At 42.3% G+C, this 72,089-nt stretch overlaps 1 non-coding gene and 5 pseudogenes across 1 annotated transcript; 3 read left to right on the forward strand and 3 right to left on the reverse strand.

Moving 5' to 3' along the window:
- Positions 2,078-2,940, forward strand: OR5D150P (olfactory receptor family 5 subfamily D member 150, pseudogene; annotated as a pseudogene).
- On the reverse strand, positions 13,790-13,896 carry LOC112447203 (U6 spliceosomal RNA). The gene has a single exon (XR_003035305.1). It is a non-coding gene; the product is annotated as a U6 spliceosomal RNA (small nuclear RNA).
- Positions 13,897-25,875: 11,979 nt separating this feature from the next.
- On the forward strand, positions 25,876-26,556 carry LOC112447142 (olfactory receptor 5D13-like; annotated as a pseudogene).
- OR5D93P (olfactory receptor family 5 subfamily D member 93, pseudogene) lies at positions 33,772-34,703 on the forward strand (annotated as a pseudogene).
- OR5W40BP (olfactory receptor family 5 subfamily W member 40B, pseudogene) lies at positions 45,509-46,454 on the reverse strand (annotated as a pseudogene).
- OR5CN1BP (olfactory receptor family 5 subfamily CN member 1B, pseudogene) lies at positions 47,570-48,150 on the reverse strand (annotated as a pseudogene).

Here is a 72,089-nt window from a genome sequence, read left to right on the forward strand (position 1 = left end):
AGGACTTTCTCCTTTTATACAGGAGGCCTGGGCATGCTGCAATTCATGGGGTCACAAAGAGTCGCGACATGACTGAGCGACTGAACTGAACTGATCAGCAGTATCATAAATCAGTCAGTCAGTTCAGTTGCTCAGTCATGTCTGCCTCTTTGTGACCCCATGGGCTGCAGAATGCCAGACTTCTCTGTCCATCACCAACTTCCAGAGCTTACTCAAACTCATGTCCACCGAGTCAGTGATGCCATTCAACCACCTCATCCTCTGTAGGCCCCTTCTCCTCCTGCCGTCAATCTTTCCCTACTTCAGGCTCTTTTCCAATGAGTCAGTTCTTTGCCTCAGTTAGCCAAAATATTGGAGCTTCAGCTTCAGCATCAGTCCTTCCAATGAATATTCAGGACTGATTTCCTTTAGGATGGACTGGTTGGATCTCCTTGCTGTCCAAGCTAGGATCATGACACCTAATCAGTATCCACTCTTACCAACCCATAGCTGATGGTACTCATACTCAGGGCATGAATAAGCCTAACTGGCTAAATGCAAAAATATGTATAGTATAATGTTGTGTGTTTTGTACAGTGTAATGTTAAGTGTGTTTCCATATCAATATATGTAGAGATATGTAAGACTAAAAAGCACATTGTATCAGCCATAATTTGGGTTAGGTTCATTGGAAAATATACTAATGTAATTTTTCATGATTTTAAGAAGTATAGCCTCTGTATGGTCTTCCTAGGTGGCACTAGTGGTAAAGAACCCTCCTGCCAATGCAGGAGACATAAAGAGACAGGGGTTCAATTCCTGAGTCAGGAACATCCCCTGGAGGAGAGCATGGCAACCTGCTCCAGTATTCTTGCCTGGAGAATCCCATGGACATAGGAACTTGGTGGGCTACAGTCCATGGGGTCACAAAGAGTCCAACACGACTGAAGCGACTTAGCATGCACAAACACAGCCTCCGTATGGAGATGAATTATTTTTAAAAACATCAGCAACAGGTCAATGACAAAAGAAATCATACTGTAAATTACAGAAGAGGAATTTTCCTTTAGTTATTCTGTCTATAGCTCATGACAATAAACTCTGTAAGAATTCTTCAAGGTTTGAGTCCCTAGGGTTAGGTGATTAGATATAAAACAAATTAAAACACCATCATGAAGTATAATTTCTAAGTCTGCCTATTACTCAAGGACATGTTCATTCTCCTTCTGCAATTTCTTGACTGTTGCAAAAATAACAGATTATATTTCTTGCTATTATTATTAACTATATTTTGTAAGAATCATCAACTTTCTGATTAAAGGACAGGAAATGTTTAAACAAAATTTTGATTTTGATACAAAATGTGTATGCAGCATATTAGTGTTAACAAGGAATCCATCAGAGAAATACACCAGGGATATCTGGCATTTGGTGAGTTGATTTAACCTAGGATCATCCTTTCACTCTGATCTGAGGAATATGGAATCCAGAAGATTTTTGGCAGAGGAAACCTATATGAACTGAAAACAGCAATATACAGGCTAAATTCTATTTTTACTAGTCCCAGGCCCATCGTGCATGTGCAGTTATATGTTTAACCCCAGAGAAATTTGCTATTATATTTTTCTTTATGTGTTAAAAATGTTTAATCTTTCCCAGGCCAATTCTGCTGTTATCATATGACTGCCATAACCCAATCAATGATTTGTCTAGTTTTTTTTCTTTTTTTATTTCCTTCTATGTAGCCTGTGTTCTCATATAATTATATTCTGTCTTGGGGATATTTAGTACTCTAAGCATTGTACTAATTTAGGAATCATTTATATATAATACTACTACTGATAAATACTATTCTTTCTTATTTTCCGATAAAGAAACTGAAGTTCTAAAGGATAAATCTAATTTCCCATATTCAAATTTACTCAAGTTGTCAAGCAAAGACTTCAGCCTGACACTTCAGAACATTCCTGGGTGTACACTGATCACACCGCCTTCACTAGCTTAGGTTGAGCAATCTTGAGCTTCTTTCACTCCACCTTCTCGTGTTTCATTGCTCAATTTTAATTCTTCTTTATTTTTATCTTTTCAATCAAGATCCATGGTTCTGAGTGAAGGAAATCAGAGCTCTGTGATCATGTTCATCCTCTTGGGCTTCTCAGAATACCCACACCTCCTGGCACCCCTTTTCCTGGTGTTCTTGACCATTTACACAGTCACTCTGGTGGGGAACCTTGGCATAATAGTGATCATAAGGACAAGTCTCAAACTCACACACACCCATGTACTTTTTCTTAGCCATTATCCTTTTGGATATTTGTTCTTCCAGTGTATTTACACCCAAACTCCTAGATATCTTGTACTGGAAGACAGATTATCTCTTTCAAGGATGCATGGCACAGTTTTTCTTTGGCTGTGCATTTGTGATTTGCAGAGATGTCCATGCTAGCAGTGATGCCTATGACCGGTTTCGGCTGTTTGTAACCCCTGCCTCTACACAGCTGTTGTGCCTTCTAAGCTCTGCAACCTCGCTGGTTGCTGAGACTTACATGTGGGGTGGAATGGTTTCCTTGACATCACATGTTCTCTTTTGGAGCTGTCCTTCTGCTGTTCTATGTCATACATCACTTTGGCTGTGAGTATTCTGCCATCATCTCTGCTTCCTGTTCATGACCACCCATTTCAGTCAACTGACGTGTTTCATTTCTACACTCAATGAGGTGTGTGTAGCCTCCTGATATCTTCACCTCCTACATTTCACAGTTGTCACAATCATCAAGATGCCTTCACTGCTAGACTCTGAAAAGCCTTCTCCACCTGTGCCTCCCACCTGACCACCATCACCATTTTCCAAGGGACTGTTCTGTTCCTTCATTGTGTACCAAACTCCCAAAAGCTCATGGCTCCTCGTCAGAGTAGCCACTGTGTTTTTTACTGTCCATGATTCCTATGCTGAACCCCTATCTATAGCCTTAGGGATAAAGTGTGAAGAGACAGTCAGGAGTTTGATAACCATGAAATGCTTTCTCTCTCAATATAATTCAGAAGTCCAATAGGATGAAAAACCACTTGAATTAAAGCAAGCTGTGTATAACTCAAAATAAATATGTTTATGTTCATATTATGCCTAATAATTTTCTTATATATTTCTGATCCTAGTTTACCTTTATTTTAAATAAATATATGATTATGTTTCAAATAAATTGTACATTGCATTTTACATTTTTTTGATGGTCAGGATGAGCTACAATTATTTCTGAGTTAATATAGAAATAATACCTTATGGAAATCAGAGTGATGAAAAGATATGTATTGTTAGAGACTCACTCCTTATGGCTACAGTTATGTTTGATTTGTAACACTGCTGCAAACACAGAAGATGACTCTGTTTAGTGTCAGGGTTAAGGTTAGGGTTAGGGTTAAATTTGCACTCAGGTTCTCATAACTAACTTTTGATTCAGTTCTATAAAATGCAACTTTTAGCTTTTCTCAAAACTTTATTTACTCCAGGTAAAATGAGGACTTTTGAGTTTGCATTATAAAAATATTGCAAGAAGATCCTGAAATTAATAGCTAGTCTCTGTATGCATCACTAACTTTTTGAATATCAGTATAATATAGTTTAATAAAAGGTGTTTAAGATGATACTGAATACTGAGAAAAAGTTAAATGTATTTCTAAGGCGATATAATGATTACCCAGTGATAAAGACCAAGTTAAGAACTGCTCTATTTTCTCTTCTTCTGACATATATACTCATTCATGTCTCAGGTTTGCATTCATAATCCAAAGAAGAAGAAATGCTCTTTATCAATAATTGAAGTATGAAAAAATTATAATAGATTAACAGAGATGTTTTTTTGAAATACTGGACCTAATCATGAATTGCCTCATTTGGTTTAATAAGTCTTTCTTATATTCCTTTGAAGTACCTGCCATTACCACATAATTCTTTATGATAACTTTGAAGTAAGTCTCACTATCCAATACAGCAACTTCTGACATCTTTAATTCCCTGTAAGGGGTCCTATTATCCGTTGACTGTTTCATTTTCATACAGACTTCAGTATTTATTTGTTCATTCTTTTAAACCCTGAGACTCTTAGGGGCTCTAAAATTTATGTCACTTGTTCTTTAGCTCTGCGTGTTAAAGCATGCTTGACTTGTAGCCATGCCCTCTCTGCTTCAGTCATCTATACTCCTTCATGATGATAAGATCATATTAGCTTGGTTTTTATTTTACCATTGTTTTAATTATTGATTTTATTTGGCTATGCTACACACCATGTGAGATCTTAGCTCCCAACCAGGGATAAAGCCCATGCTCACTGCAGTGGAAGCAAAGAATCTTAAATCCTGTACCACCAGGGGAAATCCCATCATTTTTTACCGATGTGACTTTGCCATTTGATTTATTCTCATTATCATTATTATGATTGATTCGGTTTCTGAGGGAAAAGAGAGAGACAACAAAGGCATGTTATATATTGAGTCTGACATACTGTAATTAAAAGTAATCCAAAATTTATCTCTTTCTTTATGATTTAGGGGAAAAATGGGCATAGGTAAAATTCTACAGGCATGGAGATAAGAATATATGTGAGAATCATTATTAAGAGATTACAAATCTTAGTGAAATAAACACCTTCCTGAAAAACATAGCATTCAATCTTATACAACAAAAATAGAAAATCTAGGTAAAGTCTTATCTATTAAAGTATTGAATGTCTGTGTGTGCTTGGTTATGTCTGACTCTTTGTACCCCATGGACTTTAGCCTGCCAGGCTCTCTGTCCATGGGATATTCCTGGCAAGAATACTGGAGTGGGTGCCATGCTTTTCTCCAAGAGAGTATCCCTGACCCCAGGATCAAACCCCCATCTCCTGCTCTTTGTCATTGCAGGGTGGATTCTTTACCACTGAGTCACTGGGGAAGCCCAAAGTAATGAAATTGTTTTCAAAAACTTTCCTAACAAAGAAATTCCTATGCCCCTGTTATGTATGTTGGTGAATTTCTCTGAAACATTTAAGAAATATTGTTCAATCATGCACAAATCTTTCTAGAGAATAGATTGAGAGGGGTACTTATTAATGCATTATATTCACTGAGTTTTTAACAATCAATTCAAACAAAGCTATTATAAGAAATAAAATTTATAGATCAATCTTTCTCATGAGGTTAGATAATGAATATTCAATGACAGAATATTAACACACTGGGTTTTATTCCAGAAACTGAAAAGGTGTTAACAGTCATGAACTAATAACCACAAATCAACATATTAAAGCAAAAGGGGAAGATTATATCATTCTTGCAATTTACAGTTCTAGAAAAATAATTTGGTTAAATACAAAACTCATTCCATTCTGAATGGATACTTTTCTTCAACTCAAATTTAATAAAATTGTTATTAGCTGTAAGAAACTTTAATAATCTTCATATTAACTATTGAAATGTACGTGTTGGTAATTTTAAAATACTTTGGCGTGTAATTACTATGTATATATCTAAACCTACATCTCCCCAAGAATGTTACGAATCCAAAGAATGTATGAACCCCTAGAGTTTTAATTGAAAAGTTCATACTTCCTAGGTGGCCTGTGACAAATATTTCTAGTATCCATGTGTTTAATAGAACATTAACATCTTCCTATAAGAGTGTGGGCTTCTCTGGTGGCTCCAATGGTAAAGAATCCATCTGCAATGCAGGGAGACTCTGGGTTCAATCCCTACATTGGGAAGACTCCTTTGGAGAAGGGAATGGTCAGCCATTCCAGCAGTCTTGCCTGGAGAATTCCATGGATAGAGGAGCCTGGTGGACTACAGTCCATGGGGTCCCAAAGAATCAGGGCATGACTAAGTGATTAACACTTTCACTTCCTTGTTAGAGTTACTAGATATTCAGAAATAGTAGTTATCATTGTGAAAATATGGCCTGCTGACAATGAATACTAGAAATGGCGTTGCCTTGGTGTAATTAAGGTATTCAGGGATTACAGTTAGCTATCATCAGTTTATGATAATCCTTATGTTTGTAGGAGACCTGCATTCGATCCCTGGGTCAGGAAGATCCCCTGAAGAAGGCAATGGCACCCCACTACAGTATTCTTGACTGGAGATATTCCATGGGACAGAGGAGGCCTGGTGGCTACAGCCCATGGGGTTGCAAGAGTTGGACATTATCAAGAGACTAACACACACACATACATGCGTGCATGAATAAGTCTTGCAAATTATACTTTAAAAAGTCATTTCTATTTGCTCACCATTAGAATACAATGATGCAATTGATATTTTTATATATACTCATTTATGCACCACCACTGCATTCTGTTATTATTTTTTCATATTTTGGTTGCAGATTCCTTAGAACTTTCTATATACAGAATCTAGCTGGCAAATAAAGACAGTTTTACTTTCTACTTTCCAGTAATTATAATTTTCTTTCCTTATTCAGCAAAAATTTAAAATAAGATGTTGAATAAAAGTGGTGGAGGACATTATTTTTTTTGGTTGTTTTTATACACAGAGTTAGGAGAAAATCAAGTTATTTTACTTTATGTAGGATTTCTTTTCTGTTTTTACATTTAACATAATGCTAGCTAGAGGTATTTTGTAGATGATCTTTATCAGATTGAAGGAATATTCTTATATATCTTGTTTGCTGCTATACAGGTAATTGTTTTGGTTCCTCCCCTCCCCCTCGAGTCATTATTTATTTTCCTATCATATACTGTGATATTTTATTTTCTAATATTATATTCAGTATTTCTATAATGCAGTACATTAGTTATCTTGATCTTTTTTTTTTAAGTCTTTGGTTTTGTTGTTAATGGTTGTTGGGTAATTACTAAGTCATATCTCTTTACAACCTCATGGACAGTAGCCTGCCAAGTTCCTCTATCCATGTGATTGCTCAGGCAAGAATACTGGAGTCAATTGCCATTTCTTTCTCTAGAGGATCTTCCTGGATCCAGGGATAAAACATGTGTGCTCTGCCTGTCAGATGGATTCTTTACCTCTGAACCACTAGGGAAACCCATGAAACACCAGGGATTGTCCCAAAACTCAGAAAACAATCAGGAAATATTGGGTGGGGTGGCTCCTCCACACTGTAGGGGACACCCACACCCTTTCTTTCCTGGTCTGCCTCTCTGCCTTGCTTCGATCGTAACTAAACAGTTTCTCTGCCTTGCCCTCCCACTTTGTTGTACTATGTCTCTAAAAATAAACTTCGTACCTTTATTACCAATTTTTGCCTCCTTGAGAAATACATGTTTTTACTGGGGGACAAAAATATATATATACTGATGGTTGCCAGTAACCCGCATGTCAGCTATCAGTTTTTTAAACTATAGAGTTATGATTCACACATTCTAAACTAATTAATAATTTTCAGTTTTTTGCACTTTGCTGGATTGAGTTGTCTTTGCCTCTTCAACCAATCCTGAGCTCCCGAAGGTCAGGAAGCAGGCTAAAAAATTCTATCATTGTACTTGCACAGCCTGGTTCTAGATATTTGCAGCTGAAATCAAATCCAGAAATCTTTGGTTTCTATCATAGAGGTTTCTTAGAACCTCTGTCAGATCACCTGGGAAATCAGGTTGAACTCACAGATATTTGGCAGAGAAAACCAGGAATGTTCATTTTAAACAAGCCTCTTGGAATATTCTTATGTACCATGGATGTTTGGGAATTAGAGAGCTGTCACATACAAATAAACACAATCCTAAGTACATGTTTCACACAAAGTATAGGCAAGATAGTAACAGCATCAAGTTTAAATAACATTTCCAGTCTTATTTCTTCCTCTAGCCCCTCCTCCCCTTCCTGTCTGAATCATCCTCCTGGAGTAAAATCCTTTTTTTTTTTTTTTTATTCTTCCAATTTTATTTTATTTTTAAACTTTACATAATTGTATTAGTTTTGCCAAATATCAAAATGAATCCACCACAGGTATACATGTGTTCCCCATCCCGAACCCTCCTCCCTCCTCCCTCCCCATACCATCCCTCTGGGCCGTCCCAGTGCACCAGCCCCAAGCATCCAGCATCGTGCATCGAACCTGGACTGGCAACTCGTTTCCTACATGATATTTTACATGTTTCATTGCCATTCTCCCAAATCTTCCCACCCTCTCCCTCTCCCACAGAGTCCATAAGACTGTTCTATACATCAGTGTCTCTTTTGCTGTCTCGTACACCGGGTTATTGTTACCATCTTTCTAAATTCCATATATATGCGTTAGAATACTGTATTTATGTTTTTCCTTCTGGCTACTCTCACTCTGTATAATAGGCTCCAGTTTCATCCACCTCATTAGAACTGATTCAAATGTATTCTTTTTAATGGCTGAGTAAATACTCCATTGTGTATATGCTCACAGCTTCTTATCCATTCATCTGCTCATGGACATCTAGGTTGCTTCCATGTCTTGGCTATTATAAACAGTGCTGATCGATGAACATGGGGTACACGTTGTCTCTTTCCCTTCTGTTTCCTCAGTGTGTATGCCCAGCAGTGGGGTTGCTGGATCATAAGGCAGTTCTATTTCCAGTTTTTTTAAGGAATCTCCACACTGTTCTCCATAGTGGCTGTACTAGTTTGCATTCCCACCAACAGTTGTAAGAGGGTTCCCTTTTTCTCCACACCCTCTCCAGCATTTTTATTTGGTTAGACTTTTGGATCGCAGCCATTCTGACTGGTTGTGAAATGGTCCTCATAGTGGTTTTGATTTGCATTTCTCTGATAATGAGTGATGTTGAGCATCTTTTCATGTGTTTGTTAGCCATCTGTATGTCTTTTTGGAGAAATGTCTATTTAGTTCTTTGGCCCATTTTTTGATTGGGTCGTTTATTTTTCTGGAGTTGAGCTGTAGGAGATTGCTTGTATATTTTTGAGATTAGTTGTTTGTCGGTGCTTCATTTGCTATTATTTTCTCCCATTCTGAAGGCTGTCTTTTCCACCTTGCTAATAGTTTCCTTTGATGTGCAGAAGCTTTTTAAGGTAATTAGTCCCATTTGTTTATTTTGCTTTTATTTCCAATATTCTGGGAGTGGGTCATAGAGGATCCTGCTGCTGATGTATGTCGGAGAGTGTTTTGCCTATGTTCTCCTCTTAGGAGTTTTATAGTTTCTGCGTCTTACGTTTAGATCTTTTAATCCATTTTGAGTTTATTTTGTGCTATGGTTTAGAAGTGGTCCAGTCATTCTTTACAAGTGGTTGGACCAGATTTTTCCCAGCACCACCTGTTAAAGAGATTGTCTTTAATCCATTGTATATTCTTGCCTCCTTTGTCGAAGATAAGGTGTCCATATGTGCGTGGATTTATCTCTGGGCTTTCTATTTTGTTCCATTGATCAATATTTCTGTCTTTGTGCCAGTACCATACTGTCTTGATAACTGTGGCTTTGTAGTAGAGCCTGAAGTCAGGTAGGTTGATTCCTCCAGTTCCATTCTTCTTTCTCAAGATCGCTTTGGCTATTCGAGGTTTTTTGTATTTCCATACAAATTGTGAAATTATTTGTTCTAGCTCTGTGAAGAATACTGTTGGTAGCTTGATAGGGATTGCGTTGAATCTATAAATTGCTTTGGGTAGTATACTCATTTTCACTATATTGATTCTTCCAATCCATGAACATGGTATATTTCTCCATCTATTAGTGTCCTCTTTGATTTCTTTCACCAGTGTTTTATAGTTTTCTATATATAGGTCTTTAGTTTCTTTAGGTAGATATATTCCTAAGTATTTTATTCTTTCCGTTGCAATGGTGAATGGAATTGTTTCCTTAATTTCTCTTTCTGTTTTCTCATTATTAGTGTATAGGAATGCAAGGGATTTCTGTGTGTTGATTTTATATCCTGCAACTTTACTGTAGTCATTGATTATTTCTAGTAATTTTCTGGTGGACTCTTTAGGGTTTTCTATGTAGAGGATCATGTCATCTGCAAATAGTGAGAGTTTTACTTCTTCTTTTCCAATTTGGATTCCTTTTATTTCTTTTTCTGCTCTGATTGCTGTGGCCAAAACTTCCAAAACTATGTTGAATAGTAATGGTGAAAGTGGGCACCCTTGTCTTGTTCCTGACTTTAGAGGAAATGCTTTCAATTTTTCACCATTGAGGATAATGTTTGCAGTGGGTTTGTCATATATAGCTTTTATTATGTTGAGGTATGTTCCTTCTATTCCTGCTTTCTGGAGAGTTTTTATCATAAATGGGTGTTGAATTTTGTCAAAGGCTTTCTCTGCATCTATTGAGATAATCATATGGTTTTTATTTTTCAATTTGTTAATGTGGTGTATTACATTGATTGATTTGCGGATATTGAAGAATCCTTGCATCCCTGGGATAAAGCCCACTTGATCGTGATGTATGATCTTTTTAATGTGTTGTTGGATTCTGATTGCTAGAATTTTGTTAAGGATTTTTGCATCTATGTTCATCAGTGATATTGGCCTGTAGTTTTCTTTTTTTGTGGGATCTTTGTCAGGTTTTGGTATTAGGGTGATGGTGGCCTCATAGAATGAGTTTGGAAGTTTACCTTCCTCTGCAATTTTCTGGAAGAGTTTGAGCAGGATAGGTGTTAGCTCTTCTCTAAATTTTTGGTAGAATTCAGCTGTGAAGCCGTCTGGACCGGGGCTTTTGTTTGCTGGAAGATTTTTGATTACAGTTTCATTTACCATGCTTGTGATGGGTCTGTTAGATTTCTATTTCTTCCTGTCCAGTTTGGGAAAAGTTGTACTTTTCTAAGAATTTGTCCATTTTCTCCTCGTTGTCCATTTTATGGCATATAATTGTTGATAGTCGTTCTTTATGTCCTTTGTATTTCTGTGTGTCTGTTGGTGATCTCTCCATTTTCGTTTCTAATTTGTTGATTTGATTTTTCTCCCTTTGTTCTTGATGAGTCTGGCTAATGGTTTGGTCAATTTTATTTATCCTTTCAAAGAACCAGCTTTTTGGTTTGTTGATTTTGCTATGGTCTCTTTTGTTTCTTTGCATTATTTCTGCTCTAATTTTAAGATTCTTCCTTCTACAACCTGGGTTCTTCATTTCTTCCTTTTCTAGTTGCTTAGGTGTAGAGGTTAGTTATTTATTTGACTTTTTCTTGTTCTTGAGGTGTGCCTGTATTGCTATGAACTTCCCCTCTTAGGACTGCTTTTACCGTGTCCCACAGGTTTTGGGTTGTTGTGTTTCATTTCATTCGTTCTATGCAAATTTTGATTTCTTTTTGATTTCTTCTGTGATTTGTTGGTTATTCAGCAGCGTGTTGTTCCAGCCTCCATATGTGGAATTTTTAATAGTTTCTCCTGTAATTGAGATCTAATCTTACTGCATTGTGGTTCAGAAAAAATGCTTGGAATGATTTCTATTTTTTGAATTTACCAAGGCTAGCTTTATGGCCCAGGATGTGATCTATCCTGGAGAAGGTTCCATGTGCGCTTGAGAAAAAGGTAAATTCATTGTTTTTGGGGTGAAATGACCTATAGATATCAATTAGGTCTAACTGGTCTATTGTATTCGTTTAAAGTTGTGGTTCCTGTTAATTTTCTGTTTAGTTGATCCTATCCATAGTGTGAGTGGGGTATTAAGTCTCCCCACTATTATTGTGTTATTGTTAATTTCTCTTTCATACTTGTTAGCCATTGTCTCACGTACTGTGGTGCTCCCGTGTTGGGTGCATATATATTTATATTGTTATATCTTCTTCTTGATTGATCCTTGATCATTATGTAGTGACCTTCTTTGTCTCTTTTCACAGCCTTTGTTTTAAAGTCTATTTTATCTGATATGAGTATTGCTACTCCTGCTTTCTTTTGGTCCCTATTTGCATGGAAAATCTTTTTCCAGCCCTTCACTTTCAGTCTGTATGTGTCCCCTGTTTTGAGGTGGGTCTCTTGTAGACAACATATGTAGGGGTCTTGTTTTTGTATCCATTCAGCCAGTCTTTGTCTTTTGGTTGGGGCATTCAACCCATTTACATTTAAGGTAATTACTGATAAGTATGTTCCCGTTGCCATTTACTTTATTGTTTTGGGTTCGAGTTTATACACCGTTTTTGTGTTTCCTGTCTAGAGAATATCCTTTAGTATTTGTTGGAGAGCTGGTTTGGTGGTGCAGAATTCTCTCAGCTTTTGCTTGTCTGAAAAGCTTTTGATTTCTCCTTCATACTTGAATGAGATCCTTGCTGGGTACAATAATCTGGGCTGTAGGTTATTTTCTTTCATCATTTTAAGTATGTCTTGGCCATTCCCTCCTGGCTTGAAGAGTTTCTATTGAAAGATCAGCTGTTATCCTTATGGGAATTCCCTTGTGTGTTATTTTGTTGTTTTTCCCTGCTGCTTTTAATATTTGTTCTTTGTGTTTGATCTTTGTTAATTTGATTAGTATGTGTCTTGGGGTGTTTCTCCTTGGTTTATCCTGTTTGGTACTCTCTGGATTCTTGGACTTGGGTGATTATTTCCTTCCCCATTTTAGGGAAGTTTTCCACTATTATCTCCTCAAGTATTTTCTCATGGTCTTTCTTTTTGTCTTCTTCTTCTGGAACCCCTATGATTCGAATGTTGTAGTGTTTAATAATTGTCCTGGAGGTCTCTGAGATTGTCCTCATTTCTTTTAATTCGTTTTTCTTTTATCCTCTCTGATTCATTTATTTCTACCATTCTATCTTCTAATTCACTAATCCTGTCTTCTGCCTCTGTTATTCTACTATTTGTTGCCTCCAGAGTGTTTTTAATTTCACTTATTGCATTATTCATTATATATTGACTCTTTTTTATTTCTTCTAGGTCCTTGTTAAACCTTTCCTGCATCTTCTCAATCCTTGTCTCCAGGCTATTTATCTGTGATTCCATTTTAGTTTCAAGATTTTGGATCAATTTCACTATCATTATTCGGAATTCTTTATCAGGTAGATTCCCTATCTCTTCCTCTTTTGTTTGGTTTGGTGGGCATTTATCCTGTTCCTTTATCTGCTGGGTATTCCTCTGTCTCTTCATCTTGTTTAAATTGCTGAGTTTGGGGTGTCCTTTCTGTATTCTGGCAGTTTGTGGAGTTCTCTTTATCTGGCGTTTCCTCACTGTGTGTGGGTTTGTACAGGTGGCTTGTCAAGGTTTAAAAGACTTCTGATTAAACTACTGCTTACTGGCTCAGGAAAATGTTTTAAAAGATAGAAATTAATTAATTCTTTCCCCCAGGAAGAATTTTAGGATAAACATCTTAAAACACCCTGGTTATCCAGGAGAAAATTTATATTCTTTACAAAGGGGTCAGTCAGTGCTGAAAAAAAATCAAGTGGCAGACCCCCCTGAACAACAGTTCTCTACATAATACTACCCCCACCTCACCCCCAGCCAAAAAGAAAAAGCCAATAAAATAAAAACGGAGACCTTATGTTAACATAATTATGCTGGAGAAAAGGAAAAATTCACACAAATATCCGGTTTCTTTTAAAACTCCATTTTGCAAATACAATCAGTGATTATTTCTTTTGGACATAATACTTCCATTAAGTGGGTCAAACTCACAAATCAGTACTACAAAATACAGTATTTTCCATCACTTTTAGTTGTAATATACACTATGTACATAAAGTTACCTATCTTAAACTAAATACAAATGAACAATAGCACATTAAAAACCAGAATCGGGACTTATAAATAGTGCAGAAAATGCAAACGCCAAAAATACGATGCCTCCTATGATTGTCACAGTTCTGACGGAGATTTTCTGTGCTATCATTCTTCCTCCGATGACTGCCAGGCCAGTGCAGAGGCAGTGTCCCACTGTTCCCCCCACTGCTACACCATAGGGATAAAAATATGGAACGCTTCACGAATTTGCGTGTCATCCTTGCGCAGGGGCCATGCTAATCTTCTCTGTATCGTTCCAATTTTAGTATATGTGCTGCCGAAGCGAGCACTGGAGTAAAATCCTAATCAAGTCCTTTCTTCAACTAAAACCTTCCCAATTGTGAGACTATAAAACCACGATCATAAGCTTATCATTTAAGAATCTTTATGGCCAGTTGCAATCAAATAACATAACTTTTTAACTAAGAGCACAAATTCTGCAGCCAGACTGACTGAATTCAATCCCAATGCCTCCAGTTTGAGTATGGGCTATATTAATGGATGAAGAAAAGTGTGCATATATCTCTTATTGCTCTGTTTATGCAAATATCCATGCATGTTTTTTTTGGGTGCTATTTATTACTTAAATGCTTGACAGAATTGAACCATTTAATAGTATGGGCCTGGGGTTCTCTTTGTGGGAAGATTTTTAACTAAAAATTCAATTTCATAAGAAGATAGAGGCTATTCATATTTTGTATTTCATCTTTGGTAAGTTTATTTGTATGGTTCAAATGATTTTCCACTTCAACTAAGTAGTCAAATTTTTTGGAAGAAAATTATACATAATACTCCCTAATTATTTTTTCTACATTGATAACATTTGTAATGAAGTCCCATTTTTTTTTTTTCTGAGTAACAATTGTGTTATGATCTGTTATTTTTAATCAATTTATCTAACAGATGATTGATTTTATGTATCATTTTAAACATCAGAATTTTAGTTTTGCTCAATCCCTTATTTCTATTTCACTGTCCATTTTCTATTTTTGATCACCATTCTCATCTTTTCCTCCTTCTATTTATTGTGAGATTAAAAACTGTTTGCTTTTTTATCTTCTTATAATGGAATCAAGTTTCTTCTCTTAAGTAAAACATTCAAGCAAGTAGGTGCTATTTTAAATAGAATGAGGTATAAATAGAAAGATTACAAAAATGTTGACTTTATTAGTGACAAGTAGAAGCCTAAACTAGTCCTTAAGATTCCCCACCACTTGGTGCACATAAATCTTCAACTAGCCATTCAATTACACATTAATCTGGGAGCTGCTGGCAAATAATTTTAAACTATAACTAGTTTTAAATCAGTTGATCATGAGAAAAGAAGACTATTCTGATTGGTAAGTCTCATATAATCCGATGATTTGTTAAAAATGCTTGAATCCCTCTTTAAAGAAGATGTATAAGAGGGTGTGGATTCTAGGAACTGTGAATAACCCCAAAACAGATCTCAAGGAGACAAGACCTTATTTTCTACCACTTCAAGGAACTGAATTATTCCAACAACATGAATGAGCTTGGAAGAGAACCAATTTATAGATGAGAAACTTGATCACACTTTTATTTCAGCCTTGTGATAACTTGAAAAGAAAGGACTAGGTGTGTTGTGCCTAACTTCGGGCATACACAATTATGAATTAATAAATGAGTATTTTTCAAGCCACTGAATCTGCAGCAGTTTATTATGATGAAATAGACCATTAATATACCACATAGTTCAGCAACCTATCAATTGCATTATCAAAAAATGTATATTCAACAAGTTTTAATAAAACAGGGAAACACTGGGATACAATAATAACTGCAAATGCCATGATATTGTATTTCTATTCAGTGTGATATTGAATGTGTTTTTACAAAAATGTAGATGTCCAAATAAGTAAAATTAGAAGAAAGACTGAAATAAACATAACACTATGCTTGGCCTAATGAAACAACACTATGCTTGGACAGCAATTGTGATATTCTCTTTCTGAATTTTGGAATTCATGTCTTGCATAATAAATATAACAGGTTGATTGCTAGTGTTATTTTTCTAAGATAGAAAGATAAACATGCTCAAGCTTCCTATAGGATTTAATGATTTAAATAAATTATACTTTAAATGAGGAGTAGCGGGATTTTCAGATATGCAGATGACACCATCCTTATGGCAGAAAGGGAAGAGGAACTCAAAAGCCTCTTGATGAAAGTGAAAGAGGAGAGTGAAAAAGTTGGCTTAAAGCTCAACTTTCAGAAAATGAAGATCATAGCATCCGGTCCCAGCACTTCATGGAAATAGATGGGGAAACAGTGGAAACAGTGTCAGACTTTATTTTTTGGGGCTCCAAAATCACTGCAGATGGTGACTGCAGCCATGAAATTAAAAGACGCTTACTCCTTGGAAAGAAAGTTATGTCCAACCTAGATAGCATATTCAAAAGCAGAGACATTACTTTGCCAACAAAGGTCCGTCTAGTCAAGGTTATGGTTTTTTCCAGTGGTCATGTATGGATGTGAGAGTTGGACTGTGAAGAAGGCTGAGCACTGAAGAATTGATGCTTTTGAACTGTGGTGTTGGAGAAGACTCTTGAGAGTCCCTTGGACTGCAAGGAGATCCAACCAGTCCATTCTGAAGGAGATCAGCCCTGGGATTTCTTTGGAAGGAATGATGCTAAAGCTGAAACTCCAGTACTTTGGCCACTTCATGTGAAGAGTTGACTCATTGGAAAGACTCTGATGCTGGGAGGGATTGAGGGCGGGAGGAGAAGGGGATGACAGAGGATGAGATGGCTGGATGGCATCACTGACTCAATGGATGTGAGTCTCAGTGAACTCCAGGAGTTGGTGATGGACAGGGAGGCCTGGCGTGCTGTGATTCATGGGGTCGCAAAGAGTCGGACATGACTGAGTGACTGAACTGAACTGACAGGATTTTCTTTAAATTGTCTTGTTTGTAGCTCACGGAAAACACCCCAATCAAAATTCTCTGGGATGTGAATCCCCAAGTCACTCAGGTAGACTTACAGCATGATCCCTAAGTTTAGTTTACAAGTATTGCTTACCCTTGAGAGTGTCTCTATTTTTCAATGAAAAAAACAATGTAATTTTCTTGATGACTTTACTGAAATATACTTTGGAAGAGGTTACAATACTCTTATTACAAGCTATAACAATTTTAATTAAATGTAAATATTTTTGTTAAATACTTTTCAAATTCTTATTTAAATTAAAGAAATATTCAGTAAATCAATTCTATAAAGACTATATGGCTTCTGGTGAGTTGTTAAATTAAGTGATTTACTTTAATTCTGATGTGGGAAACTCTGAAATTAACAATAATTTTGTCAGAGAAGCACCTGTGCAACTGCAGTAGCAATGAAATTGTACTCATTTAATTCATTTAAGGGTAAGACTACAAGATATTGAAATTATTTCTTATATTTTTAATATTCATGGGATGCATTTATTTTTGAACTTTGCTTATAGAGCTGAATGATGTCCTTGGTGGACATTCAATTAATAGTATTTGTTTTCAATTAAAAATAATTTAAAAAATTAGGGAAATATTAAAAAGAAATCTATAAAACTATAGAGAAATATGCCAAACTTAAAATATATTTCTTTGAGTTTAAAATCATTCAGGTGAAAGCAATTTGGAGCAGTACAGCAAATTTGAGTTCTGAATTAAACCCCAAAGTAGTCTGAAATATGTTGCCCTGGTATTTGATATTAAAAGGTAATAATGCTTTTATATACAAAAATGTGTGTATTTTGTGCACAAAAATTAAAATTCCTGCAGTGAGTAAAATGAAAAAAGTAGCTATCAGCAGTCTAGATAATACAGTGATACTGTGCATGCTAAGTCACTTCAGTCCTTTCTGACTCTTTATAAACCACCCTATGGACTATAGCCCACCAGGATCCTTTGTCCATGGGATTCTCCAAGCAAGAATACATACACTCCTCCAGGGGATTTTCCCAACCCAGGGATAGAACCCGTGTCTCTTATGTCTGCTGCATTGGTAGTTTAGTTCTTTTAGAGATAACAGAAATCCAGACAGAAGCATTCAGTTTGCAGGTAATTTGTATGGAGATGATTTTGAATATGGGTAAGCATTTGAGCCTGATTTTAAACTAAGATTGAATGAAAATTAGTCCTTACAGATGGCTGTAGGTAGGCTAAATAAAGATACCTGCTGAGTAGATGGGTGGTAGCTAGCAATAAAGATGGGAGTGTATTTTGAAGAATATGTTTCATTTTGCCCTAATTACATTTTCACAGCCTTAACCTGGATGGAAAGGAAATCATAGAGATACAGACAAGGACAGGGAAAAATGGACAAAACAAAGCTTATGTCTGATGGTTTGAGACATTAATGGAAAATGCACAGCTAAGAAGGAAACATTAGAAAATAATAAAGTAAGAAAAAGACTTCCTCTGTGTATGCATTTTTTCTACTTCTTAGTCACTATTTGCACCATTTCAGACTTTGTAAAATTATAGGTGGTGCTACATTGTAGAATATTTTGAGGTCATATATTTTAAATTCAAAATAAACATGAAAAAAGCATTAGAAATACAAGAGAAGAAACTAAATTTGGTGGGTGCCATTTATTATGTGTGAAATTAAAGTCTTAAATGTTTTAGAAAATAATTAAATTTGGACTTCCCAATAGCTCAGCTGGTAAAGAATCCACCTGCAATGCATGGGGTCCCAGTTCAATTCCTGGGTCAGGAAGATCTCTGTAGAAGGGATAGGCTACCCACTCAAATGTTTCTGGTCTTCCCTTGTGACTCAGCTGGTAAAGAATCTGCCTGTAATGTGGGAGACCTGGGTCCAATCCCTGGGTTGGGAAGAACTCCTGGAGAAGGGAATGGCTACCCACTCCAGTATTCTAAACTAAATTTGATTGGGGGCATTTATTATGTGTAAAATTAAAGTCTTAAACGTTTTAGAAAATAATTCACTAATTTAAGTTATATTTTATACATAATTGTGTAATAAAAACAAATTCTTATAATAGAATTATATTCTATAGGTAAGGTTTCAGAGAGCTTAACTTGTCAGAGACATATTTATAAGTGACTGAGCTTAAATTTGAAGGGAAGTTAACTTGATTAAAGAGTCTAGATTGATAACAAGACATCATTCATATTCTCTAGGAGATACAATATGTGACTTTTTACCAAAGTTTGGTCAGTTGGTGAAATCATTAAGGGAACATAAACCTGAGGCTTCTCTGATGAGGTGGGTGCTGGATCTCTCAGTTGTGTGGTGACACCATGGACTATAGCCCTTCAGGCTCCTCCAGCCATCAGATTTCACCAGCAAGTATACTGGAGTGGGTTGCCAATTCTTTCCCCTGGAGATATTCCTGACCCAGGGATTGAACTCATGTCCCTTGCATCACCTGAACTATCAGGAGGATTCTTTACCACCACACTACCTGGGAAGCCCCTCTCTGATTGGAGAGCACTAAGGAAGAGTGAGAGAAAAACAGAGGACATCTTGAGCAGTTAGAATGGCCTGAACAAACATAAGACTGTACAAGTGCAATCAACAAGTTCAATTAAATGAAGCTAAAGAAAGAAATTATCCATGTGGAGAAAGGGAGACAGAGCTTAGAAGGTTGAGAAAATTCAAGCAAGGACATTTTCTGAGTCACCGTGACACTCAGTTCTTCCCAGTCCATCCTCTCCTTGCCCCTCCATCAGAAGCTGACTTGCACGCTCCACACCTGTGGACACACGGTATACCATTTGGGCTCAAACCGTGTCTTATTTGCATTCCTGGGAAATCCCAGATCTCACCACTGCAGACCAGTCCCCTGTCCAGGCTTGGAAAAAAAAAAAATACCCTCTATTTCTGTCATGTCTGGTTGCTTAGAGTGAACTCTGGTTTTCTCTGGCAGAACCCATAGTGATGGATGAGCGAAATCAGAGTGCTGGAATCACCTTCATCCTCTCAGGCTTCTCAGAATACCCACAGCTCCAGGTGCCCCTATTCTTGGTCTTCTTCGCTGTCTATACAGTCTCTGTGGTGGGGAACCTGGGTGTGATTGTGACCATCAGAATCAATCCCAAACTTCATACCCCCATGTACTTCTTTCTCAGCCATCTCTTCTTTCTTGATTTTGTACTCCTCTATAACCACACCAAACTCTTAGAGATCTTGGTTGTGGACATAAGGATACCTCCTACATGGGCTGCATACTGCAGTTCTTCTTTGGTTGCACACTTATGATTACGGAGATGTTCATGTTAGCAGTGATGGCCTATGACCAGTTTGTGGCTGTTTGTAACCCCCTGCTCTACATAGTTGCTGTGTCTCCTAAGCTCTGCAGCGTCCTGGTCACTGGAACCTACACATGGGGTGGAACGTGGTCCTTGACAATCACATGTTCTCTTTTGGAGCTGTCCTTCTGTGGTTCTAATGTCATACATCACTTTGGCTGTGAGTATTCTGCCATCGTCTCTGTCTCTTGCTCTGACTCTTACTTCAGTCAGATGACATGTTTTATCATTTCTACTCTCAATGAGGTGTGTTGCCTCCTGATTATTCTCACCTCCTATGTTTTCATAATTGTCACAATCATCAAGATGCCTTCAGCTGGTGGACTCCGAAAAGCCTTCTCCACCTGTGCCTCCCACCTGACTGCCATCACCATTTTCCATGGGGCCATCCTTCTTCTCTACTCTGTACCCAACTCCAGAAGCTCATGGCTCTTCATCAAAGTAGCCTCTGTGCTTTTCACAGTAGTGATCCCCATGCTGAATCCCTTATCTACAGCCTTAGAAATAATGATGTGAAGGAGACCATCAGAAAATTAGTCAACACCAAAATGTTTTCTCACCTAATGTAATTTTGAGTGAGAAGAAAGATAGAGGAGAGCACTTTCTTAAGTGTAATTTACACAGTGTGTTGATGGTTATTACATTTTTCTTCAAATGTGTGCTTATTAGCTGATTAGTGTGATCTTTGTGACCCTTCTCTGTCCATGGGGAATTGCCAGGGAAGAATACTGGAGTGGGTTGCCATGCTCTCTTCCAGGGGATCTTCCCAAGCCATGGATGGAACTCGTGTCTCCTGAAGTGCATGTTGATTCTTTAGTGACTGAGACACAATGGGATACAATCTCTTGTGTGTGTGTGTATATATATACACACACACACATATATATATATATATCATATGAATACAATGTGATGGGGAGGGAGGAGGGAGGAGGGTTCAGGATGGGGAACACATGTATACCTGTGGTGGATTCATTTTGATGTTTGGCAAAACTAATACAATTATGTAAAGTTTAAAAATAAAATAAATTAAAAAAAAATAAAATAAACTGCAATGTGATTTTAAAATATCACCTTCAGTTTAAAAGAAAATAAGAAATAAAAATATGTTTGTGTCTCACTTTTAGAGTGTTACAGGCTAAATAACGATCATCTAACACTGTCCATGGGCTTTCCTGGTGGCTCAGATGGTAAAGAATCCCCCTGCAATATGGGAGACCTGGGTTCTTTCCCTGGGTGAGGAAGATCACCTAGAGGAGGGCATGACAGCCCACTCCAGTATTCTTGCCTGAAAAATCCCATGGATGAGGAGCCTGGTGGGCTATAGTCCATGGGGTCACAAGAGTCAGATAAGACTGAGCAACTAAGCACAGCACAGCAAAAGGCTGTCCACATCCTAAAATCCTCAGAAAGAATTTGCAAATGATTTCTGTTCCATGTCTTCTTTTTTTTTCTTTTCCTTTCTTTCTCTTTTTCTCACTCTCAAATTATGAAATGTGATAAATAGATAGACAAGTAATTTTGTGTAATCAGCCTGTATGTTGCTTTCTCCAAGAAATTAAAGACATTATCAGCTCTTTACAGCATTTCTGTAAGCATGTTTCTAGTCACTGTGCCTCTCTGATGCCTCTAGGAGCAAACTTCATTGCTGTGTTCAAAGCTTTTTCTTCTAAACAGAGAATAGGTTATGAGAGTTGAAAGTTAACTTTGTCACTTTTGAAATTTGTACTATTAAAATTTTGGAGTATATTCCCTTATGTCTGGCTTATTTGACTCAGCATTTTTTTTTCAAAAGAAATTTTAAGTGATTGACTGTAACAGTAGTTCCATTTTGTTGCTGAAGGATGTTCCACAAAATAAATATATTGATATGATAATATGTTTATTCATACTACTACTACAAATGGAATTTGGCTATTTACTCTTCTTTATTGAAGTATTATTTATTTACAGTGTTATAATAATTTTAGATGCACAACATAGTGATTCATTATGTTTTTAGACTATACACTATTAAAACTTAGTGGCTCAGTGGGTAAAGAACCTGCCTGCAATGCAGGTGATGCCAGAGATATGGGTTTGATTCCTGGGTGGGGAAGATCCCCTGGAGGAGGGCATGGCAACCCAATCTCATGAGCAGAGGAGCTTGGTGGGCTACAGTCCATGGGGTCGCAAAGAGTTGGACACAACTGAAGTGACTGAGCACAGCACAGCACACAAAGGATAATAGCTAGAACTTATGGCGCTAGACAGTGGTATCCTTGTAGCTTATCTATTTTATACAGAGTATTTTGTAGACTTTATACTCCTAAATTGCCCCTCCCCCTTTCCTTATAAAATCTGCAAATAACAATTTTTGGAGAGAATTAGAATAAAGAGAAACCTTGTGCATTGTGGATGAGAATGTAATTGGTAGAACCAATTGTGTACTGTATGGAAAACAGTATGGAGTTTTGCACACACAAGCACACAAACACACACAAAAGCTAAAAATAGAACTACCATATGAGCCAGCAGTTTCACTCCTGGTTATTTCACCTTTTTGTCTTTAATGTAAATGCTGCATGAACATTCTTACACAAGTATGTGCTGCATTGCACATGAGCACTCACTGTGTGAGGTATGCCCTATTTCTGAATGTTCTGGATCAAAGGTGCTTGTTTCTGATCTTTTGCTAGGTGCCATCAAACAATTTTCCAAAATAGATTTATTAGTTTAAATTCCAACTATATTGCATGTGGGTTCTAATTATTGCCCATTCTTGCCAACATTTAATACTGTCATAACAGACATTTTAATATTTTCAGGTTGGTGGGTGAGTAGGGGTACTTCATTTTGGTTATGAATTCAATTCCACTTTACTAATGTGGTTGAATTCTTATAATTTAGTTATTAGTCATTTGACTAATTATATAATTTTTAATTTAAAAAATAAATTGCAAAGATATTTCAGAGTTTTCTTCACACCTCACTGTACATTGTTAATAGGAATGCAAAATGTTGCAGCTGCTGTGGAAAATGGTATAGAGGTTCTTTATTAAGTTGAAAGCACATTGAATTGTACATGATCCAGAAATCTTGCTTGTGGGTATTATCCTAAAAATTTGAGGTCAAGTTTTCAAAAATATGTTAGTGTTCCCACACTCACTGTAGAACCATTCACAATAGCCAGGGAGTGGAAACAACTGAAATATCTATGGACAGATAGTTGGATAAAAGAATGCTGTGCATATGTGAACAGTGGAATACAACCTGACCTTTAAAAAGAAGAAAATTGTGTAATATATGACTACATGGATGAAACTTGAGGACATTATGCTAAATGAAAATGTCAGTCATAGAAAGACAAATACTGCAGGATTCCACTTATGTGATATATTGGAATCAAGGAGTGGAATGATAGCTACCAGAAGCTAGTGGAGAGGGAAGCAGGAATTTACAAATCAATTGTCAAGAAGTTTCAGTTTAGCAAGACACACACAGCTGAACTGTACAAAATTATATGTGTAGTCAACAGTACTGTATTGTACACTTAAAAATATCTTAAGAGGGTAGATCTCATATTGTGTTTTTACCACAGTAAAATAAAATTTAAAAGAGAATTAATGGTACATTATGATGACTAAAATTTAAATTTTATTAGGATTCTATCCAGTTTGTTTTTTCCCACTAATACACTCTTTTCTTTCTGAGGTGTAATCAGGGTACCACATTGGATTAGTTTTCACATCTTCTCAGTATCCTCTGGTCTGAAACAGTATTTCACTCCTTTCTTGTTTTTTCTTGACTTTGACAATTCTAAGGAATATTGATGAGGTATCCTGAAGAATGTTTCCGGATATGCGTTTACCTAATGATTCTCTCACATTAAACTGGGATTGTAGATTTTCGGTATGGTTTTATCACAGAAGTGAAGCTTTTCTCATGACATCATATCAGGGTGAATGATATCCACATTACATCACTGGAGAAGACCATCTTTATCTTTTGCCTAAGGCAGAGCTGGCCAAGTTTCTCTATTCCAAACTTGAATGCTGGATTTGAAATGCAGTTAATAACAATTATTTCTATATTTTTTCCATATTTCAAAGTCTATATTTCATGTTTATTCAATGAATACCTATTATTTTAAAAGTTCAATATCAAAAAAAGTAATTAATGGGATAAATGTGGTTGTGTAATTATCTTTAATGATGTAGAAGAAAATGCATCTACTAAAATGACACAAGAGACAGTGTTTCACGTAATTAAATGGTTTATGGTCCACTGAGTAATACTCCAATTACAATTCTGTGTACTTCATATATTCATGATCATGGGGGAAAATATAAGACCCAGGGTTTGGCAGAATTTAGACTATGAATTCAGCTTTTAAATTTTTCTTTGTATTTTTTGATATTTCTAATGTCCCTGGAAATAAAATACCATTTTACTGGCATGCTCATTGAAATATACTATCATTTTTGCAAGCCTAAAGTCTTTTAATATCTTAAAGAATGTTTGAATACTGAGAAGTATACTGAAGGTTCATTAATCCTAAAAAGAAATTCTCAGTAAATTAATCAAGAACATCTGGTTTCAGGTCAGTTCATGTTTCTTTCTGTATCTTGCAAATTAAGTGGAAAAGATGGAGCTACCACTTGTATAGATTATTCCACAAACTATAGATGATCCCTTTCTATGATCAGAAACATTTTAATTTGCACTAATATGGCATGAAGTGGTTTTCACAATTAAGATTTGTATTACTGAAGTTGGCAGCAATGAGCAATAGGGAAATTGCAAAAATACAGAGAATTCTGTAATTCCATAAATCTAGTTCCAATTTGCAGAGAAGGCAATGGCACACCACTCCAGTACTCTTGCCTGGAAAATCCCATGGATGGAGAAGCCTGGTAGGCTGCCATCTATGGGGTTGCACAGAGTCAGAGATGACTGAAGCGACTTGGCAGCAGCAGCAGTTCCAATTTGAATATAAACCTACCATTAATCCACTGATTTTCTCCAAAATCATTTGAAATTACTAACGTTGAACACCAAATCAATTTTTCAGTCTCTTTTGTTATTGATTTGAGTATTGAATCAATAAACTAAAACAGTGGTTCCAGTCTTCCTAATATACCAGGATGTTGGTAATATTTTCAAATGTTGAAGGAAAGCCATTTGTTAAAATAGCCTGAATAATAATGGGTGTTTACAATGTATCTGCCCAGTCCCTCTTGCTATTGGAAAAAATATTCCGATGACATATTATTTACATCTAGGGTTGTTTGTAGTGGATATCAAGTAGGCCTTCATGGAGCTGAGCCTGACACTTGATCTGGATGAAACTAAGATGAAGCAGACCATCCATCTAATTTTACTAAAGTTTTATGTCTGTATCTCGGGGCCACTCATTTTAAGGCACTGAAGCTCTTGCTTCCCCATCTTCTCCAAGTTTGCCTCATCATAACAGAGGTTTACTCATTGGTAGAAAAAATTTGTAATTTTCACTGTATCTTGAATGCATTTTGTATAAAATTATTGTTGGTAAATATAATAATTAATTATATACAACTATATATAATTTACACACTCCAGTGTTCTTGCCTGGAGAATCCCAGGGACAGGGGAGCCTGGTGGGCTGCCATCTATGGGGTTGCACAGAGTCAGACACGACTGAAGTGACTTAGCATAGCATAGCATAGCATTACATATTCTTAGGTGTCCCTGATGCTGCTGGTTTGAGGACCATATCTGGAGAATATATACCAGCTCCCCAGAGACATATGAAGATTCTACCTTCTCTGTTTCTCTTTTCTTATTCATTTCTATTTTTCAGGAATAATGTTTGGTCCTTTGTTCAACAGGAATCATTCTGCTATCAGAAGGAAATCAGAGTATCAAACCCACGTTAATTATCCTGGGTTTTTCAGAATATCCAGTACTCCAGATCCCACTTTTCCTTGTTTTCTTGTCTATCTACACAGTCACTGTGGTGGGGAATTTAGGCATGATCATAATCATCAAGGTCAATTCAAAACTCCACACGATCATGTACTTTTTCCTTAGTCACTTATCCTTTGTTGATTTCTGTTTTCTACTGTAGTTATACCCAAACTGTTGGAGAATTTCATTCTGGAGGACAGAACCATTTCTTTCTCTGGTTGCATTGCGCAATTTTGTTTCGCTTGCCTATTTGGTTTAGCAGAAACGTTCATGTTAGCAGCAATGGCCTATGACTGCTTTGTGGCAGTCTGCAACCCCTTGCTCTACCACTGCAGTGTCTCCAAAGCCCTGTGTTCTCTTGGTGGCTGGCTCTTACTCATGGGGTGTAGTGTGCTCCATGACACACATATTTTCTCCTTGTATTACCCTATTGCAAGTGTAGCACCATAAATAATTTTATCTGTGACCACTCTGCAATTGTTTCTGTCTCCTGCTCAGATCCCTATATCAGTTAGACGTTATGTTCTATTATTGCCATATTAAATGAGGCAAGCAGCCTGGTGAGTATTCTGATGTCCTATATATTTATTTTTATCACTATTATGAGGATGCCTTCGGTAAGTGGGCGCTGGAAAACCTTCTCCACCTGTGCTTCCCACCTGACAGCCATCAGCATCTTCCATGGAACCATCCTTTCCTTTACTGCATTCCTAATCCAAAAACTTCTTGGCTCACAGACAAGTGACTTCTGTGTTTTACACAGTAGTGATTCCTATGCTGAACCCCTTGATCTACAGCTTGAGGAACAAAGAAGTAAAAAATACATTCACAAGATTAGTTTTCACAAAACCACTTTGTCACTCCACATAATATTTTTAAATTCATTATTTTATTTCTGAAAAAAAATGATATCCTATGCTACAGATTGTTCAGTTCTTGTGGTGTTATTGATGATTCAAGTCTTTTGATAAATATAAAGCCTAAAGTTAATATATCTATGGCAGGATAGCATTTTATTGATCATTATTGATTTTTGCATACATTGGTGTTTAGTAAAATAGCTGTAAACCATATGTAAACCAAATTTAAAAAATGACTGCTTTTTATAGTATTTATAAATTATTTTTGAGTGAATTCAGTTGTATTAAAAGTTTATGGGTATATGATGAAATAAGCTATTTTTTTCTGTTTTGGACAGTTGGCATGTACCTCATAAGAAAAATGATTAGGGAGAAAGTTCAAGCTTCTTACAAAGAAGGCATAAACTGTTTATGATATCCTCTTCAAAACACAATTCTTGGAAAATTGAAGACAGGAGGGCAAAATGGACTTTAAGAACTAATCAATCAAACACATAGTAACAATAAAATATGAGTAACCAATCAACAACACAATTATTCCAATCATACAAGGACCAAGTATTGTCTTAGACTAAAGTCTGTAGTCATGCATGACAGCAATCTGTCCTTCATTATATCACAGAGTTTGCTCATACTCATGTCCATTAAGTCAGTGAAGCTATCCAACTATCTCATCCTCTGTTGCCCACTTCTCTGCCTGCCCTCAACCTTTCCCAGAATCAGGGTCTTTTCCAATGAGTCAACTTTTCTCAACTGGTGGCCAAAGTGTTGGAGCTTCAGCTTGAGCCTCAGTCCTTCCAATGAGAATTCAGGTTTGATTTCCTGTAGGATTGACCTGGTTTGATCTCCTTGCTGTTCAAGGGACTCTCAAAAGTTTTCTCCAGCACCACAATTTGAAAGCAACAATTCAGCACTCAGTCTTCTTTATGATCCAACAGTCACATCTATAGATGACTATTGGAAAAACTATAACTTGAACTATATGGACCTTTGTCAACAAAGTGATGCCTCTGCTTTTTAATACACTGTCTAGGATTGTCATAGCTTTCTTTCCAAGGAATCATAGATGAATGAATCATAGATGTAAACATAAAAATGAAACTGAAAAATATTTAGCATAAAACAGAAAAAAATCTTTCCAAAGTTAGGATGATAATTCTTTGAATGAACATAAAAAGTATGGATCTTTAAAAAACAATAAAAGGAGCTTCATTGCCATTAAAAATGTTTGGTAAAAGTTTTTTAAGCATAAATGACACCATTAATAAAGTGAAAATACAAGCCATAGATTGTGAGTAAATATTTGCAAAACTTATATTTGATAAGTGATTTCAATGTAAAACATACAGAGGAAGTCTTTATACTCAATACAAGAAAAAAGCCTACTTAAAGTTTTGATGAACTATCTGAGCATATATTTGACAAAACAGAACATACAAATAAACACGTGAAAAAATAGTAAGTATAGGTAGTCATCAATGACTTTCTTATTAAAATTAAAACTTAAACCACAAGGAGAGGCTACTGTACTTCATTTAGAATAGCTAAAATGAATAAGAGTTTCAAATACTGATGAAAATGTGGAGCAAGTTAAATGCTTATGCATTTCAGATAAGAGTACAGGGTTAAATAACTTTGAAAATAGTTTAGCAGTATCTTATGAAGTTACACAAGCACTTCCCAGACTATTATGCTACAGAAACTGTGATAGCAATTGGTGGCAATTTGTTGTGCAGCATGGAAAACTAATATCCAACAAGGTTGCTAGCTCTGGTTGACCAGGGTGATAGATACTGGCTTCAAAGCTAGTCCAGGGTACAGAGGTGTCAGCAATGGGGGGAAGATGTATTGTGGAACTCAAGCCTATATCAGTGAGAAAATAACCATGCAGACTTGTGGGATTTTGGATCAAGACCATACTATGTACAATAATTCTGTGCCTGGTGGGAAACAGTCTCTGGTGTGTTATGGCTTCCTGGTAGGGTCTGGCAAGTGTCAGTCAGGTTGTCAGGAGTCTAGGGAAAGCATTTGTTGCTGCTGTTTAGTCACTAAATTATGTCCAAATCTTTTGCGTATACATGGACTACAGCCCACCAGGCTCGTCTGTCCAACAGATTTCCCAGGCAAGAATACTGGAGTGGGTGGCCATTTCCTTCACCAACTGTTATTCCTGAATCCAGGCAGGGATAGAACGTACGTCTCCTGCACTGCAGGTGATTTTTTTTTTTTTTTTTACCACTGAGCCACCAGGCAAGCCAGTGGTCTAATTGCGTGATATTTCATTGTAGTAGAACTAGTAGATTGATTGACACTCAGAGGTTTTAGAGACTTAAACATGTTTCCAAAATGCCCTTGCCATTTTTAAGAGACTGTATTATTTAATTGTGTTAATATAAGCTAGGAAGTGTGGATTGCTTATATTTAGAAGAAAACACAATTTAGTTTCAGTAAAGAACATCACTGTTTCTGAAGACAATAGTATTTGTTTAGGTTAAGCAACAAAATCAGAGACCAAGTTATATTGCTTATACATCTCAAAACCCATGCACTTCATACACAGAATAGGAAAGAAAAATCACACAGTAAATATATACAATAGCAGTTAATATCTCTGAACAGTTGCATTTTAGCTTATTTATCTTTCATTTTGGGTTTTACTGTAGTCATCAAGTTTTCTTATTCAGTTCATTTATTTTTTTATAATTATTTTTAAAAGAAATTCATGAAATAGACAGGTGCCATCTCCAGTGATTCAGAAAAATAAACTACCTTCTTGCAAATTGCCACATTAAAAAAACATTCAAGCTAATTTCTTGATATGTGATATAAAAATAAATAGCTCAAGAAATATTCTCTGGGGTCTAAATCCCCAAGGTCATGGAAGCATACATAAGCCCTGCATTTTGTTCATAGGAATCAGATTCAGCTTCCAAATCTCTCCCCCCTCCACCCTGTTTCTTCCTTTCTCTGAGTTTTTCTGAAATTAAGAAAGAAGTATATTTCAGTCACATTAAATTTTTGTGGGCTTCTGATACATTGATTAACTCCTTAATGTTTTACATGATGTTTGAATTTTGAGTGGGAACTGCCCTGGAGACAATTAATAGTAGAAATTGGATCTTCAGGTGAGTTGGTTTCAGGTGGGATGATCAATCTTGTTTCTTTTCTCTCCTTTGGCGAACTCTGAGATCCTGAAACCCCTAAAGCAGTGGACACTCTTTGTCAGTCTTTGTGCGATAATGTCTCCTGAGTCCATTTTCCTGAGGGCTGAGCTTTGATATCCTTCCCCTTCACTGGGGTATCATCCTGATTTTTTCTCTGAGGATATCCAGACTGTGTTTAGCAGAGTAGTCACAATGAAAATTTTTAAAAAGAATATTATAATGCCTGGTAATTCCTCAACACCTTAAAATTGAGTCAAAAGAAGATAAGAATCATATGTATAAAATAATAATAAACACAATAATATACAATTCCATTTTTCTGACAGTAATGACTGCAGGTATGTCAAGGGTGTAGAAAATATGGCTGAAGTGAAAAGGAAAAGTGTCCTCCTGACAGTAATTTTCATGAAATGCTTTATATATTGTTCAAGTGCTGCTGCTGCTGCTAAGTCGCTTCAGTCGTGTCCAACTCTGTGGGACCCCATAGACAGCAGCCCACCAGGCTTCCCCATCCCTGGGATTCTCCAGGCAAGAACACTGGAGTGGGTTGCCATTTCCTTCTCCAATGCATGAAAGTGAAAAGTGAAAGTGAAATTGCTCAGCCGTGTTCGACCCTATGAGACCCCATTGACTGCCACCTACCAGGCTCCTCCATCCATGGGATTTTCCAGGCAAGCGTACTGGAGTGGGGTGCCATTGCCTTATCCGTTCAAGTGCTACATCAGTATGTAAGAAAAAGAGGAAATTACAGGCCTTATATTCTGAGAATACTGACATGAGCAGAGAAGGTTGAAAACTGGAGAATACAGCTAGGATAATAGGATAATACAGTTTAGGTAAAACTGAGCAGACAAATTTAGATTTGATAAATTAGTTAGTAGGGAGAAATTAAAGTTTTAATGCATTGGAGAAGGCAATGGGAACCCAATCCAGTGTTCTTGCCTGGAGAATCCCAGGAACGGGGGAGCCTGGTGGGTTGCCGTCTATGGTGTCGCACAGAGTTGGACACGACTGAAGCGACTTAGCAGCAGCAGCAGCAGCAGCAAGAGTCAGAAACTGCCATAACAACCACAGTTTCAAGAAAAGAAGAAGTTGATTTTCTCAGTGTAGGTTAGCAGCATCACAGGGAAGTTGGCTGAGCCTAGGTGACCATGTATATTGTCACCCTGCTTATTTAACTTATATGCAGAGTACATCATGAGAAACGCTGGACTGGAAGAAACACAAGCTGGAATCAAGATTGCTGGGAGAAATATCAATAACCTCAGATATGCAGATGACACCACCCTTATGGCAGAAAGGGAAGAGGAACTCAAAAGCCTCTTGATGAAAATGAAAGTGGAGAGTGAAAAAGTTGGCTTAAAGCTCAACATTCAGAAAATGAAGATCATGGCATCCGGTCCCATCACTTCATGGGAAATAGATGGGGAAACAGTGGAAACAGTGTCAGACTTTATTTTTGGGGGCTCCAAAATCACTGCAGATGGTGACTGCAGCCATGAAATTAAAAGATGCTTACTCCTTGGAAGGAAAGTTATGACCAACCTAGATAGCATATTCAAAAGCAGAGACATTACTTTGCCAACAAAGGTCTGTCTAGTCAAGGCTGTGGTTTTTCCTGTGGTCATGTATGGATGTGAGAGTTGGACTGTGAAGAAGGCTGAGCACCGAAGAATTGACACTTTTGAACTGTGGTGTTGGAGAAGACTCTTGAGAGTCCCTTGGACTGAAAGGAGATCCAACCAGTCCATTCTGAAGGAGATCAGCCCTGAGATTTCTTTGTAAGGAATGATGCTAAAGCTGAAACTTCAGTACTTTGGCCACCTCATGTGAAGAGTTGACTCATTGGAAAAGACTCTGATGCTGGGAGGGATTGGGGGCAGGAGGAGAAGGGGAGGACAGAGGATGAGATGGTTGGATGGCATCACTGACTTGATGGACGTGAGTCTGAGTGAACTCTGGGAGTTGGTGATGGACAGGGAGGCCTGGCGTGCTGCGATTCATGGGGTCGCAAAGAGTCGGACACGACTGAGCCACTAAACTGAGGTTACCATGAGATTAAAAAGGGATGTTTAATAAAAGTCAGATAATAATGAGTAAACAAAGGGGGAACAGAGACAATTTATTGAAGGATAATGATTGATTAATTAACATGAACAGGGCCAAGAGGAAATTCAGAAAAAGAGTTGAGCTACTATTTGACATCACAAATTGTTCCTGTGGTTTTGTTGCTGCCAACCTTGATCCTTGATCTGTTTCTTAGATTGTTTAAAATAATATGTGTTTAAAAATAATACCAATTATTCAGAGTATTAAGAATTAAAATTGATGAGGGTGGAAAAACCTATATATTTTGAACTGCATAACTGTCAGACCTTGTGCTAATTATATTAATGTCATTTTCTAACTTAATACCTATACACCTATAGTATATATATTACCATGTCATTATTACTGATAAAGAAGCTGACGCTCATAAAATCTGAGTGATTCACCAAAGATCATACAGTAAATATCAAAGCTTGGAGCTGAATTTAAATCTATGTTTCCAACTCCTTGCTTCTTTCATTGTGTCAGTCTGTCTGTCGCTAACTCTTTTCCACTTCCCACCCATTCCCTTTTCTGCATATAGGAAATACATTTTTTGAGTGTCAAAAGTACCATAAAGCTATTCAAGAAATAATGAATTATTTCTCCCTTCACATAGTCAGACAAAACTAAAATTACATCTGTGTTTATGAGAGTCAAACTAATAGTCCTTTTATTAATGAATATTTCAGATGTGTGCTTGTTATTGGTTAACTTATTTTAAAATCTTTGCTAAATAAATATACTTCTGTTGTTATAAACTGCTTACCAGTACAAGATGCTTTTGCTTTCTCAAATAACGTATACAAATAATGATTGTATGACTCAAAGCAAGATTATCACCTGTAGTTTTAATCAAACTCAATATTCCTGTCACCAGAAGTTTTGAGGGTGATAATTTAACCACTTGTGTTTATTACTGTATTCTCTGGTTTTCTTGAGAAACAGTATAGAATGTGAAAGAGTTGAGCAAAATACATTTTAAGTTACTCTGTAATTCAGATAGTCTATAAGCATTTAATTCTATAATATTCTTAATAAATTTATTAGATTAAAAATATTGATAGCAAGTTAAGAGATATTGATCAAAAAAGTTAAAAGACTATATTGAGAGCATCAGTGGCATTATGTGAGAGAAGTGATAAATAGTCAAACAGGAAAGAAAACAAAAGTGAGGGTACTACAAATTGTAATACAACTTCATTACTTTACCAGGTCACTGCATTGAACACAAAGCCAATAATTTTAGCATCAAACAAATCATTGGAAAACTTGAAAATAGAGCTTTATTTCCTTCAATGTTCATTTATGTTTTCCAAAATGTGAAAATTCTTGTGGCGACTCATGACTTCTGCCTTTTTGATGATCTTCAGTTTGAACATAACGATAGAAGTACTATGGCCTCTAAAAATATTACTCCTCCTGCTTTTTAAAATAAATTTGAGTGCTATGTTTTTATTTATTGTTATGTTACTCCCACTAAACAGCACAGACCTTCAGAATGGTGGAACTATGAAAAGCATGTTTTTCTACAACACTATAGAAAATGTTTGTCTCTAACTCTACACTAAATTCAATATCTGTCACTCATGATCAACTTCAAATCTAACTCATCACTAGCAGGTTGTGTTAATTCAAAAGTGTCTTAACTCATATATGCTTCTATTTCCTTTGTAAAATATGAGACTGGTTGTTTTGAAATTCAAAGTCTTATTTAGTGGTCAAAACTAATGTACCAATATTTTAACACAATGTCTGCCACACAATAAATGAGATATCCATGGACTGTCATCATTATCATTGTTATCATTTTATTATCACTATTTAAGATTCTCTCCAATAACAATCATGTGGTTTACTGAAGGAAATCAGAGTGCCAGGGCCATGCTCACCCTCTTGGGCTTCTCAGAATATCCCGACCTCCAGGTTCCCTTGTTCCTGGCTTTCCTCACCGTCTATGCAGTCACTGTGGTGGGGAACCTGGGCATGATCACCATCATCAGGATCAGTCCCAAACTCCACATCCCCATGTACTTTTCTCTCAGTCACTTGTCCTTTATTGATTTCTGCTATTCCACCACAGTTACACCCAAACTCTTGGAGAATTTGGTTGTGGAAGACAGAACCATCTCTTTCACAGGATGCATCATGCAATTCTTCTTGGCTTGTGTGTTTGCAGTGAGAGAGGCATTCATGTTGGCAGTGATGTCCTATGACTAATTTGTGGCCATTTGTAAGCCTCTACTCTACACAGTGGTCATGTCCCCAGAGCTCTGTGCATTGTTAATGGCCTGTCCCTACACATGGGGTATAGTTCTCCTTCCTGACACTCACCTATTTTCTCCAGACATTATCTTTCTGTGGGTCTAACATCAAAAATAATTTTCTCTGTCAGCACTCTGTCATCGTCTCCGTCTCCTGCTCTGACCCCTTCATCAGCCAAGTGCTCTGTTTTGCCATTGCCATATTCAATAAGGTGAGCAGCCTGGCAATTATCTTCACTACTTATATTTCCATTTTTTCCACTATCATAAAAATGCCCTATGCTGGGATTCACCAAAAAAGCCTTCTCTACTTGTGCCTCCCATCTGACCACCATCACTACATTCCATGGGACTGTCTCGTTCCTTTACTGTGTACCCAGCTCCAAAAACTCATGGCTCATGGTCAAAGTAGGTTCTGTGTTTTATACAGTGGTGAGCCCCATGCTGAAACCTCTGATCTATAGCCTCAGGAACAAAGATGTGAAAGAGAGTGTCAGGAAATTAATGAATCACTAAATACAATTTGGTTGAAGATCTGTATGTCCAAAAGAAATTTGATCTATTACATAGTGTTGATTAAATCTTCTTGTAGAGATGATGACTCAAATTATGTAGTCAACTCACTAGACCATAATTTAGAGTTATAAATTGGCTATTTGATCTCTTAGTTTCAGTTCAGTTCAATGTAAAATAAAATAGCTCTGTATCATATGTAAAATGATGTATGTTGTGGGTGTATGAAAAGTGAAACTGTGAGTTGTTCAGTCATGTCTGACTCTTTGCCACCCCATGGACTGTAGCCTGCCAGGTTCCCCTGTCCATGGAACTCTCCAGGAAAGAATGTGGGTAGCCATTGCCTTCTCCAGGGAATCTTCCTGGATTAAACCTTCCAGGGATTAAACCTGGGTTTCCTGCATTTCAGGAAAATTCTTCAACTTCTGAGCCAACATGGAAGCACTGTGGATGAATAGTGTCTTCCAAATATCCATGTCATCCAGAATTCAAATGTCACCTTATTCAGAAATAATATCTTTGCAGATGTAATTAAGGTAAGAGTCAAGATGAGCTTAAAGTGAACCCAAAATCCAATGAGAGTGTCCTTATAGAAGACAGAAAAAGATACACAGAGACACACAGGGAAGGAGGGTGTGTGACTTCTGCTTCTCTCTCTTTCCTCCTAAACCACACACAATTCTTAAAAAAAAAAAAAAAAAAAAAACCTCATTTTTAGTATTGTTGGTACATAACTGCTTCCTGGCTATGTGTAAAACTGAACTTTACATAGCTGTTGTGCCCCAGAAGCTGTGCTCCACCTTTCTGGCTGGTGTTATAGCTGAGCATAGACTGTTTCTTATACTCATCCTTTCAGTTGTATTGCCTACTGTGTGTCCATCATAGTTAACATATTTTGCATGAATACTCTGCTGCCTTTTTGGGTCTTGTTTTACTTTAGCCCATTCAATGAACTAAGAAAGTTCAAAGTCATCATTTCCTAGCTTTCCCTTCTGTCACTATTTTAAAGATAGTTTCTACCTGTGGGCATCACAGAGTCCTGTTTACCTGTGCCTTCCACACATCATCATCCTTTCTCTCTATAGCACGAGCGTGCTGTGTGCTAAGTCACTTCACTCGTGTCTGACTCTTTGAGACCCTGGACTGTAGCCCACCAGGCTCCTCTGCCCATGGCATTCTCCAGGCAAGAATACTGGAGTTGGTTGCCATGCCTTCCTCCAGGGGATCTTCCAGACGTAGGGACTGAGCCAGAATCGCTTATGTCTCCTGCAGGTACCTTATCACTAGCGCCACCTGGGAAGCCTTCTGCAGTATGCTCAGTTCCAAATGTTCATAAGTAATTGTTCAAGTAGAGTCTGTTTTATACCATGCCAATTCTCACACTGAACTCAGTGACATACAGTATACATACGGACATACTCACTGACATAATAGCTTGAATATTAAAAAAAAAAAAAACATGAAACACCTTGTAAGGAAGTTAATAGGCTCCAAAATATTTTAGTGCTCAATCCAGTGTTAATAAATATATTTCTATTAAATCATGTATGTGCCTATTCAAATACCACCTTCTAAGAAAATTCTTTTCTGAAAATCTAATATAATGAGATAATCACTCTTTATCCCATTAACAATATATTTTTTTCTTAAAAACAGATGATATGTTAAATACATGCAATAATTTATTTGTCTCATTTCCTTCTCCTTCTATACACTCCAAGAGAGTAGAATTTTCTGGTATTATTATTGTATTTTATATCTCTAATGCCTAGAAAATTACCTAGAAAACACATTTGGCCTTCAATGAATACTTGCTGGATGAATAAAAGATGAAAAGAAATGAAAATTTCTGACTAAATTCATATTTAGTACTGTGCTCACCTAGGTAAGGGAGCTTCTGTGGTGGCTCAGACGGTAAAGAATCCCCCTGCAATGCAGGAGACCCAGGTTTGATCCCTGGGTCAGGAAGATGTCCTGGAGAAGGAATGGCAATCCACTCCAGTGTTCTTCTCTGGAGAATCCTATGGACAGAGCAGCCTGGCTACAGTCCATGGGGTCACAAAGAGATGGACACGACCAGGTGACTAACTCTTCACCTGGGTAAGACTTTAGATGATGTCTCCTTAATGAATATAGTTGTCACATGAGATTTAAAAATCTAAAATACCATAAATATTACACTCAAAGACTTATATGAGTGCTTCTATTGCTGAATACTCTATCTTGGAATATGTTTCTTTGTCTAATTTTAAGTCTTTAGATGTAGCTGCATATTCTATAAACATTTGACTCTTTTGCAGTTTTCAGAACCGCAGAAATGACACTTCGATTATCAAAAGGGTCTCTCACGAATAGTCCTTGAATGTAGTTTATTAACACTGGTCATGTTCAATTTAGAGATCTTGCCCTTTCTAAGCTAATACAGATTTCAGAAAATCTGAAGAGTTTATTTAAAATTCTCCAAGCCAAGCTTCAACTCCCAGATGTTCAAGCTGGCTTTAGAAAAGGCAGAGGAACCAGAGATCAAATTGCCAACATCCGCTGGATCATCAAAAAAGCAAGAGAGTTCCAGAAAAACATCTATTTCTGCTTTATTGACTATGCCAAAGCCTTTGACTGTGTGGATCACAATAAACTGTGGAAAATTCTGAAAGAGATGGGAATACCAGACCACCTGACCCGCCTCTTGAGAAACCTGTATGCAGGTCAGGAAGCAACAGTTAGAACTGGACATGGAACAACACACTGGTTCCAAATAGGAAAAGGAGTACGTCAAGGCTGTATATTGTCACCCTGCTTATTTAACTTCTATGCAGAGTACATCATGAGAAACACTGGGCTGGAAGAAGCACAAGCTGGAATCAAGATTGCCAGGAGAAATATCAATAACCTCAGATATGCAGATGACACCACCCTTATGGCAGAAAGTGAAGAAGAACTGAAGAGCCTCTTGATGAAAGTGAAAGAGGAGAGTGAAAATGTTCACTTAAAGCTCAAAGTTCTCCTTTTTAATTCCTTGGGGTATCAAAGGTCTAGATTTTTTTTTTTTTATTAATGTAAGCATTTTTTTCACTACCAACTTTTCTCTTAAAGCTGTGTTGGTTGTAATTTGTTATTGTCCTCTAATTTTGGGCATGATATTTTTCTATTTCCATTTGTCTCAGGATATTTTTTAATTCTTTTTTTATTTCTTCTCTGAACTACTGGTTGTTTAGGGATATGTTTAATCTCCATACATTTGCAAATTTTTAAACTTATTTCTTTAACTGATTTCCAGTTTTATACTGTCTTGGTTGGGGAAGTGTTTGATATGTTTTAAATTTTCTGTGACATTCTTGAATGAAGGTCTTACTGTCTGTGAGAGTCAGATGATCTGGAGACATGTCAACCCTTAAAGTGTTAGTCACTCAGTTGTGTCAGTCTTTGTGACCTCATGGACTATAACCTACCAGGCACCTATGTCCATGGAATTCTCCAGGCAAAAATACTGAAGTGGGTAGCCATTCCCTTCTCCAAGGGATCTTTGTGACCCAGTGATCAAACCCAGGTCTCCCATATTCCAGGTAGATTCTTTAGCATATCCCTAGGATAGTCACAAAAGCTGAGTTATATCTATGTGTACAAGTTTCTTCCAGGGAGATACTGGTAAATTGAGGTAAGAGGCCCTCAGACAATTGAATAAGTCAATTTTTATTTTATAATTCCATTTATATGACTTAAAATATTCTTGCCTTTAGTTCACATCCACTAGATCTCACAATAACAGTCAGTATGTAGATCATAAATGAATCCTTAGATGCTCTGATACAGGGCAGTCAAAAAGAGAGAGATTACCTAACCAGATTACACATTTATATTCTCTAAATTAGCAACAATCCACCAACACTCCATTTTTCTTGGACAATATATCTTAAAAAATAATGTCTACCATATTTCTGCTCATAAATAACAGTTCTAAAATATTGCGTGTAAATTGAGTAAACATAGCACAAGTGAAAACCCCTGAAGTCTTTTATTAAAAAAAAAAAATCTTCATAAGTTCTTTCCAATATGATTCTGTGTAAGAGGTCAGTTTCTCACAAATGCCCCCTGTGGAAGCCAGAGAATCTTCTTGGGCTTTAATTTCATTCTGAAATGTTTTTGCACAAAGACACCCTACAATGATAGCTAGAAAATCTAAGAAACAGTGGTTTTTTAACTTTTGCAACTGTAATGAATAAGTACATGAATTTTATATACTTCTTTAAATGTATCTGTATTGTCTAGACATGCTGATTCAGTGCTTTAGCATGAGATTCTAGAGCAGAAACTCACAAAATAGATACACATTAATTACTTAAAAATATATCAGCTGTGACCTGCGCATTTAGTGCTGCCGAGAGGAGCTATCCCATGTCCAAGGTCAGGGGCAGAAGCTAGGAGGACCCCATGCCTGAGGGGAGGCGACCAAGAGGAGTTACCCCACGTCCGAGGTCAGGGGCAGTGGCCGAGAGTGCCAGGCGGTGATGGCGCAGGAACGGCTGAGAGGAGCTACCCCACGTCCGAGGTCAGGGGCAGTGGCGGAGAGTGCCAGGCTGTGATGGTGCAGGAACGGTGGAGAGGACCTACCCCACATCCGAGGCCAGGAGCCACGGTCTGGAGGAGCAACCCCACCTCCAAGGAGCGGTGGTTGTGTGGGCTCAGGAGGGCCTAGAGGAGCTATTCCCCGATCAAGGTCAGAAGAGGTGGAAGTGGTACCCCTCATCCAAGGTAATGAGCAGTGGCTGTGCTTTGCTGGAGCAGCCATGAAGAAATACCCCACGTTCAAGGTAAGAGAAACCCAGGTAAGACGGTAGGTGTTGCAAGAGGACATCAGAGGGCAGACACACTGAAACCATACTCACAGAAAACTAAACTAGTCAATCTAATCACACTAGGACCACAGCCTTGTCTAACTCAATGAAACTAAGCCATGCCATGGGGCCACCCAAGAGGGGCAGGGTCATGGTGGAGAGGTCTGACAGAATTGTGGTCCACTGGAGAAGGGAATGGCAAACCACTTCAGTATTCTTGCCTTGAGAACCGCATGAACAGTATGAAAAGGCAAAATGATAGGATACTGAAAGAGGAACTCCCCAGGTCAGTAGGTGCCCAGTATGCTACTGGAGATCAGTGGAGAAATAACTCCAGAAAGAAAGAAGGGATGGAGCCAAAGCAAAAACAATAACCAGCTGTGGGTGTGACTGATGATAGAAGCAAGGTCTGATGCTGTAAAGAGCAATATTGCATAGGAACCTGGAATGCCAGGTCCATGAATCAAGGCACATTGGAAGTGGTCAAACAAGAGATGGCAAGAGTGAACGTCAACATTCTAGGAATCAGCGAACTAAAATGGACTGGAATGGGTGAATTTAACTCAGATGACCATTATATCTACTACTGCAGGCAGGAATCCCTCAGAAGAAATGGAGTAGCCATCATGGTCAACAAAAGAGTTTGAAATGCAGTACTTGGATGCAATCTCAAAAATGACAGAATAATCTCTGTTCGTTTCCAAGGCAAAACATTCAATATCACAGTAATCCAAGTCTATACCCCAACCAGTAATGCTGAAGAAGCTGAAGTTGAACGGTTCTATGAAGACCTACAAGACCTTTTAGAACTAACACCCAAAAAATATGTCCTTTTCATTATACGGGACTGGAATGCAAAAGAAGGAAGTCAAGAAACACCTGGACTGGTTTGCATTCCCACCAACAGTGTAAGAGGGTTCCCTTTCTTCCACACCCTCTCCAGCATTTATTGCTTATAGACTTTTGGATTGCAGCCATTCTGACTAGCGTGAAATGGTACTTCGTAGTGGTTTTTGATTTGCATTTCTCTGATAATGAGTGATGTTGAGCATCTTTTCATATGTTTGTTAGCCATATGTATGTCTTCTTTGGAGAAATGTCTATTTAGTTCTTTGGCCCATTTTTTGATTGGGTCATTTATTTTTCTGGAGTTGAGCTGTAGGAGTTGCTTGTATATTTTTGAGAATAGTTGTTTGTCAGTTGCTTCATTTGCTATTATTTTCTCCCATTCTGAAGGCTGTCTTTTCACCTTGCTAATAGTTTCCTTTGTTGTGCAGAAACTTTTAAGTTTAATTAGGTCCCATTTGTTTATTTTTTGCTTTTATTTCCAATATTCTGGGAGGTGGGTCATAGAGGATCCTGCTAGTACAGCCACTATGGAGAACAGTGTGGAGATTCCTTAAAAAACTGGAAATAGAACTGCCTTATGATCCAGCAATCCCACTGCGGGGCATACACACTGAGGAAACCAGAACGGAAAGAGACACGTGTACCCCAATGTTCATCGCAGCACTGTTTATAATTGCCAGGACATGGAAGCAACCTAGATGCCCATCAGCAGATGAATGGATAAGAAAGCAGTGGTACATATACACAATGGAGTATTACTCAGCCATTAAAAAGAATACATTTGAATCAGTTCTAATGAGGTGGATGAAACTGGAACCTATTATACAGAGTGAAGTAAGCCAGAAAGAAAAACACCAATACAATATACTAACACATATATATGGAATTTAGAAAGATGGTAACAATAACCCTGTGTACGAGACAGCAAAAGAGACACTGATGTATAGATCAGTCTTATGGACTCTGTGGGAGAGGGAGAGGGTGGGAAGATTTGGGAGAATGGCATTGACACATGTATAATATCATGTATGAAACGAGTCGCCAGTCCAGGTTCGACTGGCGTTCGATGCACGATACTGGATGCTTGAGGCTGGTGCACACGGACGACCCAGAGGGAGGATATGGGGAGGGAGGAGGGAGGAGGGTTCAGGATGGGGAGCATGGGTATACCTGTGGCGGATTCATTTTGATGTTTGGCAAAACTAATACAATATTGTAAAGTTTAAAAATAAAATAAAATTTAAAAAAGAAAAAAAAAAAAAAAGAAAGAAAGAAACACCTGGAGTACCAGGCAAATTTGGCCTTGGAATACAGAATGAAGCAGGTCAAAGACTAATAGAGTTTTGCCAAGAAAATTCACTGGTCATAGCAAACACCCTCTTCTAACAGCACAAGAGAAGACTCTTACACATGGACATCACCAGACGGTCAACACCAAAATCAGATTGACTATATTCTTTGCAGCCAAAGATGGAGAAGCTCTATACAGTCAACAAAAACAAGACCAGGAGCTGACTGTGGCTCAGATCATGAACTCCTTATTGCCAAATTCAGACTGAAATTGAAGAAAGTAGGGAAAACCACTAGACCATTCAGGTATGACCTAAATCAAATCCCTTATGATTATACAGTGAAAGTGAGATATAGATTTAAGGGGCTAGATCTGATAGATAGAGTGCCTGATGAACTACGGAATGAGGTTCGTGACATTGGACAGTAGACAGGGATCAAGACCATCCCCATGGAAAGAAATGCAAAAAAAAGCAAAATGGCTGTCTGGGGAGGCCTTACAAATAACTGCGAAAAGAAGAGAAGTGAAAAGCAAGGAAGAAAGGAAAGATATAAGCATCTGAATGCAGAGTTCCAAAGAATTACAAGAATAGATAAGAAAGCCTTTCTCAGTGATCAATGCAAAGAAATAAAGGAAAACAACAGAATGGGAAAGACTAGAGATCTCTTCAAGAAATTAGAGATACGAAGGGAATTCCATGCAAAGATGGGTCGATAAAGCACAGAAATGGTATGGACTAACAGAAGCAGAATATATTAGAAGAGGTGGCAAGAATACACAGAAGAACTGTACAAAAAAGATCTCACGACCCAGATAATCCACGATGGTGTGGTCACTGACCTAGAGCTAGACATCCTGGAATGTGAAGTCAAGTGGGCCTTAGAAAGCATCACTACGAACAAAGCTAGTGGAGGTGATGGAATTCCAGTTGAGCTCTTTCAAATCCTGAAGAGATGATGCTGTGAAAGTGCTGCACTCAATATGCCAGCAAATTTGGAAAACTCAGCAGTGGCCACAGGACTGGAAAAGGTCAGTTTTCATTCCAATCCCAAAGAAAGGCAATGCCAGAGAATGCTCAAACTACCAACACAATTGCACTCATCTCACACACTAGTAAAGTAATGCTCAAATTCTCCAAGCCAGGCTTCAGCAATATGTGAACCATGAACTTCCTGATGTTCAAGCTGGTTTTAGAAAAGGCAGAGGAACCAGAAATCAAATTGCCAACCTCCGGTGGATCATGGAAAAAGCAAGAGAGTTCCAGGAAAACATCTATTTCTGCTTTATTGACTATACCAAAGCCTTTGACTTTGTGGATCACAATAAATGTGGAAAATTCTGAAAGAGGTGGGAATACCAGACCACCTCACCTGCCTCTTGAGAAACCTGTATGCAGGTCAGGAAGCAACAGTTAGAACTGGACATGGAACAACAGACTTGTTCCAAATAAGAAAAGGAGTACTTCAAGGCTGTATATTGTCACTCTGCTTATTTAACTTCTATGCAGAGTACATCATGAGAAACGTGGGGCTTGAAGAAGCACAAGCTGGAATCAAGATTGCCATGAGAAGTATCAATAACCTCAGATATGCAGATGACACCACCTAATTGGCAGAAAGTGAAGAGGAACTATAAAGCCTCTTGATGAAGGTGAAAGAGGAGAGTGAAAAAGTTGGCTTAAAACTCAATATTCAGAAAACTAAGATCATGGCATCCAGTCCTATCACTTCACGGGAAATAGATGGGGAAACAGTGTCAGACTTTATTTTTTTGGGCTCCAAAATCACTGCAGATGGTGACTACAGCCATGAAATTAAACATTTTTAATTTAAAAGACTTTCCCTACTGCTTGGAAGGAAGTTATGACCAACCTAGATAGCATATTGAAAAGCAGAGACATTACTTTGCCAACAAAAGTCCGTCTAGTCAAGGCTATGGTTTTCCAGTGGTCATGTATGGATGTGAGTGTTGGACTGTGAAGAAAGCTGAGTGCTGAAAAATTGATGCTTTTGAACTGTGGTGTTGGAGAAGACTCTTGAGAGTCCCTTGGACTGCAAGGATATCCAACCAGTCCTTTCTGAAGATCAGCCCTGGGATTTCTTTGGAAGGAATGATGCTAAAGCTGAAACTCCATTACTTTGGCCACCTCATGCAAAAAGTTGATTCATTGGAAAAGAGTCTGATTCTGGGAGGGATTGGGGGCAGAATGAGAAGGGGACGACTGAGGATGAGATGGCTGGGTGGTATCACTGACTCGATGGACATGAGTCTGAGTGAACTCCGGGAGCTGGTGATGGACAGGGAGGCCTGGCGTGCCTGGGATTCATGGGGTCGCAAAGAGTCGGACACGACTGAGGGACTGAAATGAACTGAACAGTGTATACAGATGAATGTTCTTTACTTCGAATGTGATATGTATCCTTCTTTAATAGATCAGTTCAGTTCAGTTCAGTTCAGTCGCTCAGTCATGTCCGACTCTTTGTGACCCTATGAATCGCAGCACGCCAGGCCTCCCTGTTCATCACCAGCTCCAGGAGTTCACTCAGGCTCCCAGCACCCTAGTATTCACAGACATTTTATAATTGTTCTTAAAATTTATTATATATATGTATTCAAGCAACATGCCATATCTGCAGTTAATTTTTATTTTCTTAATTATTGATGTCTAATAAACATTCAAAAATGTTATCTACTCTTTTTATTTCTTTTTTTTTCTTTTGCTTCGTTCTCTCTCTCTCTTTCTCCATTTGTGTTCCAAACATTAGGTAAGTGTTTTGAATAATACAGAAGGAATGCAGAATCTTTTAGCCAAGATTGTTCACAATCTCATACCGGTAGGCCCATGATTTCACAAACAGGACAATATCAAATAGAATGATTAAAGGAAATGGTTGTCTGTGAACTATAAAAAGGAACACTTAATCAGAACTAAGAAGGGGAGGAGTTGATAGCTAATTATTAAAGAAAACTATGCAACTTACCAAGGCACTTTAAAATTGCTTTTAGTTTTTGGATTTCTTAATTCCAGAAAGGGTGTGTGTATGTGTGTGTCTGTGTTTTCAGTCACATCCAACTGTTTGTGACCCCAGGGACCCACAGCCTGCCTGGCTCCTCTGTACATGGAACTTTCCAAGCAAGAATATTGGAGCAAGTTGCCAAGGATTGAATCCGAGTCTCCTGCATCTCTTGCATTGGCAGGCAGATTGTTTACAACTGAGCCACTGGAAATTCCCTAAAAAGGTATACTTCTGTACGTGTCAAATCATCTTCCTAAAATAATTTCCTTTTCAAATTTATTTTTGTATCTGACAATTAATATCTCATTCAAGAAAACCTTTCTTCTGCACACTATGTTTTGACATTTGTTCCTAGATTTTTAATCCTAATTTTTTTTTAATTAATGAAAGTCTTAAACTTTATTATGAATTGTATGTGTGGTTAGTTAATAAATGTTTCTTTATTCATCTATATTATAAGGTCAATTTTTATACAAACTAATTGGTTTTTCAAGAAACATAAAGCACCTAGAGGCAGACAAAGAATAATTAAATAGTTGATAAATATTAATATATTTGGAATAATAATGTTTGAATGAATGGATACACACAAAAAATATGATAGAATTTGAAAAAGCCAGGAAGTTTTGCACAGGGACAGTTTCATAGATAAGGTCAAGACATATAATGAAGCATGACAAGTTTTGAAAACTGCAACAATTTCCTATGGCTGAACTTTAGTATAGCTAGTCATTTATTAAATAATTTGATAAAATTTTATTTCTCATGTGTCATACCATATAATTTTGCAAAAGTAATTACTATATGTGTGTGCATATATGTGATATAAATCTTTGAAGCCATCTTTATTTTTAATTTTCCTAGGGCATTTTTCACATCCTTGTTCTGTAGGCTATAAATCAGAGGATTTGACATGGGAATCATAAGGGTGTAAAACAATGAGGTCATTTGTCTTGATCTAAAGAGTAGATTGAACTTGGCCTAAAGTACATAAAAAGCATAGTTCCTTGGAAAAATTGCCAGAGCAGTTAGGTGGGAGGTGCAGGTAGAGAAAGCTTTGAACTTCCCCTCAGCAGAATGGATCTTTCAGAACTGCAAGGATGATATAACAATAAGAGACAAGAACTCCTGAATTTGAGCTCAATTCAATAACTCAAAAAACAATAAATACTGTTAATTCATTGACTGTGTATCAGAGTAGGAAAGAAGGTAGAGTGGAGATAAGTCACAGAAGAAGTGGTTAATCTCATTTGACCCACAAAAGCATAAGTGGAATGCTAATGTCGTGTGTATCAGAGCATCTGCCATTCCCACCAGGTAAACCCCAGCCAACAAGCAGGGAGCACACCTTGCTGGACATGCTGATCTCATAGAACAAGGGCTGCTGATGGCCTTGTACTGGTCATAGGCATCACTGCCAGCCAGGAGACACTGGGAATCGCAAAAGTACAGCCAATCAAGAACATGTTAGGGCATAACCATTAGAAGGGATTGGTTTGTTCTTGGCCAAAAACTCAACCAGCATCTTGGGCCCAATTGCTGTGGAATAGCAGAGGTCACACAAGGAGAGGTGGCTGAGGAAAAAGAACATTGGCGTTTGCAGTTGGGGATCCATTCTAATCAAAATTATCATTCCAAGACTTCCCAGAAGATTAATGAGATAAACAACTAGCAACATGGCAAATAAGGTCAGTTTCACTTCCAGGTCACTGGTAATCCACAAGAAAATGAATTCAGTCACAGAGGAGCAATTTTCTTTCTCCATTTTTTAATTTTTTTATATAAATTTTTGACAAAATGATCAGGAAAAGTATAGATAAATGTATGGACATCTGCAAAATATCTATAAAGGAAAGCACAGTCTCTTTGTGTAAATGTCATTTCATACTCAGAAAATTACCCAATCGTGTACCTACTTTTTGAAGGAACATTGTTACCTACCTGGAAAAATAAAAACAAACAAAAAACTGTAATACACATTGAAAAAGTTTTATCTAAGTCTGCATGTCATTATGATGTATATAAACTCTATGAGTTTTTTTATTTTCCTAGGTTTTTGCTTTCCTTACCTCTGGAAGGTATAATTGGAAGAATTAATGTCCTTATTTTATGTTCAAAATACCATAGAAGAGACACCAATATTTGAGACCTGGCTGTCCAGTTATAGGATTAAGCACTTTCCATCTCTGGAAATAGTCATTTGGACACAAAAATTTGTTACCATTGTTATGTTTCTCAAAAAACAGCTCAGATAATGTTGATTTAAAATTATTTTCTATACATTCTAGAGCATATCAGCAACTATTCATAATGGAAATTATTAAGTACCGTCCTGGTCTAAGTTACCTTCAGCATTTGTCAGACTAAATAGGCATTATTGGCCTTTACTACAGAAATGTGTTGCTGCTTTGGCACAGTTTCTCATTACCCAATCTCTGCAGTGCCCTGGTGCCAGAGGATGGCACCTTGAGCCAGCCAAAGAAAAAATGATACAAAAAAGTGAAACAACATAATTTAGCACACACATTTGTGTCTCTTTGATTTTAATTGACTTTCATATTAAAAAAAAAGAAAATGAGATAAGGTATAAACACTTCTGATATATAGAGTCTCCTCCTTGTGTGTACGTATTTGCATGTGTTGTGTCTGCATGTATGCATGTCTGTTGATATAAGAATTAGCATATTGGTGACAGACTTTCCTTAAGTATATATTGGCATATGATTTACTTGGAGTTAAGTTTGCACATGTTGCTATTTATAGTGTTCTACCTATATTCTTTTTGAAATAAATTTTAAAAAAAACTAAAATGTATGTATATACTTCCTCAATGACAAAGAGTAAAGGCTTTCCTGTGAATCTAAATTTAAAAGAAAATAATTAAACAATCATTTTATAGATGCTAGCAGAGTGGATCTTCAAGACTGGAAGGATGATATAAAAATAAGAGCAAGGACTCCTGAAATAGTACTCATTTCAATAGAACCCAAAGCAGTGAATATCACTAACTCATTGACCTCTGTATCTGAGCAGGACAGAAAAAAAAAAAACAGCAGAGCTAAATCACAGAAAAAATAGTTAATTACATTTGACCCACAGAAGCATAAATGGAATGTTAATGCTGTGTTTATCAGAGGCATCTGCCATCCCCACCAGGTAAACCCCAGCCATAAGCAGGGAGCACACCCTGCTGGATATGCTGACCACATAGAGCAAGGGGTTGCTGACGGTCTGTACTGATCATAGGCCATCACTGCTGGCAGGAGACACTCAGAATTGACAAAGATACAGAAGACCAAGAATTGCAGAGCATAGCCATGGAAAGAGATTCATTTGTTCTTGGCAAGTAGGGAGAAATATCAATAACCTCAGATATGCAGATGACACCACCCTTATGGCAGAAAGTGAAGAACTAAAGAACCTCTTGAGGAAAGTGAAAGTGGAGAGTGAAAAAGTTGGCTTAAAGCTCAACATTCAGAAAACTAAGATCATGACATCCGCCCCATCACTTCATGGCAAATAGTTAGGGAAAAGTGGTAACAGTGGCTGACTTATTTCCTGGGCTCCAAAATCACTGCAGATAGTGGACTGCAGCCAAGAAATTAAAAGATGCTTGCTCCTTGGAAGAAAAACTATGACCAACCTAGACAGCATATTAAAAAGCAGAGACATTACTTTGCCAACAAAGGTCCATCTAGTCAAGGCTATGGTTTTTCCGGTAGTCATGTAAGGATGTGAGAGTTGTACTATAAAGAAAGCTGAGCACCAAAGCATTGATGCTTTTAACTGTGGTGTTGGAAAAGACTCTTGAGAGTCCCTTGGACTGCAAGGAGATCCAACCAGTCCATCCTAAAGGAAATCAGTCCTGAGTGTTCATGGAAGGACTGATGCTAAAGCTGAAACTCCAATACTTTGGCCACATGATGTGAAGAACTGACTCATTGGAAAAGACTCTGATGCTGGGAAAGACTGAAGGCAGGAGGAGAAGAGATGACAGAGGATGAGATGGTTGGATGGCACCACTGACTCGATGGTCATGCCTCTGGGAGACAGTGATGGACAGGGAGGCCTGCTGTGCTGCTGCGGTCCATGGGGTCTCAAAGAGTCAGACATGACTGAGTGACTGAACTGAATTGAACTGGCAAAGAGGTCCACCAGCATCTTGGGGCCAATGGCTGTGGAATAGCAGAGGTCAGAGAAGGAGAAGTGACTGAGGAAAAAGTACAAGGGTATATGCAGCTAGGGATCCATCCTAATTAAAATAATCATTCCAAGATTTGTCAGAATGTTAATGAGATAAACAACAAAAACATGATAAACAGGGTCACTTTATACCCAGACTTATCAGTAATTCCCCTAAATATGAATTCAGTTAAGGATGAGCAATTTTCTCTTTCCATTCTTTGGTGTTCTTATCTAAAGTTTTGAAGTAACATAAGATGAGACTCTCACAACTAGAGTGGAGCCATGAAAACTAGTGAGGAGACCCAAATGCCACAAATAGAGAGAACATCCTCTCCACAGAGAACCCCCAGAGGAGGCCCCAGAGGAGGCAAGACAGCAACTAGAAAGGAACCATGAGTCCCCTCCTGAACTTGAAAAGAGGCTTATGCCATAACTCAAGAGAAGCCCATGGCCACAACAAGAGAGGAGCCCACCTGACAGTACTGGAGAGTGACCTACCACCACAACTGGAGAGGAGACCCTGGACATTGCACCTCAAGAGGGTGCCCTCCACCCCAAATAGAGACACACCACCTGTGCCAGTCGAGTAGACCCCCCTACCACCATCAGAGAAGAGTAACCTCGGCACAAGTAGAAAGCAGCCCCTTGAACATGACCACTTGAGAGGAGCATTCCCATACAATGCAATTACACAGAAGCCTCCTTCCTCAACTAGAGAGGAGGCTCCCACGCCACGACTAAAGAGGAGGAGCTGTGCCAAAATTAGAGAGCAGGCTCACAAATATTGCACCTGTAAAGAGTGCCTGTGTACATCGCTACCAGAGAGGAAAGCCGCTCCACAATTTGAGAGGAACACTCCACTGGGACTCTAGAGGTGCCAGTCACACACTGTAACTAAAAAACTCAAGAGGATACTGCACACCAAACTATAGAGGAGCTCATCCAACACAAGTAAGCATTGACCCCCCACACCAACTAGAGAGGAGCACCATGCCACAGGTTGTTTAGCTATCCACACATTGCAACAAAACAGAAGCCACCCTGAACACTGCTACTAGAGAGGAGCCACACCATCACACTACCACAACTAAAAGGAGCCCCCACTACCACAACTGGAGAGAAGTCTGCAAACAACAATTAGATAATAGCCATCCCACCACAAATAAAGAGTGGACCCTCACTGCAACTAGAGTGGAGCCTCATGTCACAACTAGAGAGTAGCCTCTGGCACATTGCAATTAGACAGGGGCCAGCCTGCACATTACTACTAGAGAGGGTCTGCCCCACTGTAGCTCGAGAGGAGGCTCCACCTTAAGTCTAAAGGAACCCTGAGTCAGCTGCTACTACTCAAGAGGCAATTTGACAGGAGACCTAGGCTGTAAGAATAAAAGACACCTCTGGCCAATGTGACAGAGGGACTCCCTGGTCAAAACTTAAGCGGATTCCCCCAGATAAACAACAGTGGTGTCCCCCAGGATATCACACCTAGACCTTCTGCCTCCAATGGAGATGAGCTCCATGAAGTAAGTTGAGTGGAGTCCCTCACACCTAGAGCAGCAATCCCATTAATATTGGTGAGGAACCCCCTGGTACCAAAAGTAAAGAGGACCTCCCCCATGGAGATGGCCACACCCCAGCCAGAGAGGACACAGCCCCACACCTGGAGAGGAGCCCACCACCACAACTCGAGAGAAGCCACTGCTGGACATGACACATAGATAGGAGTCCCTCTGCTGCTAAAAGAGATGAACCTCACACCAGAAGTAGAAAGGAGCCGGGACACCACAACTAGAGAGAATCAAAACCATCACAGCTACAGAGTTGACCTTGACCAGAATGATAGAGAAGTATGATGTCAAAACTAGCGAGTAGCCATCCAACATTGCAGCAAGACAGGAGCCACCCTGCACATCCCTGCTAGAGACAAATTGGGCCAAGAGAAAGAGAGAGGAGGCCCCAATGCAAGTCTAGAGGAAGCCTGAGTAACCCCCAAGTCGAGAGGAACACCGAGTTCACTGCCATGGCTACAGTGGAACCATAGGTCCCACACTGCAACTCAAGAGGAACACTGATTTCTCATTGCAACTCGAGAGTATCTCTGAGTCCTTGCTGAGACTCAAGAGGAACCCCGAGTTTCCCCCTTCAACTCAAGAAGAGGCTGGACTCCCCAGATGTAATTTGAGAGGAAACCCGAGATCCCCGATGCAACTCAAGAGGAACCCCGAGTTACCCACCTCAACTTGAGAGGAGGCCTGACTCCTCAGTTGCAACTTGAGAGAACCCCAAGTTTCCACTGCAACTCAAGAAGTACCCTGACTTCACCACCTCAACACGACATGAGGCCTGATTCACCTGCAGTGACACAAGAGGAACCCCTAGTTTTCCATCACAACACAAGTAGAGGTACTAGCCAATTGATGCAACTCCAGAGGATTCCCAAGAGGAGCTTGCTGCTGCTGCTGCTGCTAAGTCACTTCAGAAGTGTCCAATTCTATGGGATCGTATAGACAGCAGCCCACCAGGATCCCCCGTCCCTGGGATTCTCAAGGCAAGGACACTGGAGTGGGTTGCCATTTCCTTCTCCACTGCATGAGAGTGAAAAGTGAAAGTGAAGTCGATCAGTCGTGTCCGACTCTTGGCGACCTCATGGACTGTAGCCCACCAGGCTCCTCCATTCATGGGATTTTCCAAGTAAGAGTATTGGAGTGGGATGCCATTGCTTTCTCCACAAGAGGAGCTTCAGTTCAGTTCAGTTCAGTTCAGTCACTCAGTCGTGTCTGACTCTTTGCGACCCCATGAATCGCAGCACCCCAGGCCCAGGCCTCCCTGTCCATCACCAACTCCCGGAGTTCATTCAGACTCACATCCATCGAGTCAGTGATGCCATCCAACCATCTCATCCTCTGTCCTCCCCTTCTCCTCCTGCCCCTATCCCTCCCAGCATCAGTCTTTTCCAATGAGCCAACTCTTCGCATGAGGTGGCCAAAGTACTGGAGTTTCAACTTTAGCATCATTCCTTCCAAAGAAATCCCACTGCTGATCTCCTTCAGAATTGACTGGTTGGATCTCCTTGCAGTCCAAGGGACTCACAAGAGTCTTCTCCAACACCACAGTTCAAAAGCATCAGCTCTTCGGCACTCAGCTTTCTTCACAGTCCAACTCCCACGTCCATATACGACCACTGGAAAAACCATAGCCTTGACTAGACGGACCTTTGTTGGCAAAGTAATGTCTCTGCTTTTCAATATGCTATCTAGGTTTGTCATAACTTTCCTTCCAAGGAGTAAGCATCTTTTAATTTCATGGCTGCAGTCACCATCTTGCAGTGATTTTGGAGCCCAAAAAAATAAAGTCTGACACTGTTTCCCCATCTATTTCCCACGAAGTGATGGGACCAGATGCCATGATCTTCATTTTCTGAATGTTGAGCTTTAAGCCAACTTTTTCACTCTCCACTTTCACTTACATCAAGAGGCTTTTTTAGTTCCTCTTCATTTTCTTCCATAAGGTTGGTGTCATCTGCATATCTGAGGTTATTGATATTTCACCCGGCAATCTTGATTCCAGCTTGTGCTTCTTCCAGCCCAGCGTTTCTCATGATATACTCTGCATATAAGTTAAATAAGCAGGGTGACAATATACAGCCTTGACATACTCCTTTTCTTATTTGGAACCAGTGTGTTGTTCCATGTCCAGTTCTAACTGTTGCTTCCTGACCTGCATACAAATTTCTCAAGAGGCAGGTCAGGTGGTCTGGTATTCCCATCTCTTTCAGAATTTTCCAAAGTTTATTGTGACCCACACAAAGGCTTTGGCATAGTCAAAAAGCAGAAACAGATGTTTTTCTGGAACTCTTGCTTTTTCGTTGATCCAGCGGATGTTGACAATTTGATCTCTGGTTCCTCTGCCTTTTCTAAAACCAGCTTGAACATCTGGAAGTTCACGGTTCATGTGTTGCTGAAGCCTGGCTTGGAGAATTTTGAGCATTACTTTACTAGCATGTGAGATGAGTGCAATTGTGCGGTGGAGCTTACCCCACCACAATTCGAGAGGAGCATTCTACTGCCACAAGAGAGGAAGCCTCAGACCACAACTAAGCAGGAGGCATGCCCTGCCACAAATATATAGGAGCTTCCTGCATATCACAACTAGAAAAAGTGCCCCTTCTCATTACAACCATAGAAGAGTCACCCAACTCCCAGTTTGAGAAGAGCACTCTACAGCATCTAGAGAGCAGCCCAATTACCACAATTAAAGAGGAGTTCCTCTGCCACAACTAAAGAGGTGGCTGCAAATGACAACTAGAGACGAGCCGACCCACAGCAAATAAAGAGTGCACCCCCACTGCAATTAAAGTGGACCCATACTGCATCTAGAGTGTAGCCTCCCACACATTGCACTTAGACAGGGACCAGCCTGCACATCACTACTAGAGAGGATCTGTCCCACTGCAGCTCCAGAGGAGTGTCCTCCACAACTCCAAAGGAACCCTGAGTCACATGCTGCAACTCAAAAGGCACCCCAGGTTCCCCGCTGAAATTTCATTGAATCCCTAGGCTGTAACAAGAAAAGGGGCCACTGGACCAAATGATGGAGTGGCTCCCATGCCAAAACTGAAGCAGATTCCCCAGGCACAACTAGAGTGGTGTCTCCCAGGATATCACACTGAGAGAAGACCCTCAGCCTCCAATGGAGATGAGCTCCCTAAAGGAAGTCTAGTTGAGGCCCTCACAACTAGAGAACAGCAATCCCACTAATATTAGTGAGGAACCTATAGAGCCAAAAGTAGAGAGGACCTCCCCCTTGGAGACATGCACATCCTAACCAGGGAGGACACAGCCTCGACCCTCAGGATGAGCCCTCCACCACAACTTGAGAGGGGGCCACTGGACATCACACAGAGAGAAGAATCCCTCTTCTGCTAATACAGATGAACCTCACACCACAAGGAGAGAAGAGCTTGAATATCACGATTAGAGAAAATTGAAACCTCTGCAACTACAGAGTTGACCCGGACCACAAGGAGAGAGTATTCCCTTGCCAGAACTGGTGAGCAGCCACCCGTCATTGCAACAAGATAGGAGCCACCCTGTACATCCATGCTAGGGACGAGTTGCCCTAAGGAAACTTGACAGGAGGTCCCATCACGAGTCAAGAGGAACTCTGAGTACCAACAAAGCTTGAGAAGAACTCCGAGTTTCCCACCATGACTCCAGTGCAATCCTTCATCCCACACTGGAACTCCAGAGGAACACTGATTTCCTGCTGCAATTGGAGAGGAGCTCTGAGTTCCCTGGGGCAACTCTAGAGGAAACCTCGAGTTTCCAGCAACAACTAGAGAGGAACTCCGAGTTTCTGCTGCAACTCAAGAGGAGGTCCGACTCCCCTGCTGCAACTCAAGGGGAAACACAAGTCCCCCACTTCAACTCGAGAGGAGTCCTGACTCCCCTGTTGCCACTTGAGAGGAATCCAGAGATCCCCGTCGCAACTCGAGAGGAACCCTGAGTTTCCTGCCACAAGTCGAAACAACACTGAGTTCCCCTCAACTCAAGATAAGGCCTGATTCCTCTGCAGCATCTCGAATGGAACACATGACCCCAGGTGCAGGGTCTGGGGTGTGGTGTCACCCAGAGTTTGTGCAGGTGTGACCCCAGGTACAGGGTCTGGAGAAAAGTGTCACCCTAGAAACTGTGGAAATATGATCCCAGGTGCAGGGTTGGGAGGGGATCATGCTGGAAATAATGGTTATGTGAACCTATGGGCATGGTCTGGGAGGATGTCAACATGGAAATTATTGACGTGTGACTCCAGGTATAGGGTCTGGGAGGTGGGGTTACCCTGGACTGTGGATATGTGATCCTAGTTGCTCAGTCTGGTGGGTGGGGTCACCCTGGAGACTGTGGGCATGTGACCCCAGGTACAGTGTCTGCAGAGGGCTGTCACCAATAGACACTGTGGAAATGTGACCCAAGATCCAGGGTTAAGAGGGGGTCACCTTGATACTGTGGACATTGACCCCAGGTGTAGGGTCTAGGAGGTAGAGTATCCTAGAGACTTTGGATGTGCGACTCCAGATACAGGGTTTGTGAGGTGGGATATCCTAGGAGACTGTGTACACATGTCCTCCGTTACAGGTTCTGGGAGGTGAGTTCATTTCTGGGACAGTGAACATATGACTTAAAGTGCAGTGTCTGAGGAAAAGGTTGACCCTGAAGACTGTGGACTTGTGACAACATGTATATGGTCTGGGAGGGGGTAACCTTGGAGACTATGTACATGTGACCACAGGTGTAGGGTCTGGATGGGGGGGTCACCTTGACACTGTGGATGTGAACCCAGGTGCTGGGTCTGAGAGCTGGAGTAACCCTGGAGACTGTGGATGTGGGACCTCAGGTATTGGGTCTTGGTGGTGGAGTCACCATGGGGACTATGGACATATGACCCAAAGTGCAATGTCTGGGGAAGAGGCTGACTCTGGATACTGTGGATGTGTGACCCAAATATATGCTCTGGGAGGGGGTCATTGTGGATACTGTAGACATTTAATACCAGGTATAGGGCCTGGGAGGGGGGTCACAATGGAGACTGTGGCCATGTGACCCAAGTACAGGGTCTGGGGAGGGTTGTCATCCTGGGGACTGTGGATGTGTGACCCCAGATACAATATTTGAAGGGGGTCACCCTGAAGACTGTGGACATGTGACACTAGATGCAGGGTCTGGGAGGGGATCACCCTGGAGACTGAGGAAGTGTGAACCCAATACTGGGCCTTGGAGGTGGGATAACCCTGGAGACTATGTATGCGACCACAGGTGCAGGGTCTGGGAGGTGGGGTCACCCTGGGGACTGTGGACATGTGACTCAAAGTGCAGCATTTGGGAAGGGGGCTCTCCCTGGAGACTGTGCACGTGTGATCCAAGGTGAGTGATCTGAGAGGGGATCATCAAGGAGACTGTGGGCTTGCAACTACAGTAATTGGGTCTAGGAGTTGGGGTTACCCTGGAGACTGTGGACATGTGACCCCAGGTCCAGGGTCTGGGAGCTAGGGTCACTTGGGGCCAGTGGACTTGTGACCCCAAGTGCAGGATGGGGGAGGTGGGGTCACCCTGGAGACTGTGGACATATTATCTCAGGTTCAGGGTCTGGGAGGGGTTTACCCTGGGCCATGGATGTGAGAACCCAGGTACAGGGTCTGGGAAGGGAGTCACCCTGGAGAATGTGGACGTGTGACCCAGGTACAGGGTCTGGGAAAGGGCATCATGATGGAAACTGTGGATGTGTGACCCCAGGTACAGTGTCTGGGAGGATGGTCACAGTAGAGACTGTGGACATGTGATCCCAAATACAGTACCTGGGAGGGGTCACCCTGGGAACTGAAGACATGTGACCTCAGGTACAGGGTCTGGGAGGCTGTCATCCTGTAAATGGCGGACGCAAGACCCCATGTGTAGTGACTGAGCGGGAGGTTACCCTGGAGGCTGTGGACATGTGATCCCAGGTGCTTGAACCAGTGTTGTGGGATCACCCTGAAATCCATGGATGTGTGACCACAGGTTCAGCGTCTTTGGTGGTGTCACCTTAGAGACTATGGACTTGTGACCAGATGTTCAGAGTGTGGGAATGGTGGTCACCCCAGAGACTGTGGAGGTGTGACCACAGGTAAAAGTTCTGATGAGGTGGAGTAACCCTAGAGACTGGACATGTGACCCAAGGTACTAGTTCTGGTGAAGTGCGGTCAGCCTGGAGACATGGACGTGTGACCCCATGTGCAGGGTTTGAGAGAGTTACCCTTGAAACTGAAAATGTGACCCCAGAAACAGAGTCTTGGAGGGGAGTCACCAAGGAAATTCTGGACATGTGACCCAGGTGCAGGTATTTTGAAGGGGTCATCCTGGAGCCTGTGGACATGTGACACCAGGTGAAGGGGCTGGAAGGTGAGGACACTGGAGAGTGTAAACATGTGACACAGGTGTAGGGTCTTGGGAGAGGGCTCTCCCTGGATACTGTGGATGTGTGACACCAGTTACAGGGTCTGAGGAGAGGGATCACTGTTGACATGTGACCCCAGGTGCAGAGTTTGGTGTTTGGGATCACTGTGGAGACTGTGGAGTTCTGGGAGGTGGGTTCATGCTGGAGATGGGACATGCGACCATATGTTCATAGTTTTGGAAGGATGTCACCCTGAATATGGTGGACGTGTGACCTCAGGTACATGGTCTGTGTGGGGGAGGGTTCACCCTGGAGACTGTAGCCATGAGACTCTAAGTACAGGGTTAGGGTTAGGGTGTCAGCCTGGAGACTCTGGACATGTTACCCCAGGTTAGGATCTGGAAGGGAGTCAACCTGGAGATTCTGAACATGTGATTCCAGGAACAGTGTCTGGGGATGTGTGTCACCCTATAGAGAGTGGAAATGTTACCCCAGGTGCAGGTCTGGAGGGGGTCACCCTGAAGGCTGTGAATGTGTGACCCCACGTACATGGTCTGCAAGGTGTGGTCTCCCTGGAGACAGTGGACATGTGACCCCAGGTAAGGGGTCTTGGAGGTGGGGTCACCCTGGGGAATGTGGACATGTGCACAGGTGCAGGGTCTGGGAGGGCTTTACCCTGGTGACCGTGGATGTTAGAATAGGTACCGGGTCTGGGAGTTTTGGTCACCCTAGAGACAGTGGTTGTGATACCCCAGTACAGGGTCAGGGAGGTTGGGTCAGCCTGGAGAATGTGGATGTATCTATCACTCCAGACAGGATGTGGGGAGGATTGTCACCCTGGAGACTGTGGACATGTAACCCCACATACAGGATCTGGGAGCATGGCCACAGTAAAGACTGTGGAAATTTGACCCCAGGTGTAGTATCTGTGAGGCAAGGTTACCCTGGAGACTGTGGATGTGTGATCCCAGGTGCTTGGACTATAATTGTGGAGTCACATTGAAGTCTGTGAACATGTGACCACAGGTTCAGTGTCTTGGATGGTGTCACCCTGGAGACTATGGATGTGTGACCAGATGTTCACTGTCTGGGAGTGGTGGTCACTCTGGAGACTGTGGAGGTATAACCATAGGTAAAAGTTCTGATGAGGCAGGGTCACCCTAGAGACTGTGGACATGTAACCCAAGGTACAAGTACTGGTGAAGTGCAGTCACCCTGGAGGCTGTGGTGGTGTGACTCCAGGTGCAGGGTCTGGGAGGTTGGTGTGACCTCAAGTGCAGGGTCTGGGAGGGGAGGTTACTGTGGAAACTAGAAATGTGACCCCAAGTCATGGTGGGGTGTCACCAAGGAGACTATGGGCATGTGACCCAGGTGCAGGTATTTCGAAGGGGTCACCCTGGAGCCTGTGGACCTGTGACCCTAGGTGAAGGGTCTGGGAGGTGGGGTCACCCTGGAGACTGTGGATGTGTGACCCCAGGTTCGGGATCTGGCAAGAAGATTCTCCCCAGAGACTGACATGTGACCCTAGGTGCAGGGTTTGCTGACGTGTGACCCCAAGTATAGTGTCTGGGAGGTGGGGTCATACTGGAGACTGTGCAGTTTTGAACCCTGGTATAGAGTCTAGGGGGTGAGAAATCAGGCTGGAGACTGGATATGAGACCCCATGTATGTGGTCTGGGAAGGGAGTCACCCTGGAGATGGTGGAGATGTGACCTCAGGTACATGGTCTGTGAGGGGGTTCCGTGGTGACTATGGCCATGTGACCCCAGGTACAGGGTCTAAGGTAGGGTGTCAGCCTGAAGACTCAGGATTTGTTACCCGAGGTGCAGGTTCTGGAAGGAGGTCACCCTGGAGATTCTGGATGTATTATTCCAAGTACAGCCTCTGGGTACATGTGTCACCCTACAGACATTGGAAATGTGACCCTAGGTGCAGGTTCAGGAAGGGGTCACCCTGGAGACTGAACGTGTGACCCCAGGTGCATGATCTGAGGGGTGTTGTCTCCCTGGAAACAGTGGACGTGTGACTCCAGGCACAGGATCTGGGAGGTGGGGTCATTTGGAGACTGTGGACATGTGACCCCAAGTACAGGATCTGGGAGGATGGTCAAAGAAAAGACTGTGGACATGTGACCCCAAATACAGTGCCTATGAGGGGTTGCCATGGGGACTGAAGACATGTGACTTCAGGTACAGGGTCTGGGAGTGTGTCCCAGGAAACTGTGGACATGTGAACCCAGTGCAGGATTTGGTGGGGTTAACATAGGAGATTTTGGATATGGGAACCTAAGTGCTATGTTTGGGAGTCTTTGCCCTAAACTGTGGATGTGTGACCCCAGGTTCAGGATCTGGGAAGGGTGTCATCCTGGAAACGGTGCATATTTGACCCCTGGTGCAGTGTGTTTGGAGGTGGGTCACCTTGAGGACTGTACCCCTACAGGTGCAGGGTTTGTAAGGGGTGCCACACCAGAGACTGCAGATATTTGACCCCAGGTACAGAGTCTGGGTGGGGGTCACACTAGAGACTGTGGAAGTATGATCCCAGGTGAAGGGTCTGGGAGGGAGATAATGCTGGAAATTGTGGAAATGTGACACCAGGTGCAGGATTGGGCAGGGGTGTCACCATGGATATTGTGAAAGTGTGACTCCAGGTACAGAGTCTGGGAAAGGGCATCAGACTGGATACTGTGGACGTGTGACCCAGGTACAGGGTCTAAAAGGTGTCAGCCTGGAGACTGCAGATGTGTGAACCAGGCACAGGGTCTGGGAAAGGGTGTAAGCCTGGAAATTGTGGACATGTGAACCTAATTTATCACTGTCTGGGAGGATAATCACAGTACAGATTTTGGATGTATGACCTCAAGTACAGTGCCTGGGAGAGGACATCCTGGATTTGAAGACGTGGATCTCAGGAAAAGGGTCTGCTGCTGATGCTGCTAAGTCGCTTCAGTCATGTCCGACTCTGTGCGACTCCATAGATGGCAGCCCACCAGGCTCCCCCGTCCCTGGGATTCTCCAGACAAGAATACTGGAGTGAGTTGCCATTTCCTTCTCCAATGCATGAAAGTAAAAAGTGAAAGTGAAGTCGCTCAGTTGTGTCTGATTCGTACAACCCCATGGACTGCAGCCCACCAGGCTCCTCCATCCATGGGATTTTCCAGGCAAGAGTACTGGAGTGGGTTGCCATTGTCTTCTCCAGAAAAGGGTCTGGGAAGGTGTCAACCTGGAAACTGGACATGTGACCCCAGGTGTAGGTCTGTTAGGAGTGATTACCCTGGAGATTGTAGACATGTGATCCCCAGTGCTCAGATTGGTGTGGTGGGATCACCCTGAAGTCTGGATGTACAGAGCCTGGAGGAGGGGGGGGCGGCGGGGTGTTACTCTGGAGACTATGGATGTGTGACCACAGCTAAAAGTTCTGATGAGGTGGGTTCACCCTGGAGCCTGTGGACATATAATCCCAGGTAAAGGGTCTGGAAGTCAGGGTCCCCTCTGTAGACTGTGGATGACGTGTGACCTCATGTACACATCCTCACCCTGAAGATAGTGGATGTGTGACCACAGGTACAGTGGCTGGGCAGTAATGGCACCATAGAGACAGTGGAAGTATGACCCAGGTGCAGGTTTGGAGGGGATTTCCCTGGAGACTGTGGAAGTGTGACCCCAGGTACAGAGTCTCGGGAAGTGGGGTCACCCTGGAGACTGGACATGTGATCCCAGGTACAGGGCCTGAGAGGTGAGGTCTCTCAGACATTGTGGAAATGTGACCCCATATGCAGAGTCTGGGGAGGGGGCTCATCAGAGACACTGTAGACATATGTCCCCAGGGACCTGGTTTGGGAGGTGGGGTAACCCTGGAGACTGTGAACATGTTACCTCAGGTGCAGGGTCTGGGAGTGATTTACCATGGAGACCATGGACCTGAGAACCCAGGTGCCAGGTCTGTGAGTTTTGGTCACTGCGGTTGTGATACCACAGTACAGGGTCAGGGAGGCTGGGTCACCTGGAGAATGTGGATGTGTGACCCTATGTACAAATCTGGGAAGGACTGTCCATGGTGAACTGTGGACATGTGACCCTAGATGCAGGTTGTGGCACGGGGTGTCGCAATGGAGACTGTGGATATATGACCCCAGGTGCAGGGTCTGGGAGGGATGTCACTCTGGAGACTGGGGACTTGTGAATTCAGGTTCATGGTCTGGAGGGGGTTCACATAGTAGGCTTTGGTTATGTGAACCCCGTGCACTGTTTGGGAGTCCTCTCCCTGAAGATTGTGTATGTGTGACCCCAGGTTCAGGGTCTGTGAAGGGGTGTCACCATGGAAACTGTGGACATGTAACCCTAGGTATAGGGTCTGGGAGGGGTTCACCCTGGAGACTGGACATGTGAGCCCAGGTGCAGGGTTTGGGAAGTGGGATCACTCTTGGGATTGCTGACAGGTTACCCCAGGTGCATGGTGTGGGAAAGAGTCACCTTGTAGACCATGGACTTGCAATCCTAGCTGCAAGGTCAGGGAGGTGCTATCACCCTGCAAACTGGCCATGTGACCCCAGGTACTGGGTCTGGAGGTGAGCTTATCCAGGCAACTGTTGATGTGTGATCCCAGGTAAAGTGTCTGTGGTGGCTTGTCACCCTATAGACTCTGGACATATTACCAATGTGCAGCATCTGGGAGCGGGTCACCGTGGAGACTGTGGATTATGTTACGCCAAGTACAGGGTCTGGGAGGGGTAAACCCTGGGGACTGTGACATGTGATTCCAGGTGTAAGGGACTCAGAGGTGGGGTCACCTTGAGACTGGAAATGTGATCCCCAGGTGCATGGTCTGGGAGGAGGTCACCATGGAGACTGTGAATGATTCCAGGTATACGGCCTGGGAGGTGGGGTTACCCTGGACTGTGGACATGTGATCCCCAGTTACTCAGTTGTGGGAGGTGGGGTCACACTGGAGACTGTGGATGTGTGAGCCCAGATACAGTGTTTGTGGAGGGATATCACACTAGACACTGGAAATGTGACCGCAGGTCAAGGGTTTAGAGGGTGTCACATGAATACTGTAGACATGTGACTCCTGGGTACAGGGTCTGAGAGGTGGGGTCACCCTGGAGACTGTGAAAGTGGGACCCCAGCTACTAGGTGTTGGAGGTGGGGTCCACCAGTAGACTGTAGACATGTGACCCAGGTACAGAGTCTGCAAGGTGGAGTCACCCCAGGGACTGTGGGACGTGTGACTAAAAGTGAAGGATTTGGTGAGACACCTCTCCCCGGAGACTCTGACATGTGATCCAAGGTGAATGGTCTGGGAGGGGGTCACCAAGGAGACTGTGGACTTGTGACTCTAGTATGGGGTCTAGGAGTTGGGGTTACCTAAGACTGTGAACATGTGATCCTGGTACAGGGTCTGAAGGTGGGCTCATCCTGGAAACTGGAGGTGTCACCCCATGTTTATGGTCTGGGGGTTACCCTGGATACTGCAGATATTTGACCCCAGGGACAGGATCTGCAAGGGGGCTCACCATGGAGACTATGCACACGGGACCCCAGGTACAGGACCTGGGAGAGGTATCACCCAGGGGACTGTAGACATGTGACCCTGATCCAGGGTCAGGGAGGGTGTCACACTGGAGCTTGTGGACATGCGGCCCAGGTGCAGGGTCAGGAGAGTTTCACTGTGGAGACTGTGGACACATGACTGTAGGTGCAGGATCTGGGAGGTGGGTCACCCTGGAGGTTTTGGACATGTGACCCCAGGTGCAGGGTGTGTGTAGGGGGGTCACCTTGGAGACTGGAAGTTTAATCCCAGGTACAGGGTCCGGGAAGGGGGGTTACCCAGGAGACTGTGGATGTACACCGGAGTAGGTTCTGGGAGGGGTTCACCACAAAGACTGTGGACATGTGACCCCAGGTGTAGGGTCTGGGAGCTGGGTTTACTCTGAAAACTGGAAATGTAATGCCAGGTACATTGTCTGGGAGGTGGGGCCACCCTGGAGACTGTGGACATTTGACCCCAGATGTAGATTCTGGGAGGTGGTGTCACTCTGTAGAGTGTGGATATGTGCAGGGACTTAAGAGTAGACATGTGACCCCTGGTATTGGGTGTTGGAGGTGGGTCACACAGTAGTACCTGGGGACATGTGACCCCAGGAACAGAATCTGTGAGGTGGAGTCATTGTGGACATGTGACTAAAAGTGCCAAATTTGGTGAAGGGGCTCTCCCTGGAGACTCTGATGTGTGATCCAAGATGCATGGTCTGGAAGGGGGTCACCATGGAGACTGTGGACTTGTGACTTCAGGTATAGGGCCTAGGAGTTGGGGTTACCCTGCAGACTGTGGACATGTGACCCCTGGTAGAGGGCCTGGAGGTGGGCTAATCCTACAAATTGTGGAGGTGCAGATATTTGACCCTGGGGACAAGATCTTCAAGGGTGCTCACCATGGAGACTATGCACATGGGACCCAGGTACAGGACCTAGGAGAGGTGTCATCCAGGGGACTGTAGAAATGTGACACCAGGTGCAGGATCAGGAGCAGTCACACTGGAGACTGTTTAGTGTGAGCCTGTGTAGGGTCTGGAAGGTGGGGGTCACCCTCCAGACTGTAGACATGTGAACCCCAGTCCAGTGGTCTTGGAGGATGTCACCCTGGAGCTTGTGGACGTGCAACCCAGGTACAGTATTGGGGGTTCATCATGGAAACTGTGGACATGTGAACCCAGGTGTAGAAGTCTAGAAGGTGGGTTTACTCTGGAAACTGGAAATGTAATGCCAGGTACCTGGTCTGGGAGGTGGGTTCACCCTGGAGACTGTGGAGGTTTGAACCCAGATGTAGGGTCTGGGAGGTGGGGTCACTCTGAGGAGTGTGGAAGTGGTAAACCTTAGGTGCAGGGACTTGAGAGATTACTCACTCTGGAGTCAGTGACATCTGACCCCAGGTACATCATCTGGGAGGTGAGGTCACCTGGAGATGGTGTACATGTTATCCTAGGTGCAGGGTCTGTGAGGTAGGTCATGCTGGAGACTGTGAACATGTGACACTAGGTGCAGTATCTGGATAGGGAATCACCCTGGATATTGGGGAAGTATGACAACAGGTACAGGGTCTGGGAGGGTTGTCACCCTGGAGACTGTGGACATGTGACCACGTACAGTATCTGGGAAAGGGTATCACCCTCGAGACTGTGGATGTGTGACCCAGGTACAGCATATGAGAGGAAGGTCACAGAAGAGACTGTGGATCTGTGAACCCAAAGACAGTGCTTGGGAGGGGTCACCTTGGGGACTGAAGACATGTGACCTCAGGTACAAGGTCTGAGAAGTTGTCACCCTGGAAACTGTGGACATGTGACATCAGGTGTAGGGTTGGTAAGGGGAGGTTACCCTGAAGACTGGACAGGTATCCCAGGTGCTCAAACAGGTATGGTGAGTCACCCTGAAGTCTGTGGATGTGTGACCACAGGTACAGGGTCTGGGGGGTGTATCACCCTGGACACTGTGGACGTGTGACCAGAGCTAAAAGTTCTGAAGAGGTGGGGTCACCCTAGAGACTGTGGTCATGTGACCCAAAGTAAAAATTCTGGTGAGGTGGGGTCACCCTAGAGACTATGTACGTGTGACCCCACATGTAGGTTCTGGGAGGGGAGGTTACCCTGGAAACTGGAAATGTGATCCCAGGTATAGGGTCTGGGAGGAGTGTCATCAAGGAGACTGTGGACATGTGACCCAGGTGCAGGTACTTCTAAAAGTTCAACCTGGAGCCCATGGACATGTGACCCCAGGTGAAGGGTCTGGGAAAGATTTACCCTGGAGACCATGGACGTGAGAAGCCAAGTGCAGGGTCTGGGAGGATGGTCATCTGGAAAAGTGTGGTTGTGATACCCAGTACAGGGTCAGGGAGGTTGGGTCACCCTGGAGAATGCAGACGTGTGACCCCATGCATACAATCTGGGGTGTATTGTCACCATGGAGACTGTGGATAGGTGACCACAGGTGCAGAGTCTGGTAGGCGGGGGTCACAATGGAGATTGTGGATATATAACCCCAGGAACAAGGTCTTGGAGGGTTGTCACCCTGGAGAATGTGCACGTTTGGCCCCAGGTGCTGGGTGTATGGAGACGGGTCACCTTGGAGATTGTCAACATGTGACTCCAGGTGCAGGTTCTGGGGAGGAAGCTCACCTGGCAGACTGTTAGACATAGGCCCCAAGTACATGGTCTGGGATGGGGGGTCATCCTGGAGATAATGGACATGTGACCCCAGGTGTAGGGTCTGAGAGGAGAGGTTTCCTGTAGACTGTGGTTGTAAGACCCCAGTGCAGGCACAGGGAGGTTGGGTCACCCTGGAGAATGTGGATGTGACACCATGTGCAAAATATGGAGAGTATTGTCACCCTGGAGACTGTGGACATGTAACCCCAGGTACAGGGTCTGGGATGGAGGTCATGCTGGAGACTCTGGACATGTGACACCAGGTTCAGGATCTAGGCAGGGCTGTCACATAGGACATTGTGGAAGTGTGACCCCAGGTACAGGGTCTGGGAGGGTGTCACTTGGGAGGCTGAAGATATTTATTCCCAGGTACAGGGTCTGGGAGGGGGTCACCCTTAAGACTGTGGACATGTGTCCCACGTAGAGGGTGTGAGATGTGTCCCACATAGAGGGTGTGAGAGGGGGGTTCACACTGGACACTGTGGACATGTGACCCCAAGTGCAGGTTCTATGAGGTGGTGTCCCCTGGAGACTGTACATGTGACCCTAGATACAGGGTCTGGAAGGTATGGTCCCCCTGAGGACTGTGGATGTGTGATTCAAAGTGCACAGTTTGGGGAGGGGGATCTTCCTGCAGACTGTGGACATGTGATCCAAGGTGCATGGTATGGGAGGGGGTCACTATAAAGACTGTGGACCTGAGACTCCAGATACAGTGTGTAGGGCTTGGAGTTACACTGCTGATTGTAGACATGTGGCCCCAGGTGCAGGGTTGGGTGGGGGTAAACCTGGAGACTGGTCGTATGATCCCAGGTGCATGGTCTATGGAGTCACCATGGAGACTATGGACGTGCGACTCCAGGTTTAGGCTCTAGGAGGTGGGGTAACCCTGTAATGTGGATATGTGATCCTAGTTGCTCAGTCTAGGGGGTGTGGTCACCCTGGAGACTGTGGACATGTGACCCCATGTACAGTGTCTGTGGAGGGGTGTCACCCTAGGCACTATGGAAATGTGACCCCAGGTCCAGGGTCAAAAGGAGGTCACCTTGGATACTGTGGACACGTGACCCCAGGTGTAGGGTATAGGAGGTGCCGTCACCCTGGAGACTTTGGGTGTGGGACCCCGGGTGCTGGGTCTGTGAGGTGGGGTCTCCCTGGAGACTGAGTACACATGTCCCCCGTTACAGGTTCTGGGAGGTGGGTTCATTTTGGGGACTGTGGACATGTGACCCAAAGTGCATTGTCTGGGGAAGAGGCTGACCCAGGAGACTGTGGGCTTGTGACAACATGTATATGGTCTGGGAGCGGGTAACCCAGACCATATACATGTTGTCACGTACATGGAGTCACATATATGTGACTCCAGGTGCAGGGTCTTGGAGGTGGGGTCACCCTGGGGACTGTGGATGTGTGACCCCAGTTACTGGGTCTTGGAGGTGAGGTCACCCTGGGGACTGTGGACATGTGACTAAAAGTGCAGGGTTTGGGAATAGGGCTCTCTCTGGATAAGGTGATTATATAATCCCAGGTGAATTGTCTGGGAAGGGGTCACCATGGAGACTGTGGACCTGTGACGCCAGGTATACTGTCTGTGAGGTGGAGTTACCCTAGACTGTGGGACATGTGATCCTAGTTGCTCGGTCTAGGGGTTAGGATCACCTTAGAGACTGTGGACGTGTGACCCCAGGTATATGGTCTATGGAGGGGTGTCCCCTAGAACACTGCAGAAATGTGTCCCCAGGTCCAGGGTCGAGAGGGGGTCACCCTGGATACTGTGGACATATGACCCCAGGTGCAGGGTCTAAAAGGTGGGGTCACCCTGGTGTCTTTGGATGTGCAACCACAGATTCAGGGTCTGTGAGTTGGGATATCCCTGGAGACTGTGTATGCTTGTCCCCCAGTACAGGTTCTGGGATGTGAGATCACCCTGGGGACTGTGCATGTGAGACACAAAATTCAATGTCTGGGGAAGAGACTGACCCTGGAAAGTGTGGACATGTGTCCCAGTGTACATGGTCTGGGAGGGGGGTCACCATGGAGACTATGAACATGTGACCTCAGGTTGCAGGGTTTGAAAAGTGGGGTCACCCTTGGGATTGTTGACAGGTTACCCTGGGTGCATGGTCTGGATAGAGTCACCTTGGAGACTGTGGAATGTAACCCCAGGTATAGGGTCTGAGAGGGGTAAACCCTGGGGACCATGGACATGTGACCCCAGGTGTAGTGTCTTGGAGGTGGGGTCACCCTGACACTGTGGACGTGTGATCCCAGGTGCATGGTCTGGGAGGAGGTCACCATGGAGACTGTGGATGTATGAATCCATGTATAAGTTTTGGGAGATGGTTATTACCCTGGACTGTGAACATGTGATCCTTGTTATTCAGTCTGGAGGGCAGGGTCACACTGGGGACTCTGGACATGTAAGCCTAGGTACAGTTTTTATGGAGGAGTGTCATACTAGACACTGTGGAAATGTGTCCCCAGGTCCAGGGTCGAGAGGGTGTCACCCTGAATTCTGTGGCCTTGTGACCCCAGGTGGAGGGTCTGTAGAGGGGTCAGCTTGGACTCTGGACATGTTACCCAAGGTGCAGGTTCTGGAAATGGTTCACCCTGGAGATTCTGGATGTGTGATTCCAGGTACATGGTCTGGAGAGGTGTGTCACCCTATAGACTGTGGTAATGTGATCCAGGTACAGAATGGGGAGGGGGTCACCATGGAGACCGTGAAGGTGTGACCATAGGTGTATGGTATGCAAAGTGTGTTGTCCCTGGAAAGAGTGGACATTGACCTCAGATACAAGGTCTGGAGAACTGGAGTCACCCTGGAGACTGGACATGTGACCCCAGGTACAGGGTCTGGGATTTGGGGTCCGTCAGGGACTGTGGACATGTGACTCTATGTGCAGATTCTGGGGAGGGTTCTCACCCGGGAGACTGTGGACAAATGACCCCAGGTACATGACTAGCAGGTAGGGTCACCCTGGAGATTATGGACATGTTCCCTCAGGTCCAGGGCATGGGAGGGTTTCACCCTGGAGACCGTGGATGTGAGAACCCAGGTGCAGGGTCTGAGAGTTGGGACCACTTGGGGACTGTGGACGTGTGACCCCATGTGCAGAGTCTGGGGAGTATGCTCACCCAGGAGACTGTGGATGTGTGACCCCAGGTACATGACTGGGAGGTGGGGTCACCCTGGAGACTGTGGAGATGTTCCCTCAGGTGCAGGGCATGGGAGGGTTTCACCCTGGAGACCATGGATGTGAGAACCCAGGTGCAGGGTTGGGAAGTTTGGTGACCCTGGAGACTGGTTGTGATACCCCAGTACTTGGTCAGGGAAGTTGGGTCACACTGGAGAATGTGGACGTGTGACCCCAAGTACAGGATCTGGAGATTATTGTCACCCTGGAGACTGTGAACATGTGACACCAGGTGTAGGATCTGGGAGGGGTTAACAGGAGACTGGACATGTGACCCTAGGTGCAGGGTCTGGGGGGGTCACCCTGGAAACTGTGGATGTGTGACCGCAAGTACTGGGTCTTGAAGGCAGGATCACCCTGGAGACTGTGGACATGTGACACCAGGTACAGGGTCTGGGAGAAGGGGTCACCCTGAGGACTGTGGATGAGTGATTCAAAGTACAGGGTTTGGGGAGGGGGCTCTCCCTGCAGACTGTGGATGTGTGATCCAAGGTGCATGGCATGGGAGGGGGTCAGCATAGAGACTGTGGTCCTGTGAATCCAGATATAGTGTGTAGGACTTGGGGTTACCCTGTTAATTGTGGACATGTGACCCCAGGTGCAGGGTCTGGGGTGTGGGGTCACCCCACAAACTGTGAAGATGTGACAGGTGCACGGATAGGAGGGGGAGCCCTGGGGACAGTGGTTGGTGACCCCAGGTGCATGGTCTGGGAGGGGTTCACCATGGAGACTATGGATGTACAACTCCAGTTATAGAGTCTGGGTGGTGGAGTTACCCTGGAGACTGTGGATGCATGATCCTAGTTGTTTGGTATGGTGAATGGGGTCATCCTGGAAACTGTGGACATGTGACTACATGTATAGTGTTTGCAGAGAGGTGTCTCTCTAGACACTGAGGAAGTGTGACTCCAGGTCCTGGGTCTGGGAGGTAAGTCGCACTGGACACTGTGGATATGTGACACCAGGTGGAGGATCTGGGCAGGTGAGTTAACCTGGATATTGAAGAAGTCTACCTCCAGGTACAGGGTCTGTGAGGGTGTCACTCTGAAGACTGAATACGTTTGACCACAGGTACAAGGTCTGGGTGGGTGGTCACCCTGAAGTCAGTGGACATGTGACCCAGCTAAAGGATCTTGGAAAGGGTGTCACCCTGGAGACTACAGTCATGTGACCACAGGTAATGGTTTGGGAAGATGATCACAGCAGAGACTGTGGGCATGTAACCCCAAATACAGTGCCTGGGAGAGGTCACCCTGGGAACTGAAGACATGTGACCTCAGGTACAGAGTCTGGGAGGGTGTCACCCTGTAAGGTGTGGACATGTGACCCCCTGTGTAGGGTCTGAAAAGTGAGGTTATCCTGGATATGGTGGACTTGTGACCACAGGTTCAGGGTCTAGGAATGGTGGTCACCCTGGTGATGTGGACGTGTCACCCAAGGTGAAGGGTCTGGGATGTTTGTTACCATGGAGACTGTGGACAAGTAACCCCAGGTATAGGGTCTGGGAGGATAGGCTACCAAGGAAACTCAAAATGTGACCCTAGGTACAAGATCTGGGAAGGTTGTCACCAAGGAGACTAGACATGTGACCCCAGGTGCAGGTACTTCAAAGGGGTCACCCTGGAGACTGGACATGTGACCCCAGGTGCAGGTTCTCGGGAGAGGTCTCTCACTGAAGACTGTGAACATGTGACCCCAGGTACAGAACCTGCGAGGTGGGGTCACTCTGGGGCTGTGGATGTTTAATAAAGCTGCAGGGTTTGGGGAGGGGGCTCTTCTTGGAGACAGTGGTGGTGTGCTCCCAGGTGACTGGTCAGGGAAGGGATCTCCATGGAGACTGTGGACGTGCGACTCCAGGTATAGTGTCTGGGAGGTGGAGTTACCCTAGATTGTGGACATATGATCCTAGTTGCTCAGTCTGGGAGGGTTGGATCATCCTAGAGAATGTGGATGTGTGATCCCATGTATAGTGTCTGTGGAATGTCACTCAGGACACTGTGGAAATGTGACTCCACGTCCAGGGTCAAAAGGGGGTTACTCTAGGTACTGTGACCCAGGTGTAGGGTCTAGAAGGTGGGTTCACCCTGGAGACTTTGGCTGTGAAATCCCAGATGCAGGGTCTGTGAGGTAGGGTCTCCCTGGAGACTGTGGGCATGAGACACAACATGCAGTGTCTGGAGAAGAGGCTGACCCTGAAAAGTGTGAATGTGTGTCCCAATGTATATGATCTGGGAGGGGGTCACCATGGACACTGTGGACATGTGACCTCTGGTTCAGGGTATTGGAAGTGGGGTCACTCTTGGGATTGTTGACAGGTTACCGCAGGTGGATGGTCTGGCAAAGAGACACCCTGGAGTATGTGGATGTGTGACAATAGGTGCAGGGTCTGGGAGGTGGTGTCACCCTGTACACTGTGGTCATGTGACCTCAGTTACTTTGCCTGGAGGTGGGCTCATCCAGGAGACTGTGGACATGTGACCCCAAGTAAAGTGCCTTAGAAGGTTTGTCACCCTGTAGACACTGAACATGATACCAAGGTACAGGGTCTGGGAGGGGGTCACCCTGGAGAGAGTGGACATGTAACCCCAGGTACAGGATCTGGGAGGGGGATCACCATGAGGACTAAGAACATGTGTCATCAGGTACAGGACAATGAAGAGGTGTCACCCAGTGGACTATAGAAATGTGACACCAAGTGCAGGGTCAGGAGGAGGTCACCCTGATAACTGCTTAAGTGTGACACCAGGTGCAGGGTCTTGGAGATGGGGTCATGTTTCAGCATGTAGACATGTGGCCTCAGTCCAGGGTCTGGGATGGTGTCACCCTGGAGCTAGTGGACATCCAACCCCAAGTACAGGATTGGGAGAGGTTCACCATGGAGACTATGGACACGTGACCCCAGGTGCAGGGTCTGGGAGGTGGGTCACCCTGCGGACTGTGAACATATTCCCTAGGTGTAGGTTCTGGGAGGGGTTGACCATGGAGACTGGACATGTGACCCCAGGTGTAGGATCTGGGAGGGGGGTTACTCTGGAAACTGAAAATGTGATCCCAGATACATGGTCTGGGGAGTGAAGTCACCCTGGAAACTGTGACATCTGACCTCAGGTACATCATCTGGGAGGTGGGGTCATTTGGAGAATGGATATGTTACCCCAGATGCAAGGTCTGTGAAGGAAGTCATTGCTGGAGACGGTGGACATGTGACACCAGGTGCAGGATCTGGATAGGGGCGTCAACCTGGAGATTCTGTACTTGTGATTCCAAGTACATGGTCAAGGGGGACTGTACCACTCTATATACTGTGGAAATGTGACTGCAGGTGCAGTTTCAGGGAGGCGTCTCCCTGGAGACTGCAAATGTGTGACCCCAGGTGCAGGGTCTGTGACGTGCTTTCTCCCTGGATAAAATGGACGTGTGACCCAAAATGCAGTGTCTGGGGTAGAGGCTGACCCTGGAGACTGTGGACATGTGACCCCATGTATATGGTCTGGGGGGGGTTCACCCTGGATACTGCAGACCTTTAACCCCAGGTACAGGGTTTGTGGGTGGTCACTGTGAAGACTGTGCATGTGTGACCCCAGGTAAAGGGTCTGGGGAGAGGTGTCACCCAGGGTACTGTGGAAATGTAACCCCAGGTGAAGGGTCAGGTGGGGGTCATCCTGCATACTGTGGTACTGTGACCCCAGGTGCAGTGCCTGGGAGAGGTCACCCTGGGGACTCTAGACATGTGACTGCAGGTACAGGGTCTGGGAGGGGATCAATATGGACATTGTGGACTTGTGACTCCAGTTGCAGGGTCTGGTTTGGTGGGGTCGCTGTGAAGACTGTAGACGTGTGACCCCACTTATAGAGTCTGGGGGGTGTCACCATGGAAACTGTGGAC

This window comes from Bos taurus, chromosome 6 (assembly GCF_002263795.3).
Source record: "Bos taurus isolate L1 Dominette 01449 registration number 42190680 breed Hereford chromosome 6, ARS-UCD2.0, whole genome shotgun sequence".
Classification (NCBI taxonomy): Eukaryota; Metazoa; Chordata; class Mammalia; order Artiodactyla; family Bovidae; genus Bos; species Bos taurus.